The sequence below is a fragment of the Cupressus sempervirens genome, chromosome 2 (genome assembly GCF_028749045.1).
Source record: "Cupressus sempervirens isolate cs-2001-9-10 chromosome 2, ASM2874904v1, whole genome shotgun sequence".
Lineage (NCBI taxonomy): Eukaryota > Viridiplantae > Streptophyta > Pinopsida > Cupressales > Cupressaceae > Cupressus > Cupressus sempervirens.
In genome coordinates, this window is record NC_143119.1 from 689,146,086 (window position 1) to 689,218,174 (window position 72,089).

Below are 72,089 nucleotides of genomic sequence, written 5' to 3' on the forward strand. Positions count from 1 at the left end.
ATCAAAGCATGCTTGGTACAATAATCAATGTCCTCCATTACAGTCGTTGGAGGAATAACCAGAACAGGGCGATCATGGCTATGCGGAAGACAACCATTAACTTTTTTCAGCTTGGAGCTCTCCCCTGAATAAAACGATTCAGATCGCATTGCATGCATAGTTGGAGAAGAACCATCTGTTCTCACCAACGGAGAAGAAATCCCAGGCCCTGCCATGCAAACAATAAAACCCCCAATCCAAAATTGACTGCAGAAGATCTCCAAAAACACCGACGCAAATTATGTCCAGCAGCTAACAATCCAAACAGAACAGAAAAATAGTAAAGATCAAACACCAAGAACAGGCTAGGGAAAAAACCCTAGCCCAGCCGGCAGCCAACGCTTCTCAGAGACTCCATCGCCAAAATCCTCATGAAGTTTCATCTCCCATATCTACTGTTGTTAATAAACAATATAAATTTCAATTAGAAATCATGCAAATTATAAAACATATGTATAACCACTACTAAGTGTTAAATTTTACCATGCATAGAACAATTTTCTTATATATACAATAATGATTCATATTTATTTAAATAATAATGATATGTTAATAGACCATACCAATATACCTTATAAAGCTACATTTCTTGGGAAGAAAAACTTGTGTGAGTGGCCAATGCAAATTATTTCTGCATTTTGCTTTGATTTTACCAATCCAAGATAAAATTATTTGTGATTAGCCAAGAGGCTTTAGCCTAGAGGCTACTTCGGTCTCATAAGAGACCTCTCGAATCCGTGCAACAATATTCTTTCTGTGTAATTTATAATTAAAATATATATTATTGTATATTTGTTACCAAACCGTTTTAGATAGTAGCGATAATGTGGACACCAAAACTATTTTTTCTAACCGCCTTTCATATGTTAATGTTCTGTAAAAAAAATCCAGATTATTTCTCTACATCAGGTTTTTTTTGGCAAACAGTTTGGAGAGTCGGCTCTGAAAATAGCTTTCGAGAACGGTCACGTGGAAGCCACAGCGATACAAATCATTCGCCTTCGTAAATGTTTTCATCGTAAAAGGAATGAAATGTGAATACTATTTTGTGTTTTATAAATTGCGTTGGATGTCTTTTCATCTGGTTGTAGGTTTTTAATTTTTTTTTAATTATGTGGTCAAGAACATTTTTTTTCAAAATGACCAAAATGATAAGAGACATGGGGTTGACATACAGGATAAACATGAGATGATTGGTGAATGGGGGTGTAGGAGAGAATGAAATAGACTATGAGGGAGAGCTAAAAAGTTAGGGATAGAAAGAGAGATGCTAACTGTAGGGAAGGGATAATTGGAGTGAATTAGGGGTTGGGGGGAGAGAGAGAAATGTGAGAGAATTAAAGAAGGGGGTGAGGATAAGAGACTTGAGTTAATTATATGAGTAATTAGGAATCTAGGGAGAGATGGTAATTAGGAGGAAATGATAGTTTGGGGGAGAGGTTAAGAAGATAGGGAAAGGGAGAAGTAAAAGTGTCATTTGAGAGAGAGAGAGGGGGATAGAGAGATAATAATTTTAGGGAAGTGATGTGGAGAGGGAGAGGAGGAAAGACATAATGAAGAAAGAGAAAGAGGGTAGTTAGGATATGAATATAAATAGATGCTAATAGGGGGAGAGATATAGAGTAATTATTAGGGGACATATGAGTAAGAGAGAAAATTATTATAAGGGGACATGTGTGAGAGAGAAGTGGAAGAGGGTGAGAGACATGAGGTAGACATAGAGGATAAGTAGGAGGATGATATAGTGAGAAGACAGATGGGATAAAGTCAAAGAGAGTGATTACCGAGAGATGGGAAACAATTGATTAGGGAGAGATAGAAAAAGAGTGATACAAAGAGATAGTGCTTTTAGGGAAGTGATGGTGAGAGGTAGAGAAGGAGACAGATTATGTAGAGAGAGAAATACAATAATAAAGATATGTAATATAAATAGATGGTCATGGGGGGAGTGAGGGGAGAGAGAGAAAGGTGGGGGTGATATATGAGAGAAGTTATTGATTATTATAACCTTGGGACATATAAGAAAGAGTTAAGTTGAAGAAGATGAGAGACATAAGGTTTACATTGAGGATAAACATGAGGTGATATGGTGAATGGAGTTTAGGAGAGAGAAAAAGAGAATAATTAGGGAGAGATAAAATCAAAGGGGTAGAAAGAGCGATGCTAATTATAGGAAAGAAATGGTTGGAGGTAAATAAGTAAAGAGATGAGGTAGAGAGAGTAATTAGAGCATGAGAGAGGAGGGGGGCAATAGATGGTGAGTTCATTAAAGTTTTATTATGGGATGGAGAGAGAGAGAGAGAGAGAGAGAGAGAGAGAGAGAGAGAGAGAGAGAGAGAGAGAGTCAGGGCATAGGGGGGATAAATAAATGGATAATACAGTTAGAAGAGGAAGGGAGAATAGAAGAGAGTAATTAGAAAAGGATAGAGAGATAATAATTTTAGGGAAGTGATGGTAAAAGGGAGAGAAGGAAAGACATAATGAAGAAAGAGAAATAGAATAATTAGGATATGAAATTATGAGGGGACATATGAGTAATAGAGAAAATTATTATAAGGGGACATGCATGAGAGATAAATAAAAGAGGGTAAGAGACATTAGGTAGATGTAGAGGATAAATAGGGGGATGATATAATGAGAAGAGGGAGGAGAGAATGTTAAACAGAGTTATTATAGAAAGATAGAAAAAGAGTGATTAGGTAGAAATAGAAAAAGAGTGGTACTGAGAGATAGTAGTTTTAGGAAAGTGATTGTGAGATAGAGAGAAGGCGAGAGATTATGTAGAGAGAGAGAAAGAAAATAATTAAGATATGTAATATAAATAGATGGTCGCGCGCGCGCGCGAGAGAGAGAGAGAGAGAGAGAGAGAGAGAGAGAGAGGACACAAATGATAAATAAGTGGACGATATAGTTAGAAGAGGAAGGAAAAGTTAAAGGAAATAATAATAAAAATATAGAGAGAGATGGATAGAGAGATAATAATTTTAGGAAGTGATGGAGAGAGGGAGAGGAGGAAAGACATAATGAAGAAACACAAAGAGAATAATTAGGATATGAATATAAATAGATGGTGATAGGGGGAGATTGAGAGAGAGAGAGAGAGTAATTATGAGGGGACGTATGAGTAGTAGAGAAAATTATTATAAGGGGATGTGTGTGAGAGAAGTGGAAGAGGGTGAGAGAAATGAGGTAGACATAGAGGATAAGTAGGGGGGTGCTATAGTGAGTAGAGGGAGGGGAGAAAGTCAAAGAGAGTGATTATAGAGAGATGGAAAATGAGTCATTAGGGAGAGATAGAAAAATAATGATGTAAAGAAATAAAAATTTTAGGGAAGTGATGGTGAGAGGGAGAGAAGGAGATAGATTATGTAGTGAGAGAGAGAATAATTAAGATATGTAATATTAAGAGAATAGTTAGGGAGAGATAAAATCTAAGTGGTAGAAAGAGAGATGCTAATTATAGGAAAGCAATGGTTGGAGGGAAATAAGTAAATAGATGATATATAGATAGAAAGAGAGTAATTAGGGCATGAGAGGGAGGGGGGGGAGGAATATATGGTGACATTTAGGAGGGAAGAAATGATCGATTTATTTTTGGGAGGGAGGGAGAGAGAGAGATCAGTTGGACATAGAGGATAAATAAGTGAACAATAGAGTTAGGAGAGGAAAGGAGAGTAAAAGAGATTAATTAGAAAATGATAGCGAGATAGGGATAGAGTGATAAAAAATTTAGGGAAGTGATGGTGAAATGGAGAGAATGAAAGAAATAATGAAGAAGTAGAAATAGAACAATTAGGATATGATAATAAATAGATGGTGATAGTGGGGGGATGGAGAGCGAGAGTTTTTTTGATGGTGAGAGAGAGAAGGAGATAGATTAAGTAGTGAGAGAAATAGAATAATTGAGATATGTAACATTAAGAGAATACTTAGGGAGAGATAAAATCGAAGGGGTAGAAAGAGTGATGCTAATTATAGGAAAGCAATGGTTGGAGGGAAATAAGTAAAGAGATGAGATAGAGATAGAAAGAGAGTAATTAGGGAATGGTAGAGAGATGGTGAGTTTTGGGAGGGGAGAAATGAAAGAGGAGTTAGAGAGAGAGAGAGAGAGAGAGAGAGAGAGAGAGAGAGAGAGAGAGAGAGAGAGAGAGAGAGGGAGAGGGAGAGAGAGAGAGAGAGAGAGAGAGAGAGATTAGTTGTACATAGAGGATAAATAAGTGGACAATATCTATGTTAGAAGAGAAGGGGAGAGTAAAAGAGAGTAATTAGAAAATGATAGTGAGAGAGGGATGGATACATAATAATTTTAGGGAAGTAGTGGTGAAAGGGAGATATTGAAAGACATAATGAAGAAAGAGAAATAAAATAATTAGGATATATAATAAATAGATGGTGATGGGGGTGGTGGAGAGAGAGAGAGGGAAAAGTTTTAGGGATTAATGATAAAAATATATAGAGAGAGGGATAGAGAGATAATAATTTTAGGGAAGTGATGGGGAGAGGGAGAGGAGGAAATACATAATGAAGAAGGACAAAGAGAATAATTAGGATATGAATATAAATAGATGGTGATAAGGGGATAGTGAGAGTAATTATGAGGGGACATATTAGTAAGAGAGAATATTATTATAAGGGGACATGTGTGAGAGAGAAGTGGAAGAGGGTGAGAGAAATGAGGTAGGCATATAGGGTAAGTAGGGGCTAATATATTGAGTAGAGGGAGGGGAGATAGTCAAAGAGAGTGATTACAAAGAGATGGAAAATGAGTGATTAGTTAGAGATAGAAAAATAATGATGCAAAGTGATAGCAATTTTAGGGAAGTGATGGTGGGAGGGAGAGAAGGACATAGATTATGTAGAGAGAGAGAAAGAGAATAATTAAGATATGTAATATTAAGAGAATAGATAGAGAGAGATAAAATCTAAGGGGTAGAAAGAGAGATGCTAATTATAGGAAAGCAATGGTTGGAGGGAAATAATTAAAGAGATGATATATAGACTGAAAGAGAGTAATTAGGGCATGAGAGAGAGGGTGGGAGAGGAATATATTGTGACATTTGGGAGAGAAGAAATGAAAGTTTTAGTTATGGGAGAGAGAGAGAGAGAGAGAGATCAGTTGGACATAGATGATAAATAAGCGGACAATATAGTTAAAAGAGGAAGGGCGAGTAAAAGAGATTAATTAGAAAATGATAGCGAGAGAGGGATAGAGGGAAAATAATATTAGAGAAGTGATGGTGAAAGGGAGAGAATGAAAGACATAGTGAAGAAAGAGAAATAGAATAATTAGGAAATGATAATAAATAGGTGGTGATACGGGGGGTAGAAAGCAAGAGTTTGTGTGTGCATGTGTGTGTGTGTGTGTGTGTGTGTGTGGATAAATAAGTGGACAATATAGGGGTTAGTAAAAGAGAGTAATTTAAAAATGATAGTGAGAGAGGGATAGAGAGATAACAATTTTAGGAAAGTGATGGTGCAAGGGAGAGCATGAAAGACATAATAAAGAAAGAGAAATAGAATAATTAGGATATGATAACAAATAGATGGCGATAGGGTGGAAAGAGAGTAATTATGAGGGGATATATGAGTAAGAGAGAAACTTATTATTAGGTGACATGTGTGAGACATAAATGGAAGAGGGTGAGAGACATGAGGTAGATTTAGCAGATAAATAGTGGGATGATATAGTGAGAAGAAGGGGAGGATTTTAGAAAGAGTGATTATAGAAAGATATAAATGAGTGATTAGGGAGAAATAGAGAAAGAGTGATACTGAGAGATAGTAGTTATACGGAAGTGATGTTGGTAGGGAGAGGAGAGAGATTATGTAGAGAGAGAGAAAATAATGAAGATATATAATATAATAGATGGTCATTGGGGGGAGGGAGGGAGGGAGAGAGAGAGAGAGAGAGAGAGAGAGAGAGAGAGAGAGAGAGAGAGAGATCGGTTGGATATAGAGGATAAATAAGTGGACAATATAGTTAGAAGAGGAAGGGAGAGTAAAAGAGAGTAATTAAAAAATGATAGCAAGACAGGGATATAGAGGTAACAATTTTAGGGAAGTGATGGTGAAGGGAAGAGAATGAAAGACATAATGAAGAAAGAGAAATAGAATAATTAGGATATGATAATAAATAGATGGTGATAGGGGGGGAAGGGAGAGAGAGTTAGTGAAAGTGAAAGAGAGAGAGAGAGAGAGAGAGAGAGAGAGAGAGAGAGAGAGAGAGAGAGAGAGAGAGAGAGAGAGAGAGAGAGAGATCAGGTGGACATAGAGGATAAATGAGTGGACGATATAGTTAGAAGAAGAAGGAAAAGTTAAAGGGAGTAATGATTAATATATAGAGAGAGGGATAGATAAATAATAATTATAGGGAAGTGATGGGGAGAGGGAGACCAGGAAATACATAATGAAGAAAGACAAAGAGAATACTTAGGATACGAATATAAATAGTGGGTGATAGGGGGAGAGAAAGAGTAATTATGAGGGGACATATGAGTAAGAGAGAAAATTATTATAAGGGGACATGTGTGAGAGAGAAGTGGAAGAGGGTGAGAGAAATGAGTTAGACATAGAGGGTAAGTAGCGGGGTGATATAGTGAGTAGAGGGAGGGTAGAAAGTCAAATAGAGTGATTTCAAAGAGATGGAAAATGAGTGATTATGTAGAGATAGAGAAAGAGAATAATTACGATATGCAATATTAAGAGAATAGTTAGGGAGAGATAAAATCTAAGGGGAAGAAAGAGAGATTCTAATTATGGGAAAGCAATGGTTGGAGGGAAATAAGTAAATAGATGATATATAGACAAAAAGAGAGTAATTAGGGCATGAGAGAGAGGTGGGGAGAGGAATATATGGTGAGATTTGGGAGGGAAGAAATGAAAATTTAATTTATGGGAGAGAGAGTGAGCAAGAGAGAGAGGGAGAGAGAGAGGGAGAGAGAGAGAGAGAGAGAGAGAGAGAGAGAGATCAATTGGACATAGAGGATATATAAGTGGACAATATAGTTAGAAGAGGAAGGAAGAGTAAAAGAGATTAACTAGAATTAAATGATAGCAAGAGATGGATACAGAGATAAAAATTTAAGGGAAGTGATGGTGAAATAGAGAGAATGAAAGACATAATGAACAAAGAGAAATATAATAATTAGGATATGATAATAAATAGATGGTGATAGGGGGGAAAAAGAGCAAGACTTTTATTTTATTTTATTTTATTTTATTTGTGTGTGTGTGTGTGTGTGTGTGTGTGTGTGTGTGTGTGTGTGTGTGTGTGTGTGTGTGTGTGTGTGTGTGTGTGTGTGTGTGTGAGTGAGTGAGAGTGAGAGAGAGAGAGAGAGAGAGAGAGAGAGAGAGAGAGAGAGAGAGGATAAGTAAGTGGACAATATAGTTAGAAGAGGAAGGGTGAGTAAAAGAGAGTAATTAGAAAATGATAGCAAGAGAGGGATAGAGAGATAACAATTTTAGGGAAGTTATGGTTAAACGGAGAGAATGAAAGACATAATGAAGAAAGATAAATAGAATAATTGGGATATGATAACAAATAGATGGTGATAGGGTTGAAAGAGAGTAATTATGATGGGATATATGAGTATGAGAGAAAATTATTATTAGGGGACATGTGTGAGAGATAAATGGTAGAGGGTGAGAGACATGAGGTAGATTTAGAGGATAAATAGGGGGATGATATAGTGAGAAGAGGGAGGGGAGAATTTTAAAAAGAGTGATTATAGAAAGATAGAAAATGAGTGATTAGGGAGAAATAGAGGAGTGATACTAAGAGATAGTAGTTATAGGGAAGTGATGGTGAGAGGGAGAGAAGGAGAGAGATTATGTGGAGAGAGAGAGAGAGAGAGAGAGAGAGAGAGAGAGAGAGAGAGAGAGAGTATTGATTATTATAACCTAGGGACATGGAAGGAAGAGTAAAGTTGAACAAGATGAGAGACATGAGGTTACATAGAGGATAAACATGAGATGATACGGTGAATGGATTGTAGGAGAGAGAATAAGAGAATAGTTAGGGATAGATAAAATTAGAGGGATAGAAAGAGAGATGGTAATTATAGAAAAGTGATGGTTGGAGAGAAATATGTAAAGAGATGAGGTAGAGAGAGTAATTAGGGCATGAGAGAGAGGGAGATTGAATTGATGGTGAGTTTTGGGAGAGGAGAAATGAAAGTTTTATTTATGGGAGAAACAGATGTGAGAAAGTGATGGATGATTCTATGAATAAAATAAAATGGGGAGAGAAATGAGATAGTACTTGACAAAGATGATGATTAGGGATTAGCATATAATTATATGGATATAGGGTTTTAGTTACGATTTAGACATGTGACAAAGAGTTAAAGAAGGAGAAGAGGATAAGAGACTTTAGTGAGTAATTAATGTGACAGATATTTGAGAGAGAGAGAGAGATATATATATATAGTGAGAAAAGAGGGAGAGGGTGAGATATGAAATTTTGAGGTATATGTTAAGTAGGGTAAAGAGATTATGCGAGAGAGAGAGAGAGAGAGAGAGAGAGAGAGAGAGAGAGAGAGAGAGAGAGAGAGAGAGATCGGTTGGACATATAAGATAAATAAGTGGACAATATAGTTAGAAGAGGAAGGGAGAGTAAAACAGAGTAATTAGAAAAGGATAGCGAGAGAGGGATAGAGAGATGACAATTTTAGGGAAGTGATGGTGAAAGGGAGAGAATGAAAGGCATAATGAAGAAAGAGAAATATAATAATTAGGATATGATAATAATTATATGGTGATAGGGGAGGTGAGAGAGTAATTATGAGGGGACATATGAGTAAGAGAGAAAATTATTATAAAGGGACATGTGTGAGAGATAAATGGTAGCGAGTGAGAGACATGAGGTAGATGTAGTGCATAAATAGGGGGATGATATAGTAAGAAGAGGGAAGGGAGAATGTTAAAAAGAGCGATTATAGAAAGATACAAAACAAGTGATTAGGGATAAATAGAAAAAGAGTGATATTGAGACATAGTAGATTTAGGGAAGTGATGGTGAGAGGGAGAGGATGAGAGAGATTATGGAGAGAGAGAAAAAAAAAATTAAGATATGTAATATAAATAGATGGTCATGGGGGGAGTAGAGAGAGAGAGAGAGAGAGAGAGAGAGAGAGAGAGAGAGAAGAAACTAAACTAAACTAAAATCTAACCACAAAATAACCTTAAATACAATTTAATGTTAAACCATTCATTAATTCATTACATAATAACCCTAGCCAAAAGTGAACCCTATTAGTGATTAAATGTTGACCCAAATTGAATCATACCTTAAACCTAATAAACCTATAAATGATAATGAATCCTAAACATAATACTAAATCAACTAAAAATTATATCCTTACCACTAAATCAACATATTATATATTTATATAATATATATATAGTGAAATCTGAGATATATTGAGGCTTTAATTTACAAAAAAAAAAATATTCATATTAAAAATTAAAGCCTATAATATGAATATAGAAATTTCATTCCATATAGAAATAATTCTAGATATATATTATAAAAATTAAAGCCTTATATATATATATATATATATATATATATATATATATATATATATATATATATATATATATATATATATATATATATATATATATATATATTAGTGTTCTCTTTACCAATCACAGGCCATAACCCTGATTTATTATCATTATCATTATTATGTCTTGGTTTTATAAAGAGCATGGTAGACATGATGTAGAGATAAATGTTAATCATGGTAGATAGATAGAAAAAGGGGGAGGGAAAATTAGATAGAAAAATACAAAGACGGAAGGAGATCAGCCATGCATATAAAGAGATTGATTAGGAGAGAGAGAGAGAGAGAGAGAGAGAGAGAGAGAGAGAGAGAGAGAGAGATGAGGGGGGTTAATATAGATTTGCGAGAATATTAACTATGAATTAGAATGGAAAAATATGTTGATAAGAGAGAGAGGGAGATTTATATATAGATTTAAAATAAATAAAAAATTCTACATATATGTTATAAAAATTAAAGCATTGTATATATATATATATATATATATATATATAGACAGAGAGAGGGGGGGCGGGGGGGGAATATGCTTGAGACATAAGGAAGACATATATGATAATTAAGGGAAATAGATAGCCATAGGAGGAGGGAGAAAGGGAGAAGCAGGATAGGTAAGAGATGAGATAGAGAGAAAATGGGGAAGGGGGAGAGAGATGAGGTAGGGCTCAAGAAAGAGATATATAAACAAAGAGGATAGGACAGAGATATATAGAGATGCTCGGTAGATATTGATGGTAATTAGGGTAAAAATGTGGTGAAAAATATAGAGAATGACATAATGGGAGTAGGGAAAAGTGGTGCAGGAGCACGTCTGCGATAGGAAGTTTGGTGGCGACAGGAAGACAACTTGCAATATGACTAAAATGCAAGGTACAAAGCAAATATTAGAAAGTTTTGATTTTAAAATCTAAATTTTAAAATGTTTGTGTGTGTGAGTTTAGATTTTTATGTTTCAAAATAATGTCCTATGATGTGGTGGCATAAATGGAGGAGTGAAATGATAAACTCTCCAAATATAGCCATGTAGGACCATGTGTGTTTGTTTTAGTGGAGTTAGTAGTGTGCAATGATTTAAGAATCTAATCATATCCTAAAAAAGGACAGATAGTTGGCAGCAAGAATATTTATAATTTTTGAAATAGTCTCCTATTCTTGGATAGGGACGTTTCATATTCCTTATTTAGGGGGTCAGTTTTTAGAGAGGAAGAGAGAGGAAGAAGACAAGTTTTTATTTTTGGGTTGAATTCGGTATGTTTGCAGAAATCAGTCTCAGTGCGTTTGGAATATCTCCCAAATGCACTGTTGGATTTTGATGAGCTTTGGATATGTTGTTATAGGCCTAATTATGCCCATCTTCACTGGAGCGATCAAAGATTTTTGATCTGGTTCAAAAGTTATTCATATCTGAGTGCAGGTCTATCTAGAGACAGCAAGAAGCAATATTTTGCAGAAAAATGTACTATGATGCGTGGTCAATATCTCTAGTTTGAACTGTTAGATTTCTCTCAAATTTTTATATGTTGTTTGGAACCTAGTTATGCCAAATCTCAATGGTTGGATTGAGTAAATATTTTTTGGTTCAAAATTTATTCATGTCTGAGTGCAGGTCTATCCAGCAGGCAACAAGAATGTATTTTCTGGGCAATTTGTTTTAAAACTTTTGTTTAATGGATTAAGTGGATGGAAAAGTATATAGAATGGATTTAGAGAGTATTTTAATTTTTAATGTGTATGAAGAAACTCAATTAATACATTGTGATTTTGGATTTTAGTGTGTGATCCTGAAAGTTGTAGATGCCCCTTGAAGTAACTCAGTTGAGTGAGTATTCCTCCTGAGCTTTCCAAGGTGTGGCTCTGCATCATTTTATGGTATCAGAGCCTTTGTGAAGGTTTCTAGATTGATGAGTTTGAGCCTTTGAAGCAACCCTTCGAGTTGATTATATCCACGACAAGTTTCCAAATTGTAGCTCTGCATCATAATGGAAGAAGAAGAAGCAAAAAGACAAAGCTATAGCGAAAGACATTCTATATTCCGAACAAAGTGCAAGTGCAAGAATAAGGTATGCAAAGTTATAGTTGACAGTGTTTCCTTTGAAAATATAATCTCAATAGAAATGGTTGAGAAACTGAATCTTCCAAGAGTACCTCATGATTTACCTTACAAAGCTTATGGGTTAGGAGATGAACAATGGATTGATGTCTTCGAAAAGTCATATGTTTCTTTTAACATTGGACCATATTTTGATACCATTGAATGTGATATTATGCCTTTAAAAGATTGTCACTTGATTTTGGGAAGAGCATGGCAATATGACAGGTCAACCATATATGATTGTAGAGAAAACACATATATCGTCAACAAGAATGGGAAGAAAATGCTTTTATTTTCATTGAAGGATGATACAACATGGAAGGAATTAAGAAGTATAGGTCTTATTGATAGGATAGCATTTCCAATGCATGATGAAGTGAAAGAGGAAGTGAAAGAAGTTTTGGTAGAGGCAAATGAAACTACAGAGAAGGCAGCCATAAAGAGTGTAGATGTATGTGAAGTTGGTACAAAAATCTCAACAATGATAGATGTAAGTTGTCCTTTGGAAGGGAAAGAACCTGAAGAGCAGAAAGAAGATAAATTGCAGCAAGTAAATGTTGATGAGAAGAATAAAGAGGAAAGTCCTATGGGATTTGAGTGTGATAAAGTTATGGTTGGAACAATAATGTGTCCTTTGAAAACAGAGATGAGTACAATGCTGAAAGGTACTCCTATATAAGGGAGTTTTAAGGAAAATAATGAAGCCTTCAAAATGCATGGTGTAGTGAAATGTCAAGAGCAATCGCATTAGGATGGAGATAAAGATTATGTAGCAGCAAGTTCTGAAGAAGAATCTGATTTATGGGAACAATTTACAGCCATCATGGGAGAATGGAAAAGGAATGGTGGTAGTATGGAGACTCAGCATGAAGAAGTTTCCAAAGAAGAGGTATCAGATGATGTTATGGACAAAGAAGATGAGGCTGGATATATTTATGACAAGGCAACAAATTATTTTTGGGACATAAATTTCAGAATAAAAATTCAAGTGTATGTAGCAATAATAAAAATTCAGAATGTGATGAAGTTACAAGTGTATGTAGCAGCCATACAAATTCAGAATATGATGAAGTGGATGCATAGTGAGCAGCAAATAATTTTTATCTTACCAATGGAAAACAAACCAAAGGTAAAGATGAAAGAGAAAGAGAAAATTCAAATGATACAAGTTCAAAAAAGGCCAAGTTTTCTAATGGAGGAAAAGTACAAGCCAAAAGTCAAGATGAAGGGATACATATGTTTTTCTAATGCTTTGTTTTGTAGGTGTTTCCAAGGGACTTGGAAACTTTTGAAATTTGGGAGTATGGTGCAGGAGCACGTCTGCGATAGGAAGTTTGGTGGCGACAGGAAGACAACTTGCAATATGACTAAAATGCAGGGTACAAAGCAAATATCAGAAAGTTTTGATTTTAAAATCTAAATTTTAAAATGTTTGTGTGTGAGTTTAGAGTTTTATGTTTTAAAATAATGTCCTATGATGTGGTGGCATAAATGGAGGAGTGAAATGATAAACTCTCCAAATATAGCCACTTTGGACCATGTGTGTTTGTTTTAGTGGAGTTAGTAGTGTGCAATGATTTAAGAATCTAATCATATCCTAAAAAAGGACAGATAGTTGGCAGCAGAAATATTTATAATTTTTGAAATAGTCTCCTATTCTTGGATAGGGACATTTCATATTCCTTATTTAGGGAGTCAGTTTTTAGAGAGGAAGAGAGAGGAAGAAGACAAGTTTTTATTTTTCGGTTGAATTCGGTATGTTTGCAGAAATCAGTCTCAGTGCGTTTGGAATATCTCCCAAATGCACTGTTGGATTTTGATGAGTTTTGGATATGTTGTTATAGGCCTAATTACACCCATCTTCATCAGAGCGATTGAAGATTTTTGATATGGTTCAAAAGTTATTCATATCTGAGTGCAGGTCTATCTAGAGACAGCAAGAAGCAATATTTTGCAGAAAAATGTACTCTGATGCATGGTCAATATGTCAAGTTTGAACCGTTAGATTTCTCTAAAAAATTTATATGTTGTTTTGAACCTAGTTATTCCAAATCTCAATGGTTGGATTGAGTAAATATTTTTTGGTTCGAGAGTTACTCTTGTCTGAGTGTAGGTCTATCCAGCAGGCAACAAGAATGTATTTTCTGGGCAATTTGTTTTAAAACTTTTGTTTAATGGATTAAGTGGATGGAAAAATATATAGAATGGATTTAGAGAGTATTTGAATTTTTAGTTTGTATGAAGAAACTCAATTAATACATTGTGATGTTGGATTTTAGTGTGTGATCCTGAAGGTTGTAGATGCCCCTTGAAGTAACTCAGTTGAGTGAGTATTCCTCCTGAGCTTTTCAACGTGTGGCTCTGCATCAAAAAGATCCTGAAGAGGGAGGAAGGTTTGAGGAACAAACATTCCAAAGATATTTAGGAGGGGGATAATTAGGCCTTACAATAAATAGATACATTAATGAGAGAGAAAGTTATATACCTTAGATAATTATATATTTTTATTATTAAGAAGAGATTTTTCGAGGGAGTTACATTGGAGAAAACGAGAAAGATAAAGTAAGAATGGGTAGATGTAGAGATTTAAAATAGATCTTGAAAAGGTGCAAAATTAGGGATTAAAATATATAGAGATGTTGATGGGGGAAGAGAGATGTGGATGGGGAAGAGACATAAGGTAGATATCTATTGTAATCATGTGTATTTGAAAGTAATATAGAAGAATAGTGAGAAAGTGTAGATAAGGAAAGATAATAATTAGGAGGTGAGATAAAAAGTTTTTTTTTTTTTGTGTGTGTGTAGAGAGAGAGAGAGAGAGAGAGAGTAATTATGATGGGACATGAATGTGCAATGGAGAGACAATAACTACAAGGGGACATATGAGACAATAATTATGTTGGGACATGTTTAGGAAAGAAGTCGAAGATGCTGAGATAATATAATTTTTGAATTAATAAAATATATGTGTGTGTGTGTGTGTGTGTGTGTGTGTGTGTGTGTGTGTGTTTTATTTACTGATTAGATGCATATAAAGAGATTGATTGTGTGTGTGTGTGTGTGCATGAGAGAGAGAGAGAGAGAGAGAGAGAGAGAGAGAAATTATGATGGGAAATGAATGTGTGATGGAGAGATGGTAACTACAAAGGGACATATGAGACAATAATTATGTTGGGACATGTTTAAGAAAAAAGTGGAAGATGCTGAGGGAGACCCCCTATCCGTGCAACAATTTAAAATATGTGTAATTCTATATTATTTTTAATTAAAAAAATGATAAAAAACAGTTTCTAAATTTTTTTTTATGATCTTTATGGTTGTCGTTAAGCTGAAACAATTTTTCTGTTGTGGATCCCATAACCATCGCTCATTTTTATTATTTTTCTATTGTGCATCTCTAAATGCATTTTTTAAGGTTAGAGGGTTCTTGATCTCATAGTTTTTGGAGCAAAGCCACCTAATTCAGAGCTCATCATTTAGATTCCAGTTGGATGAAGTCTTGGAATCCTTATAAAATTGCCTTAGGAGTGAATTACATTGGTGAGTTTGAGAAGCATGGAGTGAAGATTTCGGGGTTGTCCTCTGATGAAGTGGAATTACAAAAAGCATGGTTACCTGATGTTGAAGCATATACCCATCAAAGTAAGGTTAGATACCCAATACTAGCTATCCCTATTCAGAGATCATGGTGAACCTCAATATATTGGACCCAAATGAGAAAGATGAGGCAGGAAAGCCATTGGCATCCAAAGCCCTACATATTGTTGGCACTAACAAGAAGGTATATATACGCAATCAGATTTTTGTTAGGGTTTCATGTAGCTGTATAATATATGAAGGTATAGATGCAATCAGATTTTGTTTTAGGGTTTTATTTAGATGTATAGAATATGCTCTTTCCTTATAGATAGATGAATGCATTTGCTTACTTGTTTACAGCTGAAATTGAGCTTTATGTACCCTAGAACAATTGGGAGAAACTTTGATGAAGCGTTGACGGTGTTGGATTCACTTCAGTTGGCTGGAAAATACAGGGTTTGTACACCTGCTAATTGGAAACAGGGAGAGAGAGTGATAATAGCACCATCTGTAACTGATGAGAAAGCCAAGAAATTGTATCTACAAGGGTTTGAAACTATCAACCTTCCATCTGGAAAGAAATATATTCGTATGAAAAAAGTCTAAAACTGTCATATTTTGAGATTGAATGGAGAATTCCTTTTGGTTTTGTGGAGTTTTATGAATTGATTATATATATGTCATGGCTAATTAGGTCAATTGGTGATCTAAGCAATGATTTTATATATGCCATGGATGTGTGAATTCCAAGACACATGCATTTTCAAAATATTGACTTTCTCATACATTTATAAGATGACTCGCTTTTTACTTATACATAAGCTTTGTTTTCTCCTACATTTATAGGATGACTCATTTTTTACTGCTACATAAGCTTTATTTTCTCATACATGGTGACTATTTTTTTCTCATACATAAGCTTCATTTTCTCGTACATTTATAAGATTGGTGCTTTTTTTGAAAATAAGATTTTTGAATGAATAAATTATTAAATATTTTCATAGAATATAAATTATATTAAAATGTAATCATTAACTTTCATAGTTAGAAAGTAAAATATTTGAAATTATTAATTTGAATTGAAAGATGGAAGAGATGCAATAAACTAAATACTTCATTTTAACATTATTTGTAGTTTCAAAAAAAGCACCCATATCGCTAATTTCTTTTAACCAATCATGTTATAGAAAACTAATTTTATAAATAAATTTTGTTAAAAAAAGTGCAACTTAAATTAAAATATAAAATTATCTTGCACTTGATATGCTAAGAACTTGATTATTAATAACTACTTAATTTATGTCGATGACTATAGTTCTATGACTACGGCAGGAACTAATTATTACTAGCTTGTATGTGTGTATATGTGTGTGTGTGTGTGTATGTATATATATACATATACATATGTACATATGTATGTACATATGTATATACATATGTACATACATATGTACATATGTATATGTATATGTATGTACATACATACATACATACATACATACATACATACATACATACATACATACATACATATATATATAGATAGATAGATATATAGGCCGAGAGATATCCTTCTGAAGCACTAAGATAATTTACTTGGCTTATTTTATATATATAGAATATATATATAAGCTAGTTATATTTACAATGAAAAATATTTCCTCATGTATCATACAGATATAACTTTAGTTCTCTAAGTTTGTTTTAAATGTGAGGTTTATTAGACATTTTGTACCTTTGAGATTAATGGAAGCCCCAAAACGAAAAACTTGTGGAATATAGTGTGGCCTTTACTTGAAAAATTATTTTCACTCAAATAAAATAAAATAATGATGTTGCGTAAATAAAATCAACAAAATATTAAATTTAAAATTCTTGACAAGTTACATACATGTCTCTTACTTTTGCACCTAAAAGACAAGATGAAAGGTCAGTTTGGAATTGAAATTATGTTCTAATTATTGTTTTTTTGGTTAGTTTTGAATTCAAATCATGTTTTAATCAGAATTTTAGAAATTTTATTATTACTTTATTTTTAGAATGATTATAATTCAGTTCTTTTTAATATCCAAAGTTTATGAATTTTATTGTATGTATTTAATGTATTAATGTTTATGTTTCTAATTTTTTATGGATATATTGGAACATTATTTTATGATCTTTTATTATAACATTGGATTAGAGAAGAGAATGTTTATATATTTTTGTGTCAATTCTTTAGATCATATTAATAATTTATCATCAATATAGTAATTTAGAGTAGATAATTTTTTGTGCATCTTTTCAAATCATAATCAATGATCCATTATACTAATAATCCATCATCATCATGACAATGAGTTAGATAATAAAAAAAATATTATGTCAACATTGCAAATCATATTCCAAGATCCATCATCATGACAATGAGCTAGAGAAGTTATTTTTTAAATCAACATTTCATATTATATTCTATGATACATTATCATAAAAATACTTACTAGAAAATCGATATGGTGATAAATAGAGTTAAAATATTAATACAACTAGTAGTTGCATGTTTTTGTACATGCAACAATGAGCCCATAGTAGTTATGATTTTGAAAAGAATTATATATTTTATATGATTTTAAATGAAGATCATCAATGATATGTAGAAGGAATTGTGAACATGATAACAATTCATGTATGGTTTTCTACAACTTCTATTTGTTGAAAATTGTGTCAATTTCTTGACTTGCTTATTGTATATATATATATATATGTATATATATATATATATATATATATATATATATATATATATATATATATATATATATATATATATATATATATATATATATATATATATATATATATATATATATATATATATATATAATTGAGAAAAAACTACTTAATAAATATGAAACAAGATCTAAGAAATAGTCAAAATCAAACTAGGCCATGTATTTAAAATAAGGTATAAATAGAATAAAAAATAATATTTATTATTGCAAACAAAAGATAATAATTTTTCATATAAATCTTTAAAAAATATTATGAAATAGTTGATAAGATAAGATAAATTTATTAATGTCCAACTAGAGACCAACAAGGGTCTATGAGACTTTATAGAGCAACAAGCAAAAAACTAACAAACCACCAAGTGGTTGGGAAAGCAAACAAAGGAGAAAAGAAAACTATATACAAGATGCAGACTAAGGGTTCTTCCTAGGCTGGAAGAAGTTGAAATTAAAATGTATATTTATTACAATCCTGTGAATAATGTGGTTTAAGATTGATAAGGGATCTAAGTCTTCATGAAAATCCAAAAATCTCCCAAATGTTGTGATTTTGAATGCTCCAACAAAGAAAAGTGTAACCACTAATCATGGAAATGTGAATTTCTTTGCCTAATGTAATTCTCATTGGTTGTTGCAATTGATCATACTAGGTGCATTTGGAAGCCATAAAGAACCATGCATATGAGTGAAACCCTTATGTTGCCACTTGTACCTATACCAATAGTCCTTTATAGGGTTCACACTTTCAGACAATTCAATTTTCGTGAGGTAGAAAGATACCAAACCTTGTGCTTTGGTTGGGCAAGATAGGTATTTTCTCTTCTTGCACCTGTTGTCCACTGTGTACAATATAAATAAAGCTTCAAGAAGATGAGATAAGAATTAATGAACACTTAAAAATAATTAGATAAATCATAACTCTTTAAGGAAAAAGACTACTTATTTTATTTTACAATTATTGATTAATTTATGTTGTCTTTCATCAAATTCATCTCCTTTTTTGCTTCTTGATCAATAATACAAATCTAGATTTTATTGATGTGTAATATAAGATTGAGTATGATGCTTGAAAAATCAATATAATTTTTACATAATTCTTTACAAAATATTGTAACCCTACAATATTGAATGGGTTAATATATATAGAAAGATTGCATAAAAATGTCTAAATTCTAATCAAGATTATTAAGTTTATATTATTTTTTCAGAACCATATATACATTTATGATATGTTTTAATGTATTATTTTTACCTTTTTATTATAAAGATAATTTGAAAATTATTTTTAAATTAATTACTAATTTTATCTTTTAAGAAAACTAATATAGATTACTTTATAATATAATAAAATATTACTATTAGTTCTATTAATCTTTACATTGATAATTATATTTACAAAATGTAGATGTGCCTATACAATAGGCTTTATGTGGGAGGTTTTCTTCGAAAATTATTTTTTTGCAAAAAAAGGGGTAAAAATTTATTAAGATAGAAAGGAATACAACAAGGAGAGCTCAACAAGGAGCTCGATCCTGAGCAACAAGATCATCAAATTCTTGCACCATCTCAAAGGACAATTGCCTCCTATCCCTAATATTCCAACCCGGATCATGACTAGATGCCCATTTGGCTAAACAATCAGTAGTTCTATTCCATTCATGAGGAATATACGTGAACCTAATGAGCTGAAAAGAGGAAGAGAAGAAAAGAATCTGCTTAACAACAGTAGCCAGCTGCCAACTAACATCCTCAAGCTCTTGCGAAGAAAGCATATTCACCACTACCTGGGAATCAGACTCACAGATAATCTTACTCCATCCCCGCAAGCAACACTGTTCCATAGCATATAAAATAGCCTGAGCTTCCATGAGATTGTTAGTATAATCACCCTTATGAACCGAGAATAAAAATTTAACATCCCCAGAACTACAACATAAAAGTTGTAAGACATTTTTGCAATAGTTTCCTTTCTGGAAGTAAAAATTACTTAAGTTTGTCTTTACTATTTTTTTGAATGAAAACTAGCAAAAACCATTTTTGAAATAGTAAGTTACCTTTTCTTTAATATTTTTTTTATGTTTTGTTTTTCATCTTGTTGAAAACTAGATAAAAAAATTGAAACTTTAAAATCAATTATCACATAAATAATAAATAAAATTTTATAATAGAAAATATAAATACAACTATATGGATATCAAATCCATTATCTTACCATTTTGGAAAACTATCTAGAATTTTAAGAATTTATGGGGAGCTAGATTATCAAGCAATATAGATATATAGGAATTCTTGTAAGTATTTTTTCTCTTTGTTTCTCATTATTTTCTTTTTTTGTCTCATATGTACTTTTTAATATATCAAAGTCAAAGGCTGAGTGAACAAAAAGATTGCATAAAGGAAATCACATTTGGTAGAAAATTAATTTTAATAGTGTTGTTTGGAAATCTAATCAAACTATAAATGGTCCTTGGTTAGATTGTGAACATTCTTCATTGATTGCTCTATTTTAATTGTTGACGCTATTGTGGATAGTTTTTCCCTGCAAGATGTTATGTATTTATATGCATTTAATTTTTAATTTGAAGATTTTTTTTGATTTTTTTCATTTTCCATTAGTAAGTTTAAACAAATTGTTGGATTGTCTTACTGGAAAGAATGCTTCTGAGGGGGGGGGGGTCTGGGGGATGAATCAGAAGAACTAGCCTTTTAAATATTTCAAATCCTTAATAACATATTTTTAAACATGCATGCATATAAATATTAAGCAATCATAAGAAACCAATATGCATCACCACATAACACTTAAGATTTGGTAACCCAAAAACCCTCCAGGACTAAGAAGGTAAAACTGGGGTGGGGATGATACCCACAAAATCACTACAGTAATAATGTTTAACCACTTCTGATGGTCTACCCTATTAAAGGCCTGCCCTGTCAAAGGCTTTACACTATATCAATAGTGACCTAGTTAAAGGATTTACAAACACTTTACATAAAGTGTCACCCTGTCAAAGGATTTAGTCACCTAGTTAAAGGATCTTTAAAATAGCTACTAAGCTAACCTATCATCATAGGATTTTCTCTCTAATACAATGGTTAAAGACTATTAGGTATGATAAACTTGATGGCTTACAATCCTTTGATTGGTGAATACATGCACTTGATCTGCTCTTTTGTGATCTTGATCCTCTATGATATGATTCTCTTCTCTCTAATATTAGATTTCCTTATACACTTTTTTCCTACTATCTCTTATCTCAATCTGATTTCATCTTCCTTATAAAGACACTCAAAGACTTAGGGTTAGGTATGGATCTACGATCCATATTTAATCTCTGATTTTTGCTTATTCCTTGCACATCTCTTATTTGTTGCATGCCTTCTCCATTTTTCTTATTCGCTGAATGTAGATTGCATAGGAAATATAAATGATTTGATCTTATCACTTAGATCCTTTGAGATTTGTCTTATGTTGGCTATGAAAATGGTTTACATCTGAGTTTGTGAAGTTTCAAACTCATATGTTGATTCTGTGTTACTCGGCACTTACTGCTTCCTGATGCTCGACACCTTTTGTAACTCAGCTTCTGTACATGCTCCTATCTTGCTCGACATCCTTTAAGACTCGGCATCTATACTTACTCGGCACCTGAAGGCTAGTCGGCACCTAAAGATTACTCAGCACCTAATCTTCACTCGGCACCAGAAGATTACTCGACTCTAATGTAGAATGTAGTTAAGTGTGTTGGCACTCAATTGTCAAAAACCATTATAAGGTTAACAATCTCCCCCTTTGACATGAGTGACAAAAACACTTAACTGACCTTATGAGTACATGTACTAAACTTACTCGATATATACAAAGGTTGAAAAACCTTACTCAAAATTGCAAAATGTATATATACCTCAAAATTTGTGTAACTCCCCCTAAGTTGATTGTGCCAATGTCTTGTGCCGTTATGCTTAATGTTCTTTTTAATATATCTTCAACATATTATCTCCCCCTTTTTGATACTTATGTCAAAGGGTCCTAAATAATAATGCCATGTTTGGCCAAAAATGTCTTGTTTACCTCAAGGAGTATTTGGAGAGCTGCATCCCAATTATTTAAGGCAATATCCAATGACTTTTGTTGGATGGCAAGCTCTGCTGCAAGATCAAAAAGTCCTTCATGTGTGGAAATATTGGGATCCTTCTTTAGGACTATTTCTGCATACAATTTCTCCTTGTGCAATACTTCTAAGTGAAGAGTTATGGAGGCTTGAATTTACATCAGCTTTTCTTTGATAGTGGCCTCTTCTACTGATAATGCAACTAATTCCCTCTTAGTGTGTAATGTATGAGCAAATTGCTTTTCACTCTATGCAAGATCTGAGGGTAGTTGCATGCTGAAGAGTTTTAATTTACTCTCAAGATTCAAAATTTTTTGATTTATTTCGTGTGTGAACCTGGAAAAATCACACAATTTACTATAAAGGGAGAATATGTTCCCTAATACACTTTTTACATTTTCTAATTTCTTGGCTAGGACAACCTGTCCCAAAATTATGTTATTAGCTATTTTCTAGTTGACTTTGCCCAAAAACTTCTTTTCTGACCATTCCAATAGTTTTGCATTAGTATCATGGTCTTCATTATTTACTTGATCAACTATATCAGATAATTGCTCAAGTATTGGCCTATTTTCATTTGGAGGTTGAAGGGTAAAAGCATCCATGAATATATCTTTTATTTCATTCATTGCCTGCTTGTATTTGTATTCTCTTCTCATTGCTTCTTGTCTCCTCCTTTTATCCAATGCACTCTGTATTTCATTCATCTTTTCCTCATTGAGAGTGCTTGAATCATAATAGGGTATTTTGATTTCTTCATCAAGCTCAGGAATACCATAATGTATGGTCCTGGCTACCCTTGTAGAACTTGAACTTGGTGTACTGGCATATAAAATTATCTTTTCAGTACTCTTCTCATGACTGGATTTGGTGGGAGTTGTTGTTTTTGGTAATTCAACCAAAGTTTGTATTGCACACTCCTCTTTATTTTGGGTTTCTTCCTTCTCCTCTTCTTCTTGCTTGTCTTCTTCTTGATGTGTTACTGCTACTGGGGGTGTACTCACTATCTCAGCTATTGTCCTTGTGATAACCTCTATTGTTGCACTCGGCTCTTGATGAGTTTGAGTGCCTAATCTTGGTAGTGACAGAGGTGGTAGAAATGTAAGTCCAATAGTTTGAGTGATTTGAGGTGGTTGTTGTGATGGCACCTTGACCTCTTTAAGTTTATCTACTGACCTTTGAAGACTATCCACACTGACCAATATGGGATTTGTACATAATTGTGCTTGTAGATTCATTTGGTCAAGGATCTTGTTAAGATCCGCTGTAGTTAGTGGATTGATGTTTTGACAAGTGGTGTCAACAATATCCTTAATCTTTATGATTTCTGTAAGTGTGGTAGGTGAGTGAGGCAAGCTAGGAGGTGAAGGATGTGTGTCCTACACAATTTTTTGTTCATCAGTTCCTTTTTCTTCATCTTTCCTTTACTCCTCTCTTTCTTTCTTCTTTTCCTCTTCTTCAACCTTTTTCTCTTCTTCAGTTTTCTCTTCTCTCCTCTTCCTTCTTTCTTTCGGTTTGGCAGCAGCTTCTTCTTTGTATATTTCTTCAATAACATCTTCAAATGTTTTGTACAAGTTTTTCCATACTCTTGTTGTTCTCTGCACAACTTCTTCAATTTTGTTTTGCAGGATGGAGAATGCCCTATATTTGGGTGTAAACCTTTTATTATGCCTTTTGACTACTTGAGTTACCCGTTCTTTTGTCAAATTAGGCAGTAAGTTTGCTAGGGTTGATTCCCTCATTTCTTTCTCCATCATTAGGCAAAAATGCCATCTGTCTTCTACAATTTTAGACAATTCCTTTGGCAATTGTCCATCTAGTTCAAGAGGTGTATACTTGAACTGTGCCATAAATGCATAGATTGATTCTTCTATGCTATTTTGTTCCTCTTTATTTAACTTATTGAAATCAAGCTTTTTCATTTCATTTAGGTCTCCATTCCTAATCTTCTTACATAATATATCAATTGAAGATTTAGGAGGACTTACCTCTTCAATCTGATCTTCTTCATCAGTATCAGGTTGGGCCACATATCTTTTCCTTTTCTTTTGCTCTTCCTATGCCTTTGTTTTTTTCTGCTTTGTGGCTTCCTCTTTAGCCTTCTAGGTAGAGGCCCTTGTTGTAGCTCTAGTTGTTGGCTTCTTTGGTGTTTGTACGGAAGCTATCTTTGGTGAGGGCTGAGAGGCAAGAGAGGTCTTTGTTTTCCTTTTAATGACTTTGCCTCTGATAGGTGCTTACTTGGTTTTTGTTTCCTCAGCACTCTCATCTTTCTCTTCACCTTGTTTTTGAGTCAGTTCAGGTGGCTCTTGTTCTGGCTCACCTTCTTCTTCTCCTTCACTGATCTCTTCTTCTTCATTTGTTGCACTTGATTCTTCAACACCAAATTTCTTCTTTATCTATTTTACCAACTTATCCTTTTTCTTTACTGCTGAGGCTATCTTGAGTTCTATAACAACTCTTGATTTTACAGTGTCATATGTCCCAAATGCCTAGGTAGATTTGTCCATTTCTTTTGCAAGTAAAGCTATGATGGCTGCAGAAACTTGGTCAACATCAAGCTCATATCCTAATGGCCTAAGCCATCTTTTCCTAGGAAGGACTACTTGTATGTAGGTGTAATCAATATCAAAAAGAAAACATATGTCATTTTTATGCTTTTCTACCAATGAGACTGGTATTCTCATTCTGTTCTTCATTGCATTTTTGAAATCCTCAAAATAGATAGACATTTGATCATCAAAGCTATCTCCCATTTGTGTAATGAAATCATTAATTTGATCAACAATTGTTTTATTTTGACTCTAGTTGACTTTGCCAAATGAAGGGAATTCCTTCATAACGTAGAAGAACATGCAAACCAACACTGAACCAAATTTGCACTGTGCTCCCTTGGATTTTCTAATAGCTCCAAGATTTCATTAATCTGTTGCAACAAGAGTTCTGCAAGATCATAAGTGTGGTCTTTCTTTACAATTTTGTATGCCACATCAACTGCTATGTAGGGTACACTATTTAACCTACTGGATTGGTAGAACTTATGTGATATGATCCTTATAGAAAAATCTAAAAGAGGATCAGTAATAGTATCTATGGTCATTCCTCTGTTGTTCCAATTTGCACCTATATTTTTCTCAATTGTTTTCTTCTTTTCGCTCCTCAATGTTTTTGGCCGATCTAGGGTTGGAAAACTAGTAACCCTATGAACCATTTTCTTAGTAATCTTAACTTTCCCTTGTTCTAACCAGAATGATCCATCATGGATTCTACTGAGTATAATGCGTATCCACTCATTTTTTAATATGATTGGGAAAACTAGGGCTTTGGTTAAACCCTTCTTTTCTATGATAGAAAACTCATCTTTTAGAATACCATTTTCACAGAGTTTGTCATAGGTATTAAATATTTCCAAATCTCCTATTGCTCCTATTTTACAGTAGTAGCATTTTCACACATCCTGAACCATAAAAACTTTTTTAGGAATGGCAGATAGGGTACCAGCGGGATCATTTTTGTATGCAACCTCTGGTACTGGTCTAAACTCAGGTTGCTTAACTTCGTTGCTGACAAGTTGAATTTCATGACTCATTTTCCCTTGGGTCATTTTTGAGCTTGTCGCCATTTGTATCCGAACTAGGGTTTTAACAATTTTAAAGCAAAACCTTTCAAATTGTAAAACTTGGCACTTGTGGGAAATACCTGAATAGATACTTTGATTGCTTGGGTGGATGTTGATTTGCTGCAAATCACTGGTTGAAAGCTTGAAAATCACTCAGACATGCTTGAAATAATCGCTCTTCGTTTGAATGACTTAGGAATGAATTGAATTTCACTTTTAAAAAATAGAAGAAACTTTTGCATTTAATGCATTTTAGTACCTACACCTATCACTTGGCTTCCAAATGTTCTTCAACTCGGCATCCACTCGGCAGCTATGCTTACTCGGCATCTACTAACTTTGCTGATAACTCGACATCCAAAGCAGTTTCACTCAGCATCATTGTTTGAGTTTAGTCTTAGCATCTTATCTTATGCTTAATTCTTCTTTTCAGTGCTTCTTTCTCTTGGGACTTATGTATGATATAACTTTGTATATTAGTCCCATACATCTCCCTTATGTTTAGTTTGATGAAGTGTGATCACTTGACCCGTTTAGGTGAAGTGATCCCTTTGCTTGATGTACTGCACTCATCTTTCTTCTTCCAAGTCTTGTTCTCTTATGACATCAATCTTTTCTTTTCCTTTGTTGGCATCAGTATTTGGTGCTTTGGACCTTGTTGGACAGTTTTTGCTGGTATGACCAGTTTTCAAGCAACTAAAACATGTAGTTTGACTCAACCATCTTTTATAGTTTCCCTTGAAATGTGTTCTTATGCAAGTTTGGGATGTATGTCCATATTCTTGGCAGTAGTGACAACTGTACCTAGTATTATAATCCCAATGGTAGTGGCTTTCATTCCCTTTTGTTGGTTGATTTGATGTCCACATGGCCTTTGATCTAAATTCAGATGCCATATGTCCATAGTTCTTGCAGTTATGAAAATGTCCATCAAATCTTTGTGTTATTGGGATTTTGAATCTATAGTCTTGTGTCATATGTCCTTGCGTTTTGCACTTGTGACAGTAACTCTTGCTTTTATTTGGCTGATTGATTCTTCTACTCCCGCAAGTATTAGCAGTATGTCCCTTTTTATTACAGTAATGACAAGTGGATTTCAAATCCTTACCTTTGTCACTTCTTTGCTCAACACTCTTTGATGATTCACCAACCTCAGTGCTGTTGTATCCAAGTCTTTACGTATCATGAGTTGATCTTGGGAATTTCAGCAACTGTTCAAAGTACTTTATGGCTACGCTTGACTTGTTGAGATTTTCTGCTATCTCCTTTTCTCTATTTAGTTCATTCTATAATTTTTCATTTTGTATCTTCAGAGTAGAGATCTCAATATCTTTCATATTAAGTTCATGATGAAGGTTCATCATTTGAGCAAGTGTATCCATCTACATGTTTGATATCCTTGTTAATTCAGTACTCTTTTCTTCCAGTATGTTTGCAAGATTTCTTTTGTCATCTTCCATCATGACTTTGCCCTCAACTACTCTTTTCTTTTGTTCAGTGATTTCACATAACATTATGGCCTATGGTTCATGTTCCATCTTGAGAGATCTTATCTCATTTTCTTAAGCTTCATTTTTCTTCATCAGTTATGCAATTGCTGCATCAATTTCTTTAGTGTCTCCATTGGCAAACACTTGTGTGGTATCAATCTCCTTGTAGTGTATGTCATTTTCAGCTATGGCTATCTCCTCTCTTCTTTTTAAAGATTTTCTTAATTCCACTCTAGCTTCCTCTACCTTTTGTAGAGCGAGATGCACATCTATCACTTGGTTTTCAATGATCTTTCCAAGTTTGAAGACTTCCATCCTTAGATCTTTTCCTCCAAGCCGTTAGGCTTCTCTTTGAGAGAAACTGGCCTTTGATACCAATTGTTGGATTGTCTTGCTGGAAAGAATGCTTTTGAAGGGGCGGGGGGGGGGTGTGAATCAGAAGAACTAGCCTTTTAATTGTTTCAAATCTTTAATAACATATTTTTAAACATGCATGCATATAAATATTAAGAAATCATAAGAAACCAATATGCATCACCACATAACACTTAAGATTTGGTAACCTAGAAACCCTCCAGGAATAAGAAGGTAAAACTGGGGTGGGGATGATACCCACAAAATCACTATAGTAATAATGTTTAACCACTTCTGATGGTCTACCCTATTAAAGGCCTACCCTATCAAAGGCTTTACACTGTATCAATAGTGACTTGGTTCAAGGATTTACAAACACTTTATATGAAGTGTCACCCTGTCAAAGGATTTAGTCACCTAGTTAAAGGATCTATAAAATAGCTACTAAGCTAACCTATCATCGTAGGATTTTCTCTCTAATATAATGGTTAAAGAGTATTAGGTATGATAAACCTAATGGCTTACAATCCTTCGATTGCTGAATACAAGCACTTGATCTACTCTTATGTGATCTTGATCCTCTATGATCTGATTCTCTTCTCTTTGATATTAGACTTCCTTATTCACTTTTTTCATGCTCTCTCTTATCTCAATCTGATTTCATCTTCCTTATAAAGACACTCGAAGACTTAGGGTTAGGTATAGATCTACGATCCATATTTAATCTCTAATTTTTGCTTATTCCTTGCACATCTCTTATTTGTTGCATGCCTTCTCCATTTTTCTTATTGACTGCATGTAGATTGCATAGGAAATATAAATAATTTGATCTTATCACTTAGAGCCTTCAAGATTTGTCTTATGTCGGCTATAAAAATGGTTTACATCTGAGTTTGTGAAGTTTTAAACTCATATGTTGATTCTGTGTTACTCGGCACTTACTGCTTACTGATGCTTGGCACCTTCTATAACTCGGCTTCTATAAATGCTCCTATCTTGCTTGGTATCCTTTAAGACTCGGCACCTATACTTACTCGACACCTGATCTTCACTCGGCACCTAAAGGCTCCTTGGCATCTGAAGATTACTCGGCTCCAATGTAGAATGTAATTAAGTGTGTTGGCACTCAATTGTCAAAAACCATTATGAGGTTAACACAAATGTGATTTTATCTTGTTATGCTAAAAGATTTTGATATTTAATAACAATTATCAAAGAAGTGAATATTATTGAATTACATTGATTTAGTTCATACAAGAATTTAAATTGGAAGTTGCTAATTTCAATTTTAGGCATGATGGTTGATTTTTTAGATGGAGACTTTTAAAAGCGTCAATTAAATAGAAGCACGATTTTAAGATTAGAATTTAAGGCTGTTGTCAAATAAATTAAATTTACTTTCATATTCTATGCTATGAAATATTTTTTAAATTGATTTTTTTTGAAAGTATATGTTTGATTGAAATTTTTATTTTAGTTGCTCAATAATGTCATTATATTTTTAAAATTTGTTGTCATTTATACATTTATTTTGATTTTAATCTTTCAATTAGCCATAGAAAATTTAGGTTTTACATATGATTTCAAACTTTTTTAGAGATTCATATTATTTTAGAGTTTTTTTTTAGTACTTTTACATTATTTGAATTTTTTAAATTTTTTATTCAATCTTCTATACAACTAACAAATATTTTTTGTTTATATTAATAATAGAGAAACCAAAAAAGGAGAAATACATAATAGAAAGATACCTTAGGAGGTGAGGCCTCACACCGAGCATATTAACATACCACCAAAGTTCACATAAAGTCAGCTACTACAAAGTTCTAAATACATCACAAGAACAGAAGATACAATAAAGGATAGCAAAAGAAGGCAAAGCTAGTGCATCAGGTGTGAGTATGACTGAGCTCATGTGGTCCACCCTTCTAGGCCTTCCATCCAAACAATACCCATTCTGTGTTGAATCTGACCAAGCACAAGGATCTTATTAGAAGCCTTCTTATTCTTTTTTATCTCCTGGTTAAGCTTCTTGACCATAGCTTCAAAGGCATCAAGGTTGTCAATCGTCTTGCTCCACTCGTATCCATTCTTTATCTCAAAGGTAGACATTGTCAAATGGCCAACTTTAAGGAATATTTTGAGCTTCTTTTGATCTATCATCAAGGTGACCATAACCTATGAAGATATTTTAAAGTAAGTGAGTCTTCAAAAAGACTTGGTAAGGGTTTTGGCATTATTTTAATACCTATCTTCATTTTTGATTTTCCAAATCTGCCATAAGATGTTAGATCAAATCATATTCCAATAAGAACTAGCCTCCTTATCTAAACCAAAACTATAACCAATGATTATTTCAAGTATAGAAACATCATTTGGATAAGATATGCCAAAAAGAGTCCAAATTTCTTTAGCAATACTAAAATTAAAGAGAATATATCTACTAGTATTAGGCATCCTTCAAATATTATAGAATTCCATACCATTATGGTCTTTTCTAAGAAGTAGCCTATCCAACATCACAAACCATTTGAAATAGTTGATTTTGGGGTGAACAAGGTTCTTCCAAAGAATTTTAAAGAATTTCTTCTAGTCATTATCATCCAAGTCATTATACCAAAGGTTATTGACATGACTGATAATGTTGTTATAATAGGACAGGACATTGTAGATGTTCTTGGCTTTAATACTAATAATCAAAGTACCATTAGGCCACTTCATATCAAAAAATCTATGGGAGTCAACATTGCAAATAGTGGGGAGATCCTTGCAAGCTTTCATAATCATATTATAAGTCTTCATTTGGGAAAGGGGAATGTTGTAATCAGCTTTGAGAGTCTCTCAACTTATAAGCCTATCATGTTCAAATCGGTTTAAAAGTTGAGAAATTCCCAGGCTAGTCCAAGACCTGGCTGAGCATCCTTGGGAAAGAGCAAGGAGTGTACCAGAAATATTGAGGTTCCACCAAATGGATTTCTCACCATAAAGCATCTTACTATCATGAAAGGATTTGGCTGGGAGGAACATTCTAACATGTTCCCAAGCCTTCCAAATGGATTTGAAAATAGATGAATCATGCACAATAATATGGAAATTCCCTTCAATATGATCTCCAAGAGGGAGATTCTTCCACTTTTTTTACATTTTTAGCAATGCCAGATTGGATATTATTCCTAACCAAGATCTTCTATGTCTCATACTCTTCAAGAGTGTGATATATTCATTTGGCCACAAGGGCAATCCCTTGCAACCCTAAATCCTTAAGCTGCATGTTGCCAAGAGTTTATCTATGTGACACTAATCCCATTTAATAGAGTGCATCTTCTTATTGTCTTTACCATCAGACCAAAGAAAATTTATGATGTATTTTTCTAATTTCCATAATCTAGTAATTTCTAAACATTCAAGCAAAGTAGTAGTAAGTGTTAGCAGAGGAAACAATCTTCTAGAAGACTTGAACTCTTCTAGTTAGGGAGAGAGATCTATTATGCCATTTGGAAAGCTTATTATTCATTTTATCCTTAATCCACAATCGCAATTCCTTAAGTGAGGACTCCACAATAAAATCGTGTGACAAGATAGAGTACAATTTTTGAGGACCCCCCATTGAAAGCCAAATTTGATAATCTAATCTGGTGGTCAGTTGTCCCAACCCAATAGAATTCTTTTGGCTTGAGATAACTGTTGTCACTTAGGTTTGCACCCTTGTCCAAGGCCTATGCGCGAGGACAACCTAGTGAAACATGGAAACAACCTCTAAGCTGTGGGACTTGAACTGCGAGGTTGAGCCTCTGGAGAAGGCCGACTTCCTCTTACTCTCAGGGTGCACCTATCTATTCTCAGAAGGGAAAGGGAGAAAGAGAGCATTAAAGAAAATCTACCTAGTCTAATCTAAGGTGGTGATGCACCAAAACAGAGTGTTCAGACTCATTTTCTTGCCTATATATGCACTACAAAACTAGGGTAACATTCAAGGTCATACGTTCATTCAGACTTATATCAACCAGCAGCCACAAGCAGATCAGGAGACCAACTGAATAACACCAGGAACAGAAGATTTCACTTGTATATTATTCAATAGGCCAAAGATAGATATAGTATGCAGACCACTGATCTCAACAATGCATCAACGAGAGGCAAAACGATACACATACACGTTGATGGCTGAAAGAGATGATACAGGATGTTTGTCTAGCTCAGAGACAAAGGGATTTTTCACTGCAAGTCTGCAAGCAGCAGCCGAGAAAATTAGGAAGAGTTGACCCTTACGAAATGTACAAAATCTGCCTTTATAGTTCAGGCGTAATTGAGATCTTTTTTGCTGAAATGACCCTGCAACTACCTGCCATTGAGTACCGTGGAAGACAATCATGGAAAAAATCTCCAAAAAATTTGATCTCCTTCACCAATAATGTCCTGAGAAGACTGAAAACGGCGCCATAACTGCGCTCCGACCTGGTAGATGGATCAACGGGTGGGTGGAGTGTCATTCTGTGTTTTACATTTACTCTGGTAGGTCGAGATTGATCATGGAGATCAGATCGCATGACAAAATCGATTATCCTCGCCTCCTAGTTCATGAATCCATCAAGGTCAAAATGTCAACCGGGCTCCCTATGCGTCAACTAGGTCACGCAGGCCAATTGCATTTCTTTATTTTGCCACCTGGAGGTCCTCCCGTGGTTGACCACCCTGAATACTATCATGATTGTGATGGTTACACTAACCACCAACCGCCATCCTAGACTGCATCGACAGGATGCGTGTCAACAAGGGCACTGTCTCGCCAACATAACCCTCGCACATCACCACCATAGCACGATGGTGCCTACCGTCGTTCGGCCTCAATCCAATGATCATGGAGACTCATCATTCTGCAACCTCTTCCCTTGTAAATCACTGGGCCCATGGCACATGTGGCACTTCCCCATTGGTCCGACGATCGCTTAGTCCTTACTGTGCCAGCTGTATGAAACATGGTTCCACCAGGACACGTGGCGTACGGGCGCTAACTCGCTATCATAAAATTCACGTACTTTCTCAAAGGCGAGATAGCGCCTACTGCTAATCCCTGTAGATCTGATGGTGTAGAACCCACCTCTGCAATGTGCTGGTTGCGTCAAGAAACTGGTCCCATGACATGTCCGTGCCCTGACCTGGCGTATGTGGCAATTCCTGATTCGCCATGGACCCTCCAATCCATGACTGGGCCCTATCCTATTTGGCACCACCTCAGCGACGCATCCTGGCAAGACTTGACCCCACCGACACGTGGCAAAAGGGCGCAAAGTCGCTATGCTAAAAAAATTGCAGCTTCGCCATGGGAAGATGGCGCTTGCCGTTGATCCTTTCCAATCCGACAGTCACAAAACTCTCCCTCCTGCGACCCTCCTTTTCTCGTGATTTGCCACGTTCATTGATATGTGGAATCTCCTCATTGGTCTGTTGGTCACTTAAATCTAACTGCACCGGCAGCATGGAATGTGGCCCCGCCAGGACACGTGGTGCACGGGTGCTATGTCGCTGATGTTAGCTCCCGAGCAATTCTCGATAGCAAGACAGCACCAGTTGTAGATCCCTGCGGATCCAACGATTGTGAAGACTCACCATTCATGCTGAGACTACTGGGCCCACAGTACACCATGCGCCGACTCATACACATGGCACCTCCTTATTTGGTTTGATGAAGACTAGCTAGCAACCCAAGACCTAATCCGCAGAGCGACCACGTGTCAGCTAGGCGCCATGTCGCTATGTGAAAATCGATGCCAAATTCCCATAGCACCATAGCGCCCACTGACAACATGTCCTGAGATTTACGTGTGTCCCCATTCAATTCGTCACGCCGACTGCGCTTGCACAGTACCCACTGGGACCCATCTGTCTGATCATTTCTTGCCATAGTGAACTTTTCGCTTGGGCGCTATGTCGCCATCAGAAAATGCATGGGTTTTTCATTGGCGCCATAGCGCCTCGTCGTGTTTTTGAAACCTTTGGGCCGTGAACTTGTCTGCCCACTGCCAGCTGCGACCTGCGACTGGACCCATCCCTCTCATTGCCATATTCGTAATTGCACCACACCTTGGACGACACCTGGCGATCCTTGGTGAGACCTGGTCCTGTCGATCCACGTGGCAGATGGTCACCATGTCGCTATGATAAAATCTGCACATCTTTGCCATAGCGAGATGGTGCCATCCATTGATGCGACCAAACCTGACAATCGTGAGCACTCGTCATACCTCATGCTTTCGCCCTCCATGTTGATACACCTGGCATCGCTTTGAGACATGGCCCCATGTGACACACATCACCAGGGTGCGATGTCACTGTCATAACCCTCGCGCAACTCCTCCATAGCGCGATGGCACTTACCGTTGATCCGAGCTGATCCGACAGTGGTGAATGTAAGCCCCGACTGTGTTAGCCATGCCGACAGGAACTCTGACCTGGCACACGTGGTTTCTCTTGATTCGTCGCCGCAACACCTGATTCTGCCGGTCATCAAAATTCACCACTGTGACTATTTTCGCTAGGCGCCATGTCGCTATGGAGATTTTCTGGCCGATTTGCGATAGCGACATAGCGCCAAGGGTGTTAAGAAACTTTTTTGACTTGCGAAATGTTGGACCCACCCCTGCAACGTGTCGTCAGGGCGTCATCGCGCTATCATAAATATCGTGCATTTTCTTTATAGCACGATGGCGCCAACCGTTTGTCTGCTTAGATATGACGGCCAGAAACTTGTAGGTTGTAGCATTAAAATACCAACTCTGAGACTAACCGTTGAATAAGCCATGTGTTTGAATCTAAATCCTTGGCGGTAAAACCAGAGGTAACACTTCTGGCGACTCACAGGGGGCATGAACCTACTCAATGCATGACCAGTGCTTGAGAATAATCCATTAGGCCATAGAGTCAGAAGAGAGGGCCCAGACGTTACGAAACTGAGAGCTGCAAGAAACCCTAACCCTTAATGAGGAAATCAAAACATTAAAGAACCCTTGAACTCTGGCTCTGCCTTGCGACTTGAAAACAAAAAGTAGGACCTCCTCAGCAACCTGAAACTTGTCAAAACTTCGAGAACTGGCGACTCAAGAAGTGATCCATGTGCACGCGCACTTATTGTAAAACAAGAACAACATGAAGCAACTAAACTAACTATGTACATGGATTCACAACTTTCAGAAACAGGGCTTCAAATGGATCCCATTGACTGGAATGGGCAGAATTTCACCATTTGGCCTGCTTAGTTGGAACGCATTGGCCTATTTGCAACTAGAGATCAGATAAGGGCCACTCCATAGTGGATCAAATTTGGAGTGCCTTCCTGGTTTTGCTCTGTCTGAGTCCTACTTGAGAACTAAATCTCCTTCTCTAAAGATTCTGGCCCTTGCCTTCTTATCAAAACTCTTCTTCATCTGTTGCTGGTCTATCTCCAGGGTTTGTATAGCTTTGTTTCTCTTTTTTTCCAGTTAAATCAACTCTACCATTCTCACTGACATGGGACTATTTTCAACCAATTCCAGCTGATGAGCCAACTCCAAGGATGGGAATTCCAACGAGATTGGAAGTCTAGCCTCCCTACCATATACCAGCACAAAAGGTGAATTCCAAATAGATCTCTTGGGTGTTATCCTATCAGCCCATAGAGTAGTCCTTAATTTTTTATGCCAGACCCTCTGATTGTCTTCTATCATTCTCCTTATGATTCTGATCAGATTCTTATTGGAGGATTCAGCCAAACCATTACCTTGAGGATAGTAGTTCGATGATGTACTCAAATAGATATTGTGACTCATTGCCCATGCACAAATCTAGGTTCCAATAAAAGATTTGGCATTATCTGAGATGATAGTAGAAGGAGATCCAAACCTAGATACAATTCCATCAAGGAATTCAACAACTGATGGCTCTGTAGCATCCTTCAAGGCAACTGCCTCTGTCCACCTAGTGAAATAATTAGTAGCAGCCAAGATCCATTTATGACCTATGCTAGATGGAGAATTAATGGGGCCTATGAAATCCAACCCCCACTGGGCGAAGGGCTGATCCACCTGAATGGGGTGAAGAGGAAGAGCTACAAGTCTTTGTTTACCTGAGAAAAAGGCACATTTCTCACATTTTCTCACATACCTATAACAATCATGGAACAAAGATGGCCAGTAATATCCAGCCCTCATGATCTTCATGGCGGTTGTTCTTGCAGAGAAGTGGCCACCATCAGGGCCATCATGAAGTTCTTTAATCATCCTCTCAACCTGATCTTCTTCAATACATCTCAACAGGTTCCCATTAAAATCCCTCCTGAATAGGATATCATCAATCACAACATAGGGGATGGATTGTAGTCTATATTGTCTTCTTTTAGCTCTGTCCAATCCCTGAGGGTACCCATTCCCTGATAAAAAGTTCATCATGTCATCCATCTAGCTCCTTGGGGCATTAACATTTCTTTCCTCCTGCTGCTCTGCAATTACCATAGCGGTCCCTTCATCTGAATACTGACCTGATAAAATTTCCTTGCATAATCCTCTCCCTCTTACTAACTTGGTAATTTGAATATCAACATCATATTCCATTACCCTAGTGATCCATCCAACTCTCTTTTCACCGATGTCCTTGCTTAACAAGAAATCTTTTACACTCGCATGTGGCACCAACAAATGGATCCTATTGTGGGATAAGAGGTGTCTAAATTTCTTCAAAGCTCTAATGACTGCAAGGGCTTGCTTCTCAACAAAGCTATACTTATCTTCATACTCCTTGAGTCCTTCACTAAAGAAGGCTATGGGCTGCTCCTCATTCTTGTTATTTGTCTGAGTCAAGACAGCAGAAACACTTGACTCACCACCTAAAGTGTAGAGGATGAAATCTTTCTCAAAATTTGGGTTCATGAGAGTGGGGGCTGAGGCTATGGCTGCCTTAATGTCTTCAAAACTCTCCTTCCCCTCCTTCGTCCATGAGAAGACCATATATTTCTTAAGCATGGTTGTGAGGGGTTTCACCATAATGGAAAGATTAGGAATAACCTTCTTACAAAATTTATCCTACCAAGGAAACTTTGCAGCCCTTTCTTGTGTTTAGGGAGGGGAAGGGCAAGTATGGATTTTGTTCTTTCTAGATCAATGGTCAACCCATCCTTAGATACAATGTGTCCCAGTAATTTTCCTTGGCTTGTAGCAAAGACACACTTGGCTAGGTTGAGGGAAACCCCAAACTCTCTACATCTTAGAAATACCCGTCTCAAATGATCAAGGTGATCTTTTACATTCTTGGAATGTATAGTTATATCGTCAAGGTATACTAAGACAAACTTGTCGATTAATCTTTTGAAAGCTACCTCCATCGCCTTAAGGAATGTGGCACCTACATTTGTTAGTCCAAATGGCATCTTGCAATAAGCATAGGTGCCCCATTTAGTAGTAAATGTTGTCTTATATCTATTAGATTCGTTAACCAACACTTGGTTATAACCAGAAAATCCATCAAGAAAAGAAAACCTCCTTGACCCACTGACCTTGGATAGAATTTGCTCCATAGAAGGGAGAGGATGGTGATCCTTAAGGGAAGCCTGATTGAGATCCCTAAAGTCCACACACAATCTGATTTCTCCATTCTTCTTCCTTATAGGGACAAGGTTAGCCACCCATGATGAGTGTTTGATAGGAAAAATTATGTTAGCTTCAATCAACTTGGATAGTTCCTTCCTCATTAAGGGTTCAATCTTGGGATTCACTGGCCTCTGTTTTTGCCTTACTGGTTTGACCCTATCAACTAAATCTATGGTATGCTGAAACAAACTAGGGTCAAACCCCTTTAAGTCATCATATGACCAAGCAAACACATCATTAAATTCTTGACATAGATGAATGAAATTTTCTTTCTTAGCCTCAGAACATACCTTCCCCATGTTAAGAGATTTTCCATCAGCAATAGTAACTGGAGCATGATCATCCTTTTCTACAGATAGATTTATTCCTTTGCCCCTTGTCTGATCATCAGGATTAAAGACACTCTCCAAGGTAATGAGACCCTTGGGCAACTTGTTGGAACTGAGCTGAATGATCTGATCACCATACTGATCTTGTAGTCTTGACTGATTTCTTTCTGAAAATTCTGCTTCATTCTGCAAGAAACTCACAATCTGCTCATCAGACTCAAACACCTGCCAAAGAGTGTTATTATCAAGAATAGCAGGCCTTACTACCACCCTTATTTGTTGCTTCCTCTCTTCCTCGAGATCCCCTGGAACATCATAAGATGCACCCACTGCTGTAAATCTATCAGCATATTTGTTTTCTTTCCTAGGAATGCTTTGGATATTAAATGCTTGTAAACCCTTAAGCAAATCCCAGACTCTGTGTTTGTAAGACTTAAGCAGGCCATTTTTGGTGATATTCTGATTTCTCACTTGGTTCACTACCAACTCACTGTCTCCATATACTTTCAAGGCTTGAATTCCCCTCTTTTGGGCAAGTAGGAGACCTTGGATCAAAGATTCATACTCGGCCACATTATTGGTACAACTGAATTGGAGCCTAAAAGAGAAGTAGTATCTTATTTGTGCAGGAGAGATCAACATAACACCAGCCCCTGCTCCATTTCTATTTCTTGAGCCATCAAAGTACATACTCCATATTCCACTCATGTCATCATTAGCTCCAACAAGATCAGGAACTTGAGCCTCCTTCTCTATTATGCAATATGTACTAAGGCATGTCTCAAGAGTTTTCGACATAGGCTCAAACTGACATGTATTTGCCCACTCATCTAAGAAGAAATTAGGAATCTCTACTATGGAGGTGGCAGGCTCATTTACAATGTCATTTTCATCCATCTCCAAAATGGGGCAATTCATATTAATGAAGTTGGGAGTGTAGGGTTCAATGTGATGAAGGGCTTGAGGTTCTGCTCTAATTGAAGTGTTGGCCCCATATCTGGTCTTAAATGACATATAAGACCAATCAGCAGATATGAATCCACCTATTTGGGCAGTGAAGTCTCTTGAAAGATAGATGGCAAAATAGGGCTTGACTTCAGCAACAGATATGTCTTGAATCACAGTACAACCAGGGCATGCATGTAGGGCCATTTCCACATTCCTAAGGATGCCTACGGTTTTGACAGTACTCCCATCTAGTTGTAACACATCCCTAATAATGGGCTCATAATTCATTCCTAAAGCATCAGCAACACACCTAGGCATTACTGAGCTGCTAGCCCCTGAATCGATCATGCAATTACGGACTAACTTGCCCCCTATAATCAGAGAAACATAGAATGGAGGAGGTCTAACCTTTTTATTTGTCTCCATGTCACCTGATGGTTGTACTAAACTAGTGTCACCCTCCATGGTAGATGATTGATCTTTGGGCTCAATCTTTTCCAATTCTTGCTGCAGCATCCTTTTCTGCATTGGTATGGTGGCAACTGCATCCCACATGGAAATGCTTACATTGGTTTTCTTCATTTTCTCTATCACACTCAAGGGTGCATTAGGAATTTTGGCGAAAACTTTGGGAGCTGTACCCCTGAGATGCCGAGATGAAGCAACATAGGGATCACTTGCATCCTCCTTTCTTGGACCTTGCCTTTGCTATTGTGAAGTGTTTGTCTGCTCATTTTCTTTTTGTGTATGAGGTATAACACTCGAAGTTGAGGCCTGCTCAGGAGAAAGGGGGGCAGTATGTTCCATAGCTCTCTTCTTGCTTCTTGTGTTATGAGCAACGGAATCCTGGTTTACATTACAATCCTCCTCCATCTGGTGATTCATAAAAGAGCAATCACCCTGCCTCTGAACATATGAGGCCTCCTTGGGATGATCTTCCTTGTGTGATTGCTTTACTGTAGACTCCTGGACAGTTAGGGCCAAATAAGATTCTGCTTTCTGACATAGGCAGTAGGTATAAGAATAGTTACATGAAGGACAAAATTCTTGATCTTGGGCTAAGTTATTTTGAGGAACTAAAGCTCTACTCTGATTTGAGCTTGAAGCAGCAACATGACTATTTTTCCTATTCTGATCAAAAGAGCTATTCCAATGATTAGGAGGCCTACCACCACTTAGAGCCTGATGTTGTAATTGAGGGGGCTTGCCACTTTGGGCTTGCTGCCTTTCTAAGGCCACCACCTTGTTACTCATTTTTTGTATTAGAGAAAAACTATCCTCTAATCTCTTCCCTTGGTCCTTCAACTCTTTCCCCTGCTCTTGCAATTTTTTATCCAGAGTCCTCTCTCTTTTATCTATATTCAGCACTAGACCTTGGAGCATTTCCTTGAGTTCCTCTATTCCATTTGAGGATGTGGAAGCTTGGGGAACTGGAGTAAGGGCTTGTGATGTAGAAATTGTAGGAAGGGGGGCTATTGCTGGTTGGTGGTTGGGAACATCAGGAAAGAAAGGAATAGGAGGCCTTGGAGCCAACTTTCCACCTTGTATTAGGATATTATCAGCTTTTATAGCTGTCTCATAAGCATTTGGTAATGTATCTCCTCCCATAGTTTGGATAGTAGTGGCAATGTCACTGTTGAAAGCTCTAAGGTAATGCAAGAAGGCATTACCAGGGGTAGGTTTCACTATAGTAGGTATTCTGTCCCATGTCTTTTGGAATCTGTAATTAAAATCAGTCATACATTCATGGGGGGCTCTTTTTATTGTAGTCAGCTGCTCTAGCAGTGACAAATGGTCACTCTTATCCTCAAAATGTTTGCATAATCCTGCTCCTAGTCCATCCCAATCAGTTATGGAACCGTGAGCTAAGCCTCTATACCACTGTAATGCTTTTCCTTTTAAAGATGAGGCTAGAAGTCTGACAGCAACATCGTCTTCTGTAATACCATGAATATTGCAGACATTCGCTACCTCTTGGATATGCTCTAAAGGGGAAATAGAAGTTTCGCCAGTAAAATCATATATACTTTTTAGTGTAGATACTGGTATATCATGTCTTTGGGTTAACAACAGAGGACTTCCACCATTAAAGGTGGCAAAAGCATGAACTCTTGGCTATGCCATATAAACAAGTGTTCTATTGATGAGTGTTGATGGCAATCTAGGCTGAGTTCGAATAGTAGGGGGAGTAGAGACAAATCTTACAGGTATATCAACTGTTATTCTACCCCTGACTGGTGATAATGAAGTTTTAGTCCTTCTTCTCCTAGGATTTGAAAGAGAAAGCTCTTGATATTGAAATTTACCTCTAGAAGATGCCCTTGTTTTAGTCCTGGGCATGAATTACTGCAAACTTGGTCTAGAACTAGACTTTTTGATGTTCGGAGTCGCCAAGTACTTGAAGAATCAGCCTCCTAAAGGCTCAAAAACTGAAGCCAGCACTACTTCTTCAGCATTTATCTCTAGAATTCTTTCTCCTTGACACTAGTAGACCTAAAATCTTCTGATATGAGTCCCACCAGGCGTGCCAAAAACTGTTGTCACTTAGGTTTGCACCCTTGTCCAAGGCCTATGTGGGAGGACAACCTAGTGAAACATGGAAACAACCTCCAAGCTGTGGGACTTGAACTGCGAGGTTGAGTCTCCGGAGAAGGCCGACTTCCTCTTACTGTCAGGGCACACCTATCTATTCTCAAAAGGGAAAGGGAGAAAGAGAGCATTAAAGCAAATCTACCTAGTCTAATCTAAGGCGATGATGCACCAAAACAGAGTGTTCAGACTCATTTTCTTGCCCATATATGCACTACGGAACTAGGGTAACATTCAAGGTCATACGTTCATTTAGACTTATATCAACCAGCAACCACATTTAGATTAGGAGACCAACTGAATAACACCAGGAACAAAAGATTTCACTTGTATATTATTCAATAGGCCAAAGATAGATACAGTATGCAGACCACTGATCTCAACAATGCATCAACGAGAGGCAAAATGATACACATACACGTTGATGGCTGAAAGAGATGATACAGGATGTTTATCTAGCTCAGAGACAAAGGGATTTTTCACTGCAAGTTTGCAAGCAGCAGCCGAGAAAATCAGGAAGAGTCGACCCTTACGAAATGTACAAAATCTGTCTTTATAGTTCAGGCGTAACTGAGATCTTTTTTGCTGAAATGACCCTGCAACTACCTGCCATTGAGTACTGTGGAAGACAATCATGGAAAAAATCTCCAAAAAATTTGATCTCTTTCACCAATAATGTCCTGAGAAGACTGAAAATGGTGCCATTACTGCGCTCCGACCTGGTAGATGGATCAACGGGTGGGTGGAGTGTCATTCTGTGTTTTACATTTACTCTGGTAGGTCGAGATTGATCATGGAGATCAGATTGCACGACAAAATCGATTATCCTCGCCTCCTGGTTCATGAATCCGTTGAGGTCAAAAGGTCAACCGAGCACCCTATGCGTCAACTAGGCCACACAGGCCAATTGCATTTCTTTATTTCCCCACCTGGAGGTCCTCCCGCGGTTGACCACCCTGAATACTATCATGATTGTGACAGTTACACTAACCGCCAACCGCCATCCTAGACTGCGCCGATAGGACGCGTGTCGACAAGGGCGTTGTGTTGCCAACATAACCCTCGCACATCTCCGTCATAGCGTGATGGCGCCTACCGTCGATCAGCCTCGATTCAACGATCATGGAGACTCATCATTCTACAACCTCTTCCCTTGTAAATCACTGGGCCTGCGGCACATATGGCACTTCCCCATTGGTCCAACGATCGCTTAGTCCTTGCTGTGCTAGCTATATGAAACATGGTTACACCAGGACACGTGGCGTATGGGCACTAACTTGCTATCATAAAATTCACATAGTTTCTCCATGCCGAGATAGCGCCTGCCGCTAATCCCTGTAGATCTGACGGTGTAGAACCCACCTCTGCAACGTGCTAGTTGCATCAAGAAACTGGTCCCATGACATGTCTGTGCCTTGACCTGGCATATGTGGCAAATCCTGATTCGCCATGGACCCTCCAATCCGCGACTGGGCCCTATCTTGTTTGGAACCACCTCAGCGACGCATCCTGGCGAGACTTGACCCCACCGACACGTGGAAAAAGGCCGCCAAGTCGCTATGCTAAAAAATTGCAGCTTCGCCATGGCGAGATGGCACCTGCCGTTAATCCTTTCCAATCTGACAAGCACAAAACTCTCCCTCCTGCGACCCTCCTTTTCTCGTGATTCGCCAGGTCCATTGATATGTGGCATCTCCTCGTTGGTCTATTGGTCACTTAAATCTAACTGCACCAGTAGCATGGAATGTGGCCCCGCCAAGACACGTGGTGCACGGGCGCTATGTCGCCGATGTTAGCTCCCGAGCAGTTCTCGATAGCAAGACGGTGCCAGTCGTAGATCCCTATGGATCTGACAATCATGAAGACTTGCCATTCATGCTGAGACTACTGGGCCCACTATACGTCGTACGCTGACTCATACACATGGCACCTCCTTATTTGGTTCGATGAAGACTAGCTAGCAACCCAAGACCTGATCCGCAGAGTGACCACGTGTCAGCTAGGTTCCATGTCGCTATGCGTAAATCGAGGAAAAATTCCCATAGCGCCATAGCGCCCACTGACAGCGTGTCCTGAGATTTACGTGTGTCCCCATCTGATTCCCCACGCTGACTGTGATTGCACAGTACCTGCTAGGACCCATCCGTCTGATCATTTCTTGTCATGGTGAAGTTTCTGCTTGGGCGCTATATCGCCATCAAAAAATGCATGGGTTTTTCGTTGGCGCCATAGCTCCTCGTCGTGTTTTTGAAACCTCTAGGTCGTGAACCTGTCTGCCCGCCACCACGAAACCGCTGACCTGCCGTACTCTGCGACCTGCGACCGGACCCATCCCACTCATTTCCATATTCATAACTACACCACACCTTGGATGACATCTAGCGATCCTTGGTGAGACCTGGTCCTGTTGATCCATGTGGCGGATGGTCGCCATGTCGCTATGATAAAATCCGCACATCTTCGCCATAGCGAGATGGCGCCATCCATTGATGCGACCAAATCTGACGATCGTGAGGACTCATCATACCTCATGCTTCCTCCCTCCATGTCGATACACCTAGCATCGCTTTGAGACATGGCCCCACCTGACATGCGTCACCAGGGTGCGATGTTGCTTTCATAACCCTCGCGCAACTCCTCCATAGCATGATGGCACTTACTATTGATCTGAGCTGATCCGAAGGTGGTGAATGTAAGCCCCGACTGTGTTAGCCATGCCGACAGGAACTCTGACCTGGCACACGTGGTTTCTCCTTATTCATCGCCGCAACACCTGATTCCGCCGGTCGTCAAAATTCGCTGCCGTGACTATTTCCACCGGGCGCTATGTCGCTATGGAGATTTTTCGGCCGATTTGCGATAGCGACATAGCGCCAAGGGCATTAAGAACCTTTTTCGACCTGCGGAACGCCGGACCCACCCCTGCAACGTGTCGTTAGGGTGTCATCGTGCTATCATAAATATCGTGCATTTTCTTTATAGCGCGATGGCGTCAACCGTTGGTCTGCTTAAATCTGATGGCCAGAAACTTGCAGGTTGTAGCATTAAAATACCAACTCTGAGACTAACCATTGAATAAGCCGTGCATTTGAATCTAAATCCTTGGCGGTAAAACCAGAGGTAACAATAACTATGCACCATAAATGGAGAAAAAAAGGTTAAGCTTATTGAAAATATTTTCAAAGTTAACTTTATTGCAGTCACAAAAATAGGGCAGTATCATCTACAAATTAACATTGGAGGAGATAAAAGTTATCTAGAAATGTTATACCTTTAACATAAGGAGAAAGAGAGTTGTCTTTAAGAATATAATAGAGTGTGTCTAAAGTAATCACAAAGAGGGAAGGGGCAAGGGGGCATCCTTGCCTAATGGATCTACTAAGAAGAAAAGGGGGCAAGAGGGAGCCATTAATATCAATTTGGGCATAAGTATCCTTAAGAAGAACCTTAGCCATGCTGCTAAATGAAGGGGGAAAGCCAAAGGCCTCTAGCATCATAAGAATAAAATCCCACTCAACTCTATCATAAGCCTTTTCAAAGTCTAGAAGAAACATGGCCAGCTTTTGATTAGAATGCTTGGCCCGGTTCATGGACTCATAGCTGGTGATCAAGTATTTCAAATTATACCTACCCTTAATGAAACTAGTTTGGGTGGAATAGATATAATTAGGGAGGATGCCCTCGAGTCTAAGGGATAAGATTTTAGCAAGGATCTTGTATGAAACATTAAGAAGGGTGATGGGCCTTCAATTTTTGAGGAGGGCCTTATCCCCATCTTTAGGGATTAATTTAATGATCCCAGGGTTAATGTAGTTTCCCAAGGAACCTTTATTTAAAGCTTCACCATAGATATCCTTTAGATTGTTGCAGATCCAACTAATATTAACTTTATAAAATTTAATGGGAAGACCATCAGGCCCTGGGGCCTTGTCATTCTTTAAATAGAGATAGCTTTATGGATTTATTCAAGAGAGATTTTGTTGCTAAGAAGCTCACAATTATAGCTGGAGATCTTGTTGGGAATAATGTTCTTGCACTTTGCCCTGAGAGTTTTGGAATCAGAGGAATCTTTAGATGTAATAAGATTTTGATAATAAGCAAAGAAGGCCCTCATAATATCCTTAGGGCTATTGATCTCAGTGCCATTATCCATGAGTCTTTTAATGGGCTCATTGATTTGCTTATGTTTAACGAGTGTCAGACTCCCTTAAACTAAATTTGATGGAAGTTAATAACCCTCCCCAATCTAATGTAACAAACAACTACTCTGCCATTAGTAGCGATCTCCCTACTGCCATTAATTGTGTTTCTCCTTCTACCTCTATTTTGCCTAAAGTGACTACCATGCAAAAGATATTTTCAGTTGTCGTGGCCTCTCCTTTGACATTCATTGTGGCTAGACTGAGATTCAACATTAAAAGTCAACATGGGGCCAGCAAATTCGGTAAGGATATTAGCACAAATTGGATGCCTCTCTCCATTTACCCTAATAATAATCTGTAAGGAAAATTGTAGATTGACGGAAACCACCATTTTCTTTGCTATTGTTGAGGTTGAAAAATGTTTAGCTCGCAAATGTATGGATGACTAGTTTTACAATTTTTGGAATCTTAAAATGGGTTATCATACTTTATTATGTCAACAAATATAGTGGGTTTTTTTATTTTATTCTTTACGAATCCTAGCTCACAGGTTGTAATCCTGAAAAGGCAATAGTGGTTTGTGGGCGTAACCTCCTTCCATGCCCTAGCTTGGTCTCCAGAAGCCATTCATGAAGAAGTTTGGTACTCTCTTCTCCTTGATGGTTGTTAATTAAACAAATTCCTCCCTTCTTATGGTGTTTCCTCCCACAACTCTTGGAACCCCTAGGGAATGTTGTTAGAATGGATGAATCACCAAGGCCCATCCCCAACATGGATGCTAGAGCTTTAATATCTCTAAAACCTGGAATAGACATTCCAACCTCTCTTGATCTACATTTTGAAAATAAAAATTTCTCATGTCCTTTAGAATTCCTTGGTGGCCTTAATGCATGCTTTCTGTGCTAGTGAGAAGACCACTTAAGAAAGGATTGTCCCATCTTAGCTTAAAAACAAGTTGCTATCAAAAAAGTTGAACAATTAATTGAAACTGTGAATAAGGGGGAAACCCTAGAGTTAAAAAAATCACAGTCAGTTAACCCAATTTTTGTACCCACCCAATCTATTATTCCTAGCCAAAACCCTATAATTACCCCCTCAGCGACACAAAATTTTGCCCCTCAAAGACACAAAATTTTGGTACTAATATTGATAATGAGGGATTTCATATGATGGTAAAAACACCAAGAGAAGGTGTAAGAATGCTTAGCAACCTATCATTGAAAACTCCTCTATTTCCCTCATCAATATGGATACCCAACCCTAGTCACTCGTAATATTCTAAGAAACTCCACCATTTAGGTTAACATGCAAACTGAAAGGATTTAAATAGAGAAATAAAATAGACGCAATAAGAAAAATACGCAACACCAGATTTATCTTGGTTCACCACAATAGTGGCTATGTCCAGACTATAGAGTATTGGATTAATATGTAAAAGGTTATTACAAATGAATAGGAGCAACATATAAAAAGGCTCCAATGATATTACATATGAAAGGTTTCAAGAAACCAAGAGACACACTTATTGGAGGGAAGAAAACAAGTGGCCATTAGCCTTCACCATATCAACAAACTCCCACTTGAAGGACAACCAATACTACAACTGATCACCTAATACCCTGCTCAAAGAATGATCTATCTTTTCTTCACAAGCCCAAGAGAATTTCTAGCACATTCAAACTTCTCTTTGGCAACAATCTTCGTGAATATATCAGTCGGATTGATCTTGGTATCAATCTTGACAACATTCAGCTTTCCCTCTTTGACTGCATGACGAACAAAGTGAGCATGTGCATCAACGTGCTTGGAGCGATGTGATGAGTGATTATGTGCTAGGAAGATCGCACTATGGCTGTCACAAAACAAATTATATTCACTTTGATGAACTTTCAAGTCACCAAGTAACTGCTGAAGCCAAATCATTTCCCTTGCACCTTTGAAAAGAGCTAAGTATTCAACCTCAACTGAAGAAAGAGAAATTCAATGTTGCAATCGTGAAGCCCAACTAATCGTAGCTCCAACAAACGTGAAGGTATAACCAATGGTAGACCTTCATTTATCCAAGTCTTAGCAAGATCAGAATTAGTGTAACCTTGTAGTTGAACTTTGTTTTCACCAAAACATTAGACATAATCTAAAGTGCCTTTTAGATATCTTTGTATCCATTTGATGGCTTCCCAATGAGCTTTCCCAAGATTGTTCATGAACTTGTTCACAACTCCCACTGCATGAGCAATGTCGGGGTGAGTAGAAACCATAGCATACATAATGCTACCAATGGCTGATTTGTAGGGAATTTTCTCGATAAATTCTATTTCTTCTTGTGTTTTAGGACATAATTCAGAACTTAATCGAAAGTGACCAGCAAGAGGAATAGGAATTACTTTTGATTCAGCCATGCTAAATCTTTCAACAACTTTGTCAATGTATTGTTTTTGAGACAAAGTGATTTCCCTCTTTTTCCTATCCCTTGTGATTGTCATGCCAAGAATCTTTTTGGCCGCCCCTAAGTCCTTCATTGCAAATTCACTTGCCAATTTTTGCTTCAACTCATTAACTATTCTTTTGTTTGTGCCAACTACTAACATGTCATCGACATAAATAAGAAGGATGACAAACTCACCACTTGGAAGTTTCTTGAAGTAGACACATGGGTCTGATTCACATCTTTTGAAATTATGCTCAGCCATGAAGCGATCAAATTTTACATACCACTATCTTGGGGCTTGTTTGAGGCCATACAAGCTCCAATTCAATTTCCAATAAAGATGTTCATGTCCCTTCTTTTGAAACCCTTGAGGCTGCTCCATGTAAAGTTCCTCTTCTACATCACCATGTAGGAATGTGGTTTTCACATCAAGTTGTTCTAACTCAAGATCCCACGCTGCTGCTAATCCCAGAATAGTTTGAATAGTTGTCATATTGACAACTAATGAGTAGATTTCAGTGAAATCTATCCCTTTTTCTTGATCAAATCCCTTTACCACCAATCTGGCTTTGAACCGTTTGTTGCCTTCTGCTTCTTCTTTTAACTTGTATACCCACTTGTTCCTAAGTGGTCTTCAATTAGGTAGAAGAGATACTGAATCCCAGGCTTGATTCTTGAGCAAAGAATTCATTTCTTCATGCATCGTAGCTTGCCATTTTTCACTATTTACATCTTTAAGTGTAGCTTTATAAGTGGTGGGTTCGAAAAATTTAGAAATCAATATTGAAGGCTCTGCCTTTTCAGCAAGTAACAATTCATAATCTGAGAATTTTGTTGGCATTCTCCTTTCTCTAGTGGATCTTCTCATTCAGGGTTCTCTGTTCTCTAGTTGAACCAATTCAAATGGAGAACCAGTTACACTAGTTTGCTAGTTTAAATTTTGTATGCCCTCTCTACTACTAGAGAATAGATTATTATAAGATTCATTCACATGACTTTGGCCATTGATTGGATTTGTGGGCTCTTAATTTCCTTTAACATCGCTATTGGATGTCCCAGTCTCATCAATAAAATCCCTTGAAAAAATGTGCATATTCTATGTCTTGAGCAATCTCAAATTGTCATGGGAGCAAGTGTTACTAATGTCTAATAATTGCTGGTTCAAAGCCTTAGCGTTAGTTGTTTGCAGTCCATTGTGTTGAGTGTGAACATCATTGAGGGGAATTTGAACACGTTGAGCTTGTTCATCAGAGATTGTAATGCTAGAAAGTGATTGTAGGTCTTTACCACTATTTTGAAGTGTAGAATTATAATTGCCCTGCATTTGAGCCTAGTTTTTATTTGCCCCTTGCAGATTATGTGCAAGTTGCAAATTAGTTGGACCCTGTGAATTGCATTGCATATTACCTACACTCTGAAACTACCCTTGTGTATTTCCAAGGATGTGGCCTATGTTCCCACTGTAGCCTATGCTCCCACCGTGTATTGCCAAGGGTGACACATGTTCACTATAAGTACCCTGCAGATCAGTTTGTATACCCTGTGAAATGGCTCTAATGCCCTGCACATTGTTTTTCTGTGGATCTAATTGCCTAGCCTGCATTCGTGGATGAGCATTAAAATTGGACATATAGTCCCTCCCAGTGCTATACTGCAAGTTTTTAGTGTTTCCCACACTATGTTGTGCATCCCGTTCATTGTTTGGATGCATTTCTTCGGGAGTTACAAAAGACCGCAGGTATGAATGGTCATCCCTTGACTGATAGCCCAACATAGTAAAAGGATCCCTTGAACTTTGGTTTGAAATGCTTTCATAGACTTGGTCATGATGCATAGACAAATTGCTGTCTTGAGAAGAGATATCAAAAAACTCTCGTGAAAAACTATCATCATGTCTTGTGTTCCCAAGTGTGGAAGAAGATGATAAATTTGGAAATAGTACAAAGGTGAGACTATATGAGATAGTGTTAGAAACTATTTGTAAATTTAATCCAACATTTCTTTGTGCAGAGATTGGTACAAATTCTTTTTCAGACATTTCTTGAGAATGTAGCACCTAGAAATGTTTTCTCATTGAAGACAACGTCTTTTCTTGTAATAATTTTCTTTTCACTTAAACTCCAAAGCCTGAAGCCAAATTGATCCTCTCCATATCCAACAAATATGCAAGGCTCAGATTTAGGATCCAGCTTGCTTCTCTTTTCTTTGGGCACATGTGAAAAAGCCTGACAACCAAAAACTTTAAGATGAGAGCAAGAAATTCTTCTACCTTGCCATTCCTCTTCTGAAATCCCAAAGTTCAACCTTGAAGAAGGAATTTGATTAATGAGATATATGGCTATATTACATGCCTCAACCCAGAATTATTTTCCCAATCTTGCATTTGAAAGCATACACCGAGCTTTCTCTATTATTGTCTTGTTGAGTCTTTTTGCTGCCCCATTTTCTTGAGGGGTGTAGAGTACAACTTTCACCCTATGAATACCATTATCTACACAGTAATTTTCTAACTCTAGCGAACAAAAATCACCCCCATTATCCATTTTTAAACATTGGATCTTATGGCCCCTTTGGTTTTCAACAAGAGCTTTGAAAACTTTAAACTTAGAAAAAACTTTAGATTTATTTGCCATCATATATATCCATACTTTCCTAGTACAATCATCTAGGAAAGTAACAAAAAAATTTGCACCTCCTAAAGAGCTTACCTCAACCGGACCAAAGACATCCGAGTGTACAAGTTCCAATGGTTTTTCCTTGAGATTATGTCCATCTTTCAAGAAGCTGACCCACTTTTGGTTTTCGTAAAGGCAATGTTCACAAAATTCCAAATTTTTTGATTGGAGACCCATTAGTTGATCCCTTTTGAGCATTATCTCAAGGCCCCTTTTTCTCATGTGGCCTAATCTTTGACGTCAAAGTGCTACATCGCTGCCCATGATTGTCATAGCAGCCCCTATTTCAGTAGGCTTCTCAAGAAGATAAATATTACCAACTTTATTTCCTTTGGCAATTATTCTTGAACCCTTGGTAACTTTCCAAGGATCCAGATATAAGGTTGGATAATATCCTTGTGCAAAGAGCTAACTAATGGAAATCAGATTTTTCTTTAATTTGGGAACATGGTGAACATCTTTTAACAACCATTTCCCTCCATCTTCCAATGATAACAAAATGTCACCTTTGCCAACTATTTCATAGGATTTGTTGTCTCCAAGAAATACCTCTCCAAATTGACCTTCATGGTAGTTTGTGAAACAATTCGTACATGAAGTAGCATGAAAAGAAGCTCCAGAATCTATCACCCATGAATCTGATTTTGTGTCACTTGTAGAAAGAACTAAAGTTCTTTCATCTTTCTCATAGGTTGTATTTGATTCCACGTTTCTTACATTTTCTTGTGCTTTCTTGTACGCCTGAAAATTTCTCTTTGTGTGGCCAAGCTTACCACAAAACCAACATTCTCCATTCCTACCTCTTGACCTTGAATGATTGGGTGACTTTGATCTTTGTTGATTGTAATTATTATTTCCTCTATGATGGCTTCTTCCTCTTCTCTCGGTGCTGACCATAGTGAGAGCATCGCTGGATGAGGAGTCTTTATTACTCCTTCTCATGTCTTCACTTAATAAAGTGGCAACAACTTTTTCGTAGGCCAGCTTTGACTTCATAGAGTTTGAAGTACTTATAGCTATAACTACAGGATCACAACTGTCAGGTAAAGAACATAACAAGATGATGGCTTGGGCTTCGTCATCTTGAGTCATACCAACCGAGCTTGCTTGACATAATAGGGTATTCAAATCATTTATATGATTTGAAATCGTAGTCCCTTCCTTCATTTTTAGTTTCTAGAGTTTCTTCATAATGAAGATTTTGTTTGCAGCTGACACCGTTTGATACATATTTTGAAGTTTGTCCCAAACTTCTTTTGTTGACTTCTCATTTGAGACATTGAAAAAGACATTTTTCTCTAGCGAGAGAAAAATGGATGCCATCGCCTTCTCATTCATCTTTTCCCAATCTTCATTAGACATTGTAGATGGTTTCTTAGACTTTCCTTCAATTGCAAGAGCCAAGTCTTGCTTAACCAGCAAGGAGCACATCTGCACTTTCCACAAGCTGTAATTCTTGCTTGTAAATTTCTCTATTTTCATATCCTCCATCTTTTTGAAAAAGTTCAACACCGATTTCCCAATCTACACACCTCGTGCTCTGATACCAATTAAAAGGATTTAAACAGATAAATAAAATAAACACAATAAGAAAAATATGCAACACCAAATTTGCCCTAGTTCAACAATAGTGGCTACGTCCAGACTGTAGAGTATTGGATTAATATGTAAAAGGTTATTAAAAATGAATAGGAGGAGCATATAAAAAGGCTCCAATGATATTACATATGAAAGGTTTCAGGAAACCAAGAGACACACTTATGGGAGGGAAGAAAACAAGTGACCGTTGGCCTTCACCATATCAACACAAACATTCTTATCTAAAAGCTTGAATCCAAAAAGTGATAATACCCTTTTCATTATGAAAATGCAATGTCCCACAATCTTTTTTAAAGAAATTGATGATGAATAATTTTTTGAAATCATCCTTGTGACGGGTGATATTTCTGCATAGAGTGAACCTTTGGAAAAACCAACCAAGGTTTCCCCCAATGACTCGCAATTTGTTTCAGATTTGGAGCTGGTCACATCACTTTAGTCAGAGGATGATGAACTTGTTAATATTAACAATGTAACCATACCAGAAAGAAGAGGTTGCCCTTCTGGTTCCAAAAACAAAAGCAAAGGACTAAAACTAATAGAGAGAATCAAGATACTCTGACAACATCGTCTAACAATGACCGTACTCGTTCCCCTCTCTAATTAATTTCCTCATGAATTTTATTTCATGGAATATAAGGGGTCTTGAGTCCCCCAACAGAAAGTTAATGGTTAAACATTATCTCAAAATGCAACATTTTATTGACATTTTCATGATGTAAGAGCTTAAAGCTATTGGATTCATGTTAGATACGAATCTCAATTATATATGGAAGGATGCTATTAAATTTCACATGAATCACCCAAGAGGTAGGGGTGGTGTTTGTATTCTAATTATCCCTAAATGGGAAAACTAAATTTCTGATCATGAGATATCTCCATGCAACAAGGCAGTTTGGGTTAGTATTAGGTACCAAAATTTTATGATAGGCATTTCTTCTATCTATGCTTATAATGACTATAAGGAAAGAACACAACTTTAGGATTGATTCTCAACCCTACTTGACATTCCATGGGTCTTAGGAGGGGACTTTAACATGATTGAATCTCAAACTAATAAAAGCACTAGTAATCTTTTCTCTTAAAAAGACCAAGAAAAGCTTAAGTGGGTAGATTACTTCAGCAAAACCTTCTTTTTGACCCACTTAATGGTGGGATGCCCTCCAATAAGGGCCTATGGTATACCTAGTGCAATTGACAAATTGGTTCTGCTAGAATATACTATAGGCTTGATAGATTTTATGCTAATAGAAACTATTTCTCTTTTGCCCCTAATTGTCAGGGTAACTTAGTCACAGTTTCCCCTACTACTTTGTCTGACCATAATCCCATCTCTATCATCATTAGAATTAATAACATGACTCATAATAAACCTACAAATGCTAAATTCATCCTTAATACCATCCTTCTATGGGCTGAAGAATCCTCTCGGCGGTCAAATTGATTAGTGTCATTAATAAAAATAACACATAATTTTTTAATTTAAATACTCTTTTTTATATCTGTATATAATTACATCAACATTTCACAACTTCTTTAAATTTATTTAATTATATTTGGTGTTCCCTTTTTTGTGTTTCACGCTTTTCTTTTTGATGAATAGACCTTTTCCATTAATTATAATATAAAAGATACACCTTTTATGTTTCACCTTTTTAAAGAAGTTGGATTTTAAGTTTAAAAGTTATAATGTTTAGTAAGTTTGTAAGAATTTTAGATAGAATTTTTTTAATAAAAATTTCTTATTTTTTTTTTTTAAATAATAGTTTTACATTTCTCTTTTTTATATTGTTTTATATTATAATTGATAGTTGTTAAAATATATTTATTTACAAAATTAGATTTAGAAAGTGGAAATTAAGACTAGAGTTTGAAAGTGAAAACAATAGAAAATAAAACTAGATTATAAAGTAAAAAGAGGAAAGAAAAATAGAGTTGGTTAGATATTGATTTTCATATGTTATCCATTTAAGTTTATATTTGGTTTATGTTTTTTCTTAATCAAATTAATATTACTGTCATATTATTTAAAAATATCTAAAATATTCTAATTTTATCATTTTATAGTATTATATTGTTTTATATTTTAATATGTTGTTTTGTTATTTTTTTTCTTGTATATTATTTTATTGCTATTATTAAAAATACTACAAGAGTTGACTAAATGATTGTTTTGAGTCTTGATATTTTATTTTATTAATTTTGAGTCTCCATGATTCAAAGATTGTCCTTAAATCTATTCATTTTGTATTTGTTAAATAATTATAATAATAATGTAACTTAAATAATATTTTTATATGATCTTGATTGATGTGTAAAAGGTTTTATATTATAATTATGTGAAAAATTAATCAAAAAATGAAAAAAAAAATTGATGCTTCCTTTAACATTGTGGTTTAAAGTGATTGAATAGAATCACCATTTTAAGATTATAATTTAAAGTAGTTGTCAAATAAATAAATTTTGCTTTCATATTCTATGTTATAAAATTTACTTTTTAAATTATTATTTTTTCAATATATTTTATTTTTTCAAGTATATGTTTTGATTGAATTTTTTTATTTTAGTTATTCAATAATATCATTATATTTTTAAATATTTTTGGTCATTTATACATTTATTTTGATTTTAATCTTTCAAATGCTCAAATTTTAGTTTTTACATATGATTTCAAATTATTTTAGAGTTTTTTTAGCACTTTTAGATTATTTAGAATTTTTATTTATTTTATTTTATCTTCTATACAATTAACAACAAATATTTTATTTTGATATTCTTTTTTAATATCTATATAAAATTACATCAACATTTCATGACTTCTTTAAATTTATTAAATTAAATTTGATACGTGTTTTTTTTATGTTTTACTTCTTTAAGAAGTTGAATTTTAAGTTTAGATGTTATAAAGTTTAGTAAGTTTGTGAGAATTTAAGATAAAATATCCTTTTTATAGAAGTTTGTAATTTTAATACAATTTAAATTTTATTAAATAATTTATAAAGTGTATTTAAATCATTTACAATTAAGTATTAAAGTTTTACATTTCTATTTTTTTAATTTTTTCTATATTATAATTGATAGTTGACAAAATATATTTATTTACAAAATTAGATTTAGAAGGTGGAAAGTAAAATTAGAGTTTGAAAATAAAAATAATATAAAATAAAACTGGATTATAAAGTTTACAAAAAAAGGAAAGAAAAATAGAAGTTTATATTTGAAGTTTATATCTAGTTATGTCTTTTCTTAATCAAATTAATATTGCTATCATATTATTCAAGAATATCTAAAATATTCTAATTTTATAATTTTTCTTGTATGTTATTTTATTGTTACTATTAAAAACACTACTAGAGTTAATTAAATTATTATTTTAATATTTTATTTTATTAATGTAGTCAATAGGCTATTTGTGGGAACTTTGTTCTCAAAAATTAAATTTTTGACGAAAAATTTGCAAGTTGACTGGGAAAGTTGTCAATTTGGCTAGAAAATTAAAAATCCTTCCCGTTAATTATTTATTGGCCATATTTTTAATCTTCTTCCATTTTTAACTCTTGTTTTGATATTTATTAGTTGTTATCTTCACTTTTAACTATTGTTTTTATTTTTCTATTTATTAGTTGATCACCTTAGCTCATGTTGTGATCTATTCATTTAACTTTTAATTTTTAAAATTGATCTAGATTTTAGTTTTTAAATTTTATTTTTTTAATATTAGTTTAATTTTTTCTTTAAACATTATTTTTTAGTTTCTATAATTTATTTAATCAATAGAATATTTGTTAGACATAGTATATTTTTGTATTTCTCTTATTAATTTTTCATAATAGATTTTTTGATGGTTTTTTGAAACGATATTTGATAAATTTAATTTAAATAAATAATATTCATTAATCTATTTAAAAAAATTTAGTAAACATTGTGTTATTTAAATTAAAAAGTATTAATAATCTAATTTGTTCACATAAGATTATATTTTAAATATCCACTTTTAACTATTATTTTTCTTTTCTTATTTATTTATAAAGTAGTTATTTGTGATCTCCACATTAATATTATGTTGTGATCTCTATTTATTAAACTTTTGATTTTTTAAATTGATTTAGATTTCAATTTTTTAAATTACTATTTTTATATTAGTTTTTTCTTTAAATATTATTTTTTAAATTTCTATAATTTGTTTAGTCAATAGAATATTTGTTAGAGTTATTTTTCATATTATTATTTTTATTTCTTCGTAATAAATTTTTTGATGGATTTTTTTTAAATAATTATTTTTTTATATTTGATAAATTTAATTTAATTATAAAATCTTGAAATTATTGAACACGTTTCTTAAGCAATATTCAAATTTCCTAAATATTTTAAATTTATTATCTATGTTTTCATCTTCAACTTTTTTTATTTTTGTATTTTATTTTTTTAAAAACTTATATTTACATTATTTAATGTTCATTCTACATTTTTCTCTTAAATCTCATCTCCTATTAGTGCACTTGTTGCATGCGCAAAAGCATGCAACTGCTAGTTTTAAGTCTATGCATGATTTCAAGATTGACCCTAAATCTATTGATTTTGTATTTATTAAATTATTATAATAACAATGTAATTTAAATAAATAAATAAAAATTTATCTTGATTGATGTGTAAAAAGTGTTATATTAGAGTTATGTCAAAAATTAATCAAAAAGTTAAAAACAATAACAGATGCTTCCTTCAACATTATGATTTAAACTGATTGTTGTTGTTTTTTTAATGTAATTTTTGTGATTGGTAGATTTGGTCTTGGTTGACTACAAAATTAATATATTTTCTAATGATGCTTATAGATTTAATGATAATATAAAGATGTTGGGTAAATATTGAATGATAAATCTAAAGAAGTTTTTCAAAGATTGAATGATAAATTTAAAGAAGTCTTGAAGATAAGATAATCTTACTTTCTTCTCAAAATCATTCTTTTTTTTTAGTAGGTCAAATCCAAATCACACAACAATTTATAAATCTCAATTATTTTTAAAAGGTGATGATTCATTTTGTAACATATATTTAAAAGAATTAATTAAGCTAATAGGCTTATTGTGGGAACTTTGCTCCTAGATTTTTATTTAATGTTGATCATGTGACAATTCATCAATCTACGATGTAAGGTCTTGTTATTCCCAAGTATATTATCTTCAACTACTCCTAAGCTACAAGTAAGGAGATTCATTGACACAAGAAAGATTTATTTTCTATATAAAAATATAATCAACATGATACAATATGTATTTCTATGTTCGTATTATACACTCAAATTCTTTGTTCAACTATGTTTTTCATTCCTACATCATGCATATTAATAATAAACTATAGTCTTGAATTTGACAACAATTAGTCTTGTTTGATTCCTCTATCTGAAGTTATTTAAAGATGATTCTCTATGACAACCATACCTTAATAGTATGAACCAATTAAGTTATTTTATTGAATAGCTAAATGGTTTTATAAATGACAAATTTCCAATTTATTGCCTTTTTCATTAAATGAATCTCTTCAAACAAAAATAAAAATGCTAGCATGTTTCTTCTTAGTTATCAATTTTCTTTCATACACATGCACACTTGTAGAGAGCTAAGTTCTTTCCATTTTTACATGCTACTATGATGTAGTTTTCTCTTTGTTTTTATTTTCATAATTGGAAATTGGAATATATGGCTATTGGAATATTTGATGTGAATATAAATTTGGAAAAAAATTAATTAATTAAACTGCCATGAATAAGAGAATAAGTTTATTTGGAAAATTGAATTTGATCAAATTATATAATTAACATATTTATATTTTATCAAATCTAAAATCTAGAGATATCAATTTTGAAAACTGAAGTGTGAAATTGTAAAAGTAAAGGAAAATCAAATTCAAAATTATGTCCAATTGGGTATCTCACATATTTGAACCAATAGATTATCTAGGTTGTAGTTCTAACATTTTACCTATGTTAAATATTTATTTAGAGAATAATTTCACCATCTTTCACATGCTCAACCTTAGCATTTAATTCTCTCTATAATTGATTATTCATACAATTATATAGAGGTATATCTTTTCTCTTTTAATCATAATGGTTCACTTTTAAAGAACACATTTAAGATCATTAATAATAAAACACAAGAAATTTGGTATTTAAAATAAAATAAAATAAATACCACTTTTGTTGATTAAAATTAAATATTTATAAATAGCAATTTTATTATTATTATAAAAAAAGCACATAATTTTCCTGCAAAAAGAGGGGTAAAATTTTATTAAGACAGAAAGAAATACAACAAGGAGAGTTCAACAAGGAGCTCAATCCTGAGCAACAAGATCATCAAATTCTTGCACCATCTCAAAGGATAGTTGCCTCCTATCCCTAATATTCCAACCCGGATCATGACTAGATGCCCATTTGGCTAAACAATCAGCAATTCTATTCCATTCACGAGGAATATACGTGAAACTAATGAACTGAAAAGAGGAAGAGAAGAAAAGAATCTACTTAACAATAGTGGCCAGCTGCCAACTAACATCCTCAAGCTCTTGCGAAGAAAGCATGTTCACCACCACCTGGGAATCAAACTCACAGATAATCTTACTCCATCCCCGCAAGCAACACTGTTCCACAGCATATAAAATAGCCTGAGCTTCCATGAGATTGTTAGTATAATCACCCTTATGAACTAAGAAGAAAAATTTAACATCCCCAGAACTAAGTTGAGCCACACGCCAATACCAGCCGGACCAAGATTCCCACGGGAAGAACCATCAGTGTTAATTTTCAGAACTCCACAGGGAGGAGGAGTCTAGTGCCCATCCCGGTTAACCCGACCCTTCCTCTGATGGTGAAGCTGCCTGGACATAGAAGGAAACCTATGAGCTGCAGCCCCATCCTGCAGATGAAAATTGAGGCGATTACAGATAGCAAGATCAACCGGATCCATACCCCCATCAAGCTCACACTTCACAAGAATAGTTTCCTGAAGAGAATGTGATATTTACCACCAAAGATGCAAAACACCAAGCCGAACATCTTGGAATATGTGATGATTCCTCTCCAACCAAATATGCCAAAGCATGAAAGATGGGCCATCAATCCAAGCAGCATGGAGAAAAGAAGACTTGGAGGGAGCAGTACCCAAGCGGGCCCAAAACTCAAGAAAAGAGGAAGCATGCTGACAAGAGCAACCCCAAGCGCTCCACCAAAGGTGTCATATCTGAGTAGAATAGGAGCAATGGAAGAACAGATGGGAGATAGACTCCTCTCCATTACCACACAAAGCACAATAAGAGGGGCCCTGAAATCCACGTTTACAAAGATTATCCCAGGTAAGACAACGGTTGTGAGCCACTAGCCACATGAAAAAATTGCACTTGGATCAAGAAACTTTATTCCAAACTTGTTTCCACCAAGGGACCTCAGCATCCCCAAATAATTGTCTAGTTATCTCCTGATACCCAGCAGAGACATGATATTTACCAAACAAGGTATCGCCCCAAGCCAAAACATCTGGACCAAGCAAAGAAGAACACTCTCTAGAGGCCAAAATTTGAGAAAGCTCCTGACGATCCATCTCTGTACCTCCAGGAGGCCAATCAGAAGAATGCTTCCATTTGTAACCAACAACAGGTCCCAATTGATAAGGAGTCTTGTAATGAGCCACTTTATCCCATCCAGCGGCAAGAAAAGAGTCACAAAGAGGCTAAAGATGAGGGTATATGGATAAAATGGAAGGGAATCCATCCCAAGCATCAGACCAAAACAAAGCTTGAGAACCTCCTTTACATATCCAAAACAGACCCCTCTTTACCAACATCGCACCTGTCTTCAAAGTATGCCAAACCGTTGAGCCACAATGTTCAAGAGGAAGTGCAGAAATAGAGCAAGGATCAGCACCATGAAAATATTTATGAGTGATAATATGAGCCCAAAGTTGATGTTGTCTAGAGCACCATCGCCAATAAAGTTTAGCAGCCAAAGCTTGACTACTCAATAGAGCAGATCAAAGACCAAGACCACCCTCCTTTTTAGGCCTACAAATAGTTGCCCAATTAACCAGGCTCCATTTAGTACTATGCAAATTACCACTCCAAAGGAATTGTCGAGAAAGAGCATCAAACTCCTTGAGAAAGTAAATAGGTGCAGCGTGAACCATGCTTCGATAAGTAGGAACTGCTTGGATAATAGCTTGAAGAAGAGTAACCCGGGCAGCAGTAGAAAGTCATCTATGAGTCCAATAATTTACCTTATCCTAAAGCTTGGTAATCAAATTTTGCCAGAAGAGACGTGGCTGCCTGGAAACAGCAATAGGGATGCCAAGATAAGTCAAAGGAAGTGATCCTATCTGAAACCGTAGGATACCAACAATCCTGTGCTGAATAGAATCAAGAGTGTTAAAAAAGTAAATGGAAGATTTGTGCTCATTAACTTTCTGGCCTGAAGCTGCCAAATAAATGTCCAAAGCATGTCAAAAGGCTTCAGCTTTCTTGATCCTAGCAAGACCAACAAGAGCAAAATCATCAACGAATTGAAGATGGGAAAGAGAAGGTAAGCCATTACCCCACCGCCAGCCTTGAATAGAATTCTGGGACACCTGATGCTTAATGAATCTGCCCAAGCCTTCGGCCATGATGATGAATAGATATGGGGAGAGAGGGTCACCCTGGCAGAGGCCTCTAGAAGCACCAAATAGTTGAGAAGGTTGACCATTAATAAGAACTGAAAAAGAGGCAGAAGTAACACAACTCATAATCCAACTCACCCAGTCAGAGCTAAATCCAAAACAAAGAAGAATACTCCTTAGGAAGCTCCATTTAACTCTATCGTAGGCCTTAGCCATATCTAGCTTAACAAACATGGCTCTCTCCCTGGAAGTAGCCATAGAGTGAATAGCCTCAGTAGCAATAACCACCCCATCCAAAATTTGTCTGCCAGCAACAAAACCACCTTGTTCTTCTGAGATAATAATGGGAAGCCACCTTTTCAATCTCTCAGCAATCAACTTAGTAATAACTTTGTAAACCACATTACATAAGGCAATTGGTCTAAAACACTCCAATCGATTAGCACCCTCTCTCTTAGGAATAAGAGTCAAGAATGTAGAGTTCAAAGCTCGAAGCATCTACTTGCTAGCATAGGATTCTTTAACCACCGCCAAAAAATCATGATTAATGATGTCCCAAAATTCCTGAAAGAATTCAACTGGAAAGCCATCAGGACTAGGATTCTTCCCCTTAGGCATGCCAAAGACCACCTCCTCCTGCTCTTCCAAAGAAATAGGACGCATGAGATAATCATTCATTTCTTGAGTGATAAGGGATGGAATACAGGAAAAAATAAGATTTTCTTCATTATCAGCAAGAGGAGAGTCCTCAGAGAAGAGGGTAGAGAAGTACCAAATAACCTCCTGGAACAAAGCTGGACAGGAATTCAGTTGGATACCTTGAGAATTAACCAAAGAATACATAATGCTCTGATTCTGGCAAGATTGTACTATTTTATAAAAAAAAGGCAGTGTTATGATCACCTTCCTAGAGCCAATCAACTCTAGCCTTTTGCTTCCAAAAAATTTCCTCTTGAAGTTCCCATTCTTCTAGAGCTCTAGAAGCAAGGGATTCAGCCTTGCCAAGAGCCTCTGAGAAACCTCGATCTCTAATCTCCCTTGTGATGACATCAAGATCTTCTTGAGCAAGCCTTTTCATAAAGTGAAGGTTCCCAAAGCAATCCCTATTCCATATCTTGAGCTGCCTTTTAACATATTGAAGCCTTTTAGAAAATGAGAACATTGCAGTACCATATGCAGGAGCACCATCTTTCCACCAACAGAAAATACAATCATGAAGAGAGGAGTCCTGAAGCCACATCAATTGGAACTTAAAAGGAGGATGCTTCGGAACATAAGCCCCTATAGCAAAAAATTTGATTAGCCAATGATCTGAACCCCTCCAATCAAGGATTTTTGAAGAGACGGTAAGGGTGCCACTAACCCAGAAGCAAGAAACAAGAAATCTATCTAGACGTTCTGAGATAGCAGCAACACCAGTCCTGCGATTATTCTAGGTATAGAGACCATTAGAAGGCTTAACATCAGAGAGATGCAAAAGAGATATCTGTTGCCGAAGAAGAGCAGAAGAAGGCCCCAATCTAGCCAAACCACCATGCTTCTCCTGCAGACTTAAAACTAAATTGAAGTCCCCTGCTAACACCCAAGGATGATAAGGATGGCAATTTATAATATATTGAATATGTTCCCAAAGTTCCTCCTTTCCCACAAGATCAACAGGTGCATACACATTAGTAACCATGATTACCTCTCCTAAGTCTAGAGCAGAAGCTACCATAGAGAGAGCTGAGCGAGAAGACATCCAGCCAAGAGGAGAAATTTTTTGAGGATCCCAAAATATAGCTAAACCACCTGCACTACCTGTTGCCCCAACACACTAGCATTGGCCATGAGACCAAATACTAGAGGCATGTTGGACCATAGACTCCACAGAGAGCTTAGTCTCTTGGATACAAAAAAACATCAGGGCTATGATCAACCACCAAGTTGTGAATAGTCTTTTCTCTAGGGATGCTATTCAACCCCCTTACATTCCATGAGAGAATAATCATCATTGGGTAGAATTGTGAAAATGAGAATCCAAAGGTTTCACTGAACCAGACTCAATCAATATATCGCCTATGAGTTTAATCTTCTCTTGGTCTGTTTTGCACCCACTCCTTAGAGGAGTAGAAGAAGCCCGCTTAAAGGGTCGAGACATCAACCCCAAGGGGAGAGGAGAACCCTTGCCCTTACCTGATGGTAGCACATCCTTAACCAAGTCAGCTAAAACAACATCATTATCCTCCAACACTGCAGGAGTCACCTGAGCCTCTGTCACAGGAGCTACAGGGCCCTCATAGTTCTGATATACTACAACTTGGGATGCCCCACAAGCATCATTAGGAAGAGATCTCTCATCTGGACAAACTGGATCAGAAGAGATAGGAGGAGGAATACCCTCCTCTAGAACCATACTATCCAGCACCTCAAAGCAGTTAAAACCTGAATCAAATAATCTTTCTTTCAAAGGCCTCTTTTGACCATGGCCCTTAGCACGAGGGCGAACAGGGATAAATCCATCCTTATCCTGCATTTGAGCCTTACCCTTACCTGTAGCATCTTGCGGATTCATCCCCTTGGTAGTATTAACCATTTGAGATTGTCCTTTCCCTGTAGTATCTGCCAAACCACCAGTATTGATAGCTATAGAACCATCCACTCCTTTGAAACTTGAGTTACAGGGGCACTAACGCAGTAAATGACCATACTCATGACAAATTCGGCAACAGAAAGGGAGAGATTCATAATCTAACTGCTGCACCCAAGAAAAATCCCCCATACAAATTTCTAAAGAATTTGGTAATGGGTTATTCAAATTAATTTCAACACAAATTCTAGCATAAGAAATAACCTTTTTATTGAGGGATTGATGTGTGATCGTAGCCAGCTTCCCCAACAAAGCAGCAATTTGTCGAAGGATGTCTTCACGCAAAAATTCCAAGGGAAGACAAGGCAAGCGAACCCAAACTGGCACTATTGAAGGGAGATCCTTAGCAGAATTAAAACCTGAATGCCAAGATTTGACAAATAACCCCACATGGTTGTAGAAATAAGGGCCTCCTTCAAAAACACGATCCCGATCAGACATGCAAGAGAATACAACAGAAAAATAACTATTCCCCACCAACATAATCTCCATATCACCTTCCACCTGCCATGAGCGGCGGATCCATGCCTCAAGAGCGGATAGGGAAATTCGGATTCCAAGAAATTTGCATATCAAAGCATGCTTGGTCCAATACTTAATGTCCTCCATTACAGCCATTGGAGGAATAACCAGAACAGGGCGATCATGGCTACATGGAAAACAACCATTAACTTTTTTCAACTTGGAGCTCTCCCCTGAATAAAATGATTCAGATCGCATTGCATGCATAGTTGGAGAAGAACCATCTGTTCTCACCAATGAAGAAGAAATCCCAAGCCCTGCCATGCAAAAAATAAAACCCCAATCCAAAATTGACTGCAGAAGATTTCCAAAAACACCGATGCAAATTATGTCCAGTAGCTAGCAATCCAAATAGAACAGAAAAATAGTAAAGATCAAACACCAAGAACAAGCTAAGGGAAAAACCCTAGCCCAGCCGGCAGCCAACGCTTCTCCACATTCTCCCAAAGCACATAATTTTAAGTTCTTTAAGGTTAAAGTATTGTAATTCAATAGATACTTTCATTCTAAAAAATTAATACACTTTTTTTTCTTCTTTTTTAGAACGTTTAACAAGGTTTTCACTCCTAATGACTAATCGTTGCATGTGCATAAATGTGCAACTACTAGTTTAAATGGTTAGAGAAAAAGTGGTAGAAAAAATAAGACTCATATTAGATCTAAAAGTTGTGCATAAGAATTTGCATATGGATTTAAAAAATCTAATAAAAAAATTAATAATTAACAAGATTTTCACTCCTAACAACTAATCATTGCATGTGCATAACCGTGCAACTACTAGTTTAAATGGTTAGAGAAAAAGTGGTAGAAAAAATAAAACTCATATTAGATCTAAAAGTTGTGCATAAGAATTTGCATATGGATTAAAAATATCTAATAAAATAAAATAAAAATTAACAAGGTTTTCACTCCTAACGACTAATTGTAGCATATGCATAAACGTGCAACTACTAGTTTAAATGGTTAGAGAAAAAATGGTTGAAAAAATAAGACTCATATTAGATCTAAAAGTTGTGAATAAGAATTTGCATATGGATTAAAAAAATCTAATAAAAAAGTAATAATTAATTCTTAAAAATAAAGCTAAATTAATGAATAATGTAAAATATTTAAAAACAAAAAAATAATGTAAATTAAAAATGTATCAATCTAAATTAGGAAACAATCAAAGCTAACACAAATAGAAGACTAATTGTAAGAAATCTAAACTAAAAAGAAAAGGTAGATAATATAGTACATTACAAAGATGCTTTTTCTTTCAATAAACGAAAACTATCTAAACCTATCTAAAGCTTCTCTTCAAAATTTTTTAAAAATCTCTTGTACATAGAATCTCTTACTTAAAAGAAAAGATTCACATTTATTCTAAAGTTTCAAATAGTATTAAGAAACTCTTTATATTTTAAGTATAGCTAAACTAGTTTGAAAGTAAAATAGAATTGTTTACACACCATCTAACATGCATAAAGGTATAAGTATATTCAAATTTTTTTTAAATAAAAGAATTGCAATAATCATTCTTATTACAAAAATTTAATAAAAACTTCAAAATAAAAAAAAATTAATAACATGAGAATTTCTTTCAATGCCAATTTGATTAAAACACATAAGTCATTAGAAATCATATTTCCACAAATATTAAAATAGATATATAATCATACCTTATAGCTCAACAAGAAACTAGTACTAGTGTAGCCTATGTAATGTAAAAAACCAAAAATTTAAGTTGAAACCAATTAAGTAACGTTCCACCATAAATTTTAAAAAAATATTAATTTTGAGAAAAGATTATTGGTTGCTTTATTTCAATGAAACATGAATAACAATGTGAGCTTAGTATAACGTTTTAAACACAGCTCCATCATAATAGACAACGAGGCCGTGTGTGGGAATCGAACCCACGACCACGTGGTTAAAAACCACGCGCTCTAGCAAAAGCTAAGACGGCTTAGAAATTTACCTGCGTGTTTCTGAATTACACCTAAACAATACAATATGCAATGTGTGAAGCTACCTTTTACTCTAATGCAAATATTGTCTTGAAAAAAGATTATCTTATAAATTTTCACAATTCAGTTCTTTTCTAATACAAGTTTGCGAATGTTATTGTATGTATTTTAGTATTAATGTTAGTGATTATATTTCATCATGTGTTATTATTATTATTATTAGATAGTGTATTGAAAAGGGAATGTATTTTTTTGGTAAATGTTTTAGATCATATTTTACTTTTTAATAATGACAGGATTAGAGAAGATAGAAGAGAATATATGTATATTTTGTATCAATATTTTAGATCATACTTATAATTCATCGTCAAAACAGTGAGCTAGAAAATATAATTTTTGTATTTCAATGTTTTTAATTGTATTCAATAATTCATCGGAGAAGTTCATTATGTGGACATTTAAGATCATGTTTTATGATTCATCATCAGTATAATGAACTTGAAATATAATTTCAATTTCAATTTGTTTTCACATATGTTTAAAAATTAATGACAATTTTTGTTCTTTTAGGTAAGAGACTAAAGCCAAGATTACTTATTATTATGTGTTGTGATTAATTATTATTGTTATTTAAAAAAAAAAAAATTTGAACATATTATAGATAATCATATTTTATTAACATAGACTGAAAACCTAAAATTTTCTGAACTTTATTTAGATTTGATGGGATGACCATCTCAACTGACTCTAATGTTTAAAGTCAGTGCCATCATTATGTCAAAATATAAAGAAAGAAATGACAACACAGAAAAAATTAAGAGTAAAATGATTGACTAAAGACTGCAATAATGACTTGTCTTCTAGCAAGTGGGCTTTATAACTTTTGTAATCTTTCGATCAATAAATCTATCATCATAGTAAATAATGTCATAATTTTTTAGCTTGATAGACGATGATCAAGGAGTGTGATTTGAAAATTGATGTTAAAAAAACATACACAATCAAGAAACTGAAAAAGTCTTATTTCAAATAGATTGTAGAAATTTGATAATGGAAAAAGAGGGGTATAAATTTATTAAGACATAAAGGATTACAACAAGGAGCTCTATCTTGACAAACAAGTTCATCGAATTCTTGCACCATCTCAAAGGGAAGTTGCCCCCTATCCATACTATTTCAGCCTGGAGCATGACCAAAAGTGCATTTGGCTAAACAATCAATAGCTTCATTCAATTCATGAGGAATGTAAGTAAACCTAATGAACTCAAGAGAGGTACAAAAGAGAAGAATCCGATTAACAATAGTTGCCAGCTGCCAACTAACATCCTCAAGCTCCTATAAGGAAAGCAAGTTCACCACCACTTGGAAGTCAAAATTATAGATAATCTTGTGTCATCCCTACAAATAACATTGTTCCACAACATATAAAATGGCCTAAGCCTCCATGAGAATGTTAGTGTAATCACCCTTATGCACTGAGAAAAAGAATTGTCACTAGAGCTGCAATGCCACTCCCCAATACAACAGGGCCTAGATTCCCCTGGGAAGAACCATCAGTGTTAATTTTCAGAACTCCATGGGGAGTAGGAGTCCAATGTCCATCCCAAATCGCATGACCTTTCCTCTGTTGCCAAGGCTTCCTGGTCACTCTTTGATAACCTGAAGCTGCAACCCTACTTTGAAGATGAAAATTGAGGCAATTGCATATAGCGAGATCAACTAGATCCATACCCCAATCTAGTGCACACTTCACTTGAAGTCGATTCTATTATATTAATATTTTCTAAATAGTCATAAATTTTAATTTGATCCATTAGCACCATTCAAAAGCTCTCAAAAACTATAATTGTAAAAAAAGTTTAATATTTCTATATCGTCACAAAGAAAGAAGATCTCACAACTGGAGAATTAATCAAGAAGCAAACAATACATTCTTTATAGTAACAAGTTTCCATCTTTTACATCCCTCTCAATTACACTGCTACATTGTTATTCCACACATCTCACAAAATTTCCAAAGACATATTAGAGCAACGAATAGAATAAAGAAAGCCAATCTAGTGCAACGCTCATGCAACAAAGCTATTCCAATGGCAGATTGCACAGAATGATGTCTTCACCAATGCAAGGAAAGCAAACCAAATTTCCATTGATATAAAAATGGAAGCTTTAATTTTTCCTCTTCTTGGCAAAGCCATACTCACACAAATGATTAATTTATTTATTTTTAGAAAAAGAGAGGTAAAAATTTATTAAGACAGAAAGAAATACAATAAGGAGAGCTCAACAAGGAGCTCAATCCTAAGCAACAAAATCATCAAATTCTTGCACCATCTCAAAGGAAAGTTGCCCCCTATCCATAATATTCCAACCCACATCATGACTAGAAGCCCATTTGGCTAAACAATTAGTAGCTATGTTCCATTCACGAGGAATATAAGTGAACCTAATGAATTGAAAAGAGGTAGAGAAGAGAATAATTTGATTAACAATAGTGGCTAGCTGCCAACTAACATCCTCAAGCTCTTGCGAGGAAAGCAAGTTCACCACCACTTGGGAATCAGACTCATAGATAATCTTACTCCATTCCTACAAGCAACATTGTTCCACAACATATAAAATAGCCTGAGCTTCCATGAGATTATTAGTGTAATCACCCTTATGAACTGAGAAAAAGAATTTAACATCACCAGAACTGCAACGAGCCACTCCTTAAATACTAGCAAGGCCTGGATTCCCTTGGGAAGAACCATCAGTGTTAATTTTCAGAACTCCAAAGGGAGGAGGAGTCCAATACCCATCCCGATTCACCTGACCTTTCCTCTGATGCTAAAGCTGCCTGGACACAGAAGGAAACATTTGAGCTACAGCCCCATCCTGAAGATGAAAATTGAGGTGATTACATATAGCAAGATCAACTGGATCCATACCCCCATTGAGCTCACACTTCACTTGAATAATTTCCTGAAGAGAATGTGAGATATTTCACCAAAGATGCAAAACACCAAGTTGAACATCTTGGAATATTTGACGATTCCTCTCCAGCCAAATATGCCAAAGCATGAACGATGGGCCAACTATCCAAGCAGTATGGAGAGAAGAAGACTTGGAGGGAGCACTACCCAAGTGGGCCCAAAAATCAGGCAAAGAGGAAGCATGCCTACAAGAGCAACCTGAAGCACTCCACCAAAGGTGTCATAGTTAAATAGAATAGGAGCAATGAAAGAACAGATGGGAGATAGACTAATCCCCATTACCACACAAAACATGATAAGAGGGGCCCTAAAATCCATGTTTACAAAGATTATCCCATGTAAGACAGTGGTTGTGAGCCACTAGCCACATGAAAAAATTGCACTTGGACCAAGAAACTTTATTCCAAACTTGCTTCCACCAAGGAACCTCAACATCTCCAAATAATTGTCTAGTTATCTCCTGATACCTAGTAGAGACATGATATTTACCAAACAAGTTACCTCCCCAAGCCAAAAACATCTGGACCTAGCAAAGAGGAACACTCTCTAGAGGCCAAAATCTGAGAAAGCTCCTAACGATCCACGTTTGTGCCTCTAGGAGGCCAATCAAAAGAATGCTTCCATCTGTAACCAACAACAAGTCCCAATTGATAAGGAGTCTTTAATGAGCCACTTTATCTCATTCATCCACATGAAAAGAGTCACAAAGAGTTTGAAGATGAGGGTACATGGATAATATGGATGGGAATCCATCCCAAGCATCAGACCAAAACAAAGCCTCAGAACCTCCTTTACATATCCAAAATAGACCCCTCTTGACTAACTCTACACCTGTCTTTAGAGTATGCCAGAGCATTGAGCCACAACCTTCAAGAGGAAGTGTGGAAATGGAGTAAGGATCAGCACCATGAAAATATTTATGAGGCCACTGATGCTGTAAATGACCATATTCATGACAAATCCAATAGCGGAAAGGGAGAGATTCATAATCTAACTATTGCACCCAGGAAGAAGCCCTAAGACAAATTTCCAAAGAATCTGGTCATGGGTTATTCAAATTAATTTCAACACAAATTCTAGCATAAGAAATAACCTTTTTATTGAGGGATTGATGTGTGATCACAATCAGCTTTCCCAACAAAGTAGCAATTTTTTGGAGAATGTCTTCACGCCAAAATTCCAAGGGAAGGTGAGGCAAGCGAACCCAAATTGGCACTGTTGAAGGGAGATCCTCAATAGAATTAAATCTTGAATGCTAGGGTTTGACAAATAACCCCACATAGTTGTAGAAATAAGGGCCTCCTTCAAAAACATGATCACGATCAGACATGCAAGAGAATACAACAAAAAGATAGCTATTCCCTACCAACATAATCTCCATATCGCCTTCCACCTACCATGAGTGGTAGATCCATGCCTCAAGAGAAGATAGGGAAATCCAGATTCCAAGAAATTTACATATCAAAGCATGCTTGGTCCAATACTCAATGTCCTCCATTATAGCCACTTGAGGAATAACCAGAACAAGGTGATTGTGGCTATGCGGAAAACAACTATTAACTTTTTTCAACTTGGAGTTCTCCCTTGAATAAAACGATTCAAATCTCATTGCATGCACAGTTGGAGAAGAACCATCTATTCTCATCAATGCAGAAGAAATCTGAAGCCCTACCATGCAAACAATAAAAAACCCCATCCAAAGTCGACTACAGAAGATTTCCAAAAACCAGAACCCATGCAAACTTTGTCTAGCAGCCAACAATCCAAACAAAACAGGGAAAAATATCAGTAAAGATCAAACAGCAATCACAAGCTAGGAATAGAGCCCTAGCCCAGCCGCCAACCAACGCTTCTCATCGCTCAGAAAATCAAACTAATGAACCTAAACACTTATACACAAATGATTAATTGCTTCATGCATCTAAACAGATTTTGCAAGAAATTTTGTTGAATACAATGGAGATATATTCATTTTATAGGGCGTGGAGGGGACTCAAAGGTCCCACAAGTCTTAAAAATGTCATTTTTATCATATAAAATTTTCTCCTTGCTCCCATTGACGCCACCATCAAGTTTTGAACTCTGAGCACAGTAATCATTTTGGATTACAATTGAAATCGAGAGCACCTAGTCAATTTGGTTTCCAGAAATGTCAGAATTGAGGCGAAATCACCATTTTTTCCTGAGCAAATCTAAGTCTGACACTAAAAAAAAATTATTTTAGAAGTCAAAAGAAATGTAGTAATTCTGATTTTAAAATGTGAAGACTTAAAAATAGAATTTCTAAAGGTATTAAATAGTCAATTTTTTTTTTTAGTATGCAATGATTAAGGATAAAAGAAATAAAAGGAAAAGGCATTGAATATAAAGACCTAATATTACAAAATGAATCAATATTTTAGTCAATAGAAACAATTCTAAGATATCCTTACTAGCTAGGCATATTGACTTGAGGAAAGGGCATATGTCTATTGATAGTAGAAGGTCATTATTTTGGAACATTATTACTTCCTGCCATAGGCTGGATATTTACGCAATAATAATCGTTTAGTTCAATTAAAAAGTATTAAAAACTTATGATTAACTAATCACATAAAAGATTTTTTGAGGTTTATACTTTCTTTTAAGGTTCGGATACTTACCTAATAATCATTTAGTTTTATTAAAAACTTATGACTAATCAATCACATAAAAGAATTTTTGAAGTTTATACTTTCTTCTAAAGTTCAATTTTTTAGTTATATTTATTAAAATGAAAAAATAACAAGGAAAAAATTAATTTTGTAAAACAAAAGTTAAGTAAATTTAAAAATGACTAATCTTAGAAACCATTGGTACATCATCCACACTAGCTGGAAAGTTCTGGAAATCTTCTGAAACAAATCCATTTTTACAAACCTAAAAAAGCCATAATTTCTTCACCACATCTTCCACCCATAGATAAAATCACATTCTTCTGCTTAGATTTTCTATCTTTCAACCAAAAAAAACTATGATTTTCTTTCAATTTCTCTCCTCTTCAACCAAAAGAAGAAGACGTTGGTATGAAAATTTAATGTCTTTCTTACATACCATCTTCAAAATTGTTATTCCATAGCTATAAATATAACCAGGCATGCCCTTCACATGAACAATCATAAGAAATGAATTTCCCACGGTAGCATGGAGTGCATGAGAATCACACTCTAAATTGGCATCCATTATGCTCTGAGTATCTGAGAAAAGTCATAAATGGTGGCTAGTAGGAAAATACGACCTCCATACACCATGATAGTGTACAGAGCCTGTCAAAGCTGTTACGTCTCGCATGTCGACATTTTCAGTTTTCCAACCTATGTGGCAATTTGGCCTACTTTGACTTGGTCAACTCTTATTTAAGCATTGGTTAAGGAAATTAGAGATGATTATCTAAATTGTGATTTATTATTT

General features: G+C 35.7%; 1 pseudogene; it reads left to right on the forward strand.

Annotated features, from left to right (window-relative positions):
- Window positions 1-15,188: 15,188 nt before the first annotated feature.
- Window positions 15,189-15,882, forward strand: LOC149575260 (putative 1-Cys peroxiredoxin pseudogene; annotated as a pseudogene).
- Window positions 15,883-72,089: the final 56,207 nt, after the last annotated feature.